Source organism: Apium graveolens, chromosome 5 (genome assembly GCF_009905375.1).
Source record: "Apium graveolens cultivar Ventura chromosome 5, ASM990537v1, whole genome shotgun sequence".
Lineage (NCBI taxonomy): Eukaryota > Viridiplantae > Streptophyta > Magnoliopsida > Apiales > Apiaceae > Apium > Apium graveolens.
The window spans coordinates 121,898,099-121,970,187 of record NC_133651.1 but is presented as its reverse complement, the minus strand read 5'-3'; the positions used below and the strand labels follow the sequence as shown (position 1 = coordinate 121,970,187).

At 34.7% G+C, this 72,089-nt stretch overlaps 1 protein-coding gene, 1 long non-coding RNA gene and 1 other non-coding gene across 4 annotated transcripts in view; all 3 read right to left on the bottom strand.

The window, feature by feature from the left end:
* Positions 1–1,159, bottom strand: part of LOC141661969 (uncharacterized) — a 4,558-nt gene extending 3,399 nt beyond the window's left edge. For both annotated transcript variants that reach the window (XR_012550181.1, XR_012550180.1), the window contains exons 1-2: positions 1,086–1,159; positions 1–350 (exon numbers count right to left, since the gene is read on the bottom strand). The exon at positions 1–350 is cut by the window's left edge and continues 283 nt beyond it. This is a non-coding gene — a long non-coding RNA (uncharacterized LOC141661969). The remainder of the gene's footprint in view (positions 351–1,085) is intronic.
* A 24,529-nt stretch (positions 1,160–25,688) lies between these two features.
* LOC141724446 (PHD finger protein ALFIN-LIKE 1-like) lies at positions 25,689–36,887 on the bottom strand. Its single transcript, XM_074526605.1, has 5 exons — positions 36,646–36,887; positions 36,532–36,564; positions 36,233–36,455; positions 26,255–26,375; positions 25,689–26,144 (listed from the first exon to the last, which is right to left on the bottom strand). The coding sequence occupies exons 1-5, from the start codon at positions 36,734–36,736 to the stop codon at positions 25,893–25,895; spliced, it is 720 nt and encodes a 239-aa protein (XP_074382706.1). The 5' UTR covers positions 36,737–36,887; the 3' UTR covers positions 25,689–25,892.
* Positions 36,888–44,650: 7,763 nt separating this feature from the next.
* Positions 44,651–44,757, bottom strand: LOC141662827 (small nucleolar RNA R71). The gene has a single exon (XR_012550926.1). It is a non-coding gene; the product is annotated as a small nucleolar RNA R71 (small nucleolar RNA).
* Positions 44,758–72,089: the final 27,332 nt, after the last annotated feature.

Genomic DNA, 72,089 nt, shown 5'->3' with positions numbered 1-72,089 from the left:
ATTTTGCCAGAAGTACTTTCTAACCATATGTACTATCAACAACCTAAACTTCAGAGTTGGTCAAAAATGGATAATTATGGTTCTTGGTGTTGGATCATGTACAGACTTCTGTACTTTATCAACTCCCCAAGGCATGATCTTGGAACAAAGAAATGGTCATTCAGCTCTCTGAAAGGTACAATTTAACCTTAAGAAGACGACTTAATCTTGAGCTCGCTGCTGCATGCACGTGTAGGACTGATTATGCGACCTAATTCGGTGTTCCTCCAGTGTCCATCTTTTATCCCCCTCTAGTTGTCTAGTTCTCTATAATACGTAACTGCAACCTTTCCAAGTAGCTCTGCTAGAAACTAACAGCAGATAGAAAATATGTTTAATACAACAACCACATGACATCTAAATAATTCAAATTACCAGAGCAATTTATCCAAGAAACATTCCCAATGCATAGCTGGGAGGCCGGCAAGAAACAAATAAACCTTTTTCCTTAATACAAACTACAAACTAAATATACAGGGTTATCACAGCAGGACATCAGTTTAATAGGTTATTAGTATATTAGGATTCTAGGAAGAGTACCAGCAGAGCGAGGACGATCGTAATTGTTGCGTGACAAATGTTTCTTAGATTCTTAATGTAATAAATATAGATCACAGAAGCTGTAGAAGAAATGGCCTGTGTGACATTAATTAATGACATCGTAAGCATGCACATAGAAAGCATGGCTGAAGCAACACACGACAGCAAAAATAAGACAAATTGAAGTCTGAACTAAAAGGAAGGAGGGTGGGGGAGTGCAGGACAGATGGATATTTGAGGCGGATTAGTACCACAACTCTCATGTGGTACATTTCTTTTATCCCACACTCCCCCAATTATGATTTATTTCTTACACTCGTTATATACACTAACCAGATTTCCCACGATGTGGTACTCATTACCAATCAATTGAGCTTTTTGTATTCAATAACAAAAGGAGTTGAATTAGCTTTCAATTTCTCATCATTGTAAACTTGATCATCTTCCGTGCAAATATATAGACACAATGTTTAACATATGATAAAATAATAATAGATATCATGTACCTGGCTTTATCGCATTGAGGAAGAGGAAGAAATTGCTCCGACGAGACCGTGTATATGCGGGGACTCGGTTATATTTTTTAATTCTTTTATTTTTATTATGTCGATTCAAACTTGTTTTTTATTTATTAACATTCCTCTCTCTCTATTCTTTCTTTATATGCACGAAATAAATGACAAAATATTACATATATATATCAGAAAGAGTACCTATGTACGGTCATCATTGGATAGGGACCCCTTACAACCAACAAATCAGGACCGTTGAAGCGGTAAACGGAAGGCTGGATCCGCTACTGCCGTTATGTTTCATTGCGGAGGCCGCAATGAAATATTGCGGCAGTGACCCACATACACAATTTTCCTTTTTGCCCTTTTTTCTATATTAATTCATTTATCAATGCTTTTTTATCTGCATAAATATTAATTTAATAAGATATTATTCTTAATATTTCTGATTAAAGATTGTATATTAAAAAATACTAAAAAATATTTTTATAATATTATTAAATAATTAAATATTATATTTAATATTTAATATTTTAAAAGTATTGAAACATTAAAATGAAATTAATATATTCAAATATTTAATAATAAATATTAAAAGAATAAATGAAATTATTTTGATATTTTAATATTTTAATTATTCAATATTTTTAATAATAAATAAAAATATTTGAATATTTGAAAATATTAATGGATTAAAAATGAAAATAAAGACTTATTTAGGTTAATTTCTCATGAATTATCATTAATTCACTATAACTACTTGTAAAATGAATTAAAAATGAAAATAAGGACTCATTTAGGTTAATTTCCCGTGAATTATCATTAATTCCCTATAACTACTTGTAAAATGGATTAAAAATGAAAATAAGGACTTATTTACAGTTTTTACTTGTTTATTTATTTGTAGTTAGAGAGTACTATGAAGATGACACACATGATCCACATGCGCGACCCTCCTAGCTGGTTCTATGATGTCATTCCCGATTTTCTCGCACATTATGATTGGGTAATGACTGAGTGGAAAGGTCTTGGATACAGTAGGCCTGCTTTCGTCAGACCGAAAGTTATTCAGCAGCCTCCTGTTGAGCGTCAGCCTCCTGTTGGAGATGCACGTGAGGTAGACATTCAAGATACAACTCTCAATACCTCGCAACAGACAGCGCCCCCTATCTCTCAGAAGCGTCCTCGTGAGGTACTAATGACTATCATTCACGAACTTGTGATCTTTTAAATTTCGTCTATTGAATATGTAAATGACTTGTGTGTCTTTAATTTACATTAATGGCAGGATAAGACTGGTGGTCCTGAGGAGGATACCGCAGTACTTGTCCCCCCTAAACGTCCACGTGAGGTATAAATTTCTAACAAAAGCTTTCATTTCATGCATTGTAGAACTTCAATTAATATGTATGTGTCCGCTGTAATTGCAGGAGGTTCAGTCTACTGGTGATGTTCCAGCCACCCATGCTCCTACACATGTATCTATTCCCCCTCAGGTAAAAATATTTTATAAATATTGTCCTCCTATGCACTTACACATTTTCAGCTCCCTATGTTGAATAATGTTTATGTATTGGCTTGTAATTGCAGGTTGAGGGTCATTCTACTGGTGATGTTCCACCCGCCACTGCTCCTACACCTGTATCCATTCCCTCTCAGGTACAAATCTTTGACAAATATTGTCCTCCTATGCACTTACACATTTTCAACTTCCTGTGTTGAATATGTTTATGTATCGGTTTCTAAATGCAGGTTGAGGTTCAGTCTGCTGATGCTGTTCCAGTCACCCCTGCTCCCACAGCTGTATCCATTCCCCCTCAGGTACAAATCTTTAACAAATATTGCCATTCTATGCACCTACACATTTTCAGCTTCGTGTGTTAAATATGTTTATGTATCGACTTCTAATTACAGGTTGAGGTTCGGTCAGCTGATACTGTTCCAGTCACCCCTGCTCCCACAGCTGTATCCATTCCCCCTCAAGTACAAATCTTTAACAAATATTGTCATTCTATGCACCTACACATTTTCAGCTTCGTGTATTGAATATGTTTATGTATCGGCTTCTAATTGCAGGTTGATTATACTACTCCAGTACCGTTCCACAGATCTATGACATTTCAACCTATTCCACTAAAGGTATTATTTGATCCCTACTATTTAAACTAAATGGGATTAAAATGGATTTATTCCCTACAACTAGTTATAAATGGATTAAAAGTGAAAATAATGATATTTTTAGGTTAATTTCCCGTGAAATATCATCAATTTCATATAACTAGTTTTAAAATGGACTAATAATAAAAATAATGACTTTTTTAGGTTCATTTCCCGTGAATTATCATATAATTCCCTAAAACTAGTTATAAATGGATTAAACTAAGTGTTAAATGTGTACTTAATTTATTATTTAATTGCAGATGCCTATTACTCCAGAATTTTTAGAGACTCCTTCCTCCCTTGTCACTCCATTTGTACATTTGGGCATGGGCGAGTCTTCTGTTCCTAGTGAGCTACGGGACATGTTTGATGTAATAACTCTTAACTCTTTTTTAAAATAAATGGCCTTAGATTAACTAGTTCCAAATGTGCAAATTGTGTTTTTGTTTATTTTGTAGATGGACTCAGTTGAAGATTTGGCGGAGGATGCGGCAAAACGAGGTGGTCCTGAGCGGCGTGGTGATATGACAAGACCACCAAAAAAATCGAAAAGTGAGGTGGTTGTATCAGCATTTCTGGAGTTTAGAGGTTGATTACATTTGGCGTGATCACAGGGAGCGGGGCGTTACTTATCCTCTTACACATAGCCAAGTAAAAACTTTGCGACCAGAGTATTGGGTGGATGATGATGTTCTCAATGCCTATGGTGAGCTCTTGAGACTTAGAGAGGATAAACTCTGGGAAAAATGGGAAAAAATTCCCAGAACTAAAAGTTTCAAGCCCAGGAGGTATTACATTGCTCCTAGCTTTTTCATGGCGATGACACTTGAGCATTGTCCAAACTTGAAGGTACTCTATAAACAAATATCAATGCTACTACCTGCTATTCTATAAACAAATATCAATTCTGCTGTATAAATGTTAACCTATTTTTTGACTTGTAATTGTAGGCTTCTCCGAGTACCCTAGAAGGTGATGCCAAGAAGTCAATGAAGAAGTTCTTTTGAGATTATGCTGACAAGGGGGGTAGCTTGCCTCTTCAGTTTTGTGACTTTACATTTTTCCCCACGTGTGATAACTCTCATTGGTTCTGGTTTATTGTTAATCTCAACAAAATGAGAGTGTTAAACATTGATCCTCTTAGGGACGACAAAGACATATCAGGGAACATCACTCACCCCAGCCAGTATTACATTATGGTAACTATATCATTCTTTAATTCCCTACCACTTGTTTTAAATAGATTAATAATGAAATAATGACTTGCTAGATTCATTTCCCGTGAAATATCATTCTTTAATTCTCTACCACTAGTTTTAAATAAATTAATAATGAAATAATGACTTGCTAGGTTCATTTCCCGTGAAATATCATTCTTTAATTCCCTACCACTAGTTTGAAATAGATTAATAATGAAATAATGACTTGCTAGGTTCATTTCACGTGAAATATCATTCTTTAATTCCCTACCACTAGTTTTAAATATATTAATAATGAAATAATGACTTGCTAGTTTCATTTCCCATGAAATATCATTCTTTAATTCCCTACCACTAGTTTTAAATAGATTAATAATGAAATAATGACTTGCTAGGTTTATTTTCCGTGCAATATCATTCTTTAATTCCCTACCACTAGTTTTAAATAGATTAATAATGAAATAATGACTTATTAGGTTCATGTCCCGTGAAATATCATTCTTTAATTCCCTACCACTAGTTTTAAATAGATTAATAATGAAATAATGACTTGCTAGGTTCATTTCCCGTGAAATATCATTCTTTAATTCCCTATCACTAATTTTAAATAGATTAATAATGAAATAATGACTTGCTAGGTTTATTTCCCGTGAAATATCATTCTTTAATTCCCTACCACTAGTTTTAAATAGATTAATAATGAAATAATGACTTGCTAGGTTCATTTCCCGTGAAATATCATTCTTTAATTCTCTACCACTAGTTTTAAATAGATTAATAATGAAATAATGACTTGCTAGGTTCATTTTCCGTGAAATATCATTTTTTAATTCCCTACCACTAGTTTTAAATAGATTAATAATGTGTTAAATATATTGGTGATGTCATGTCTAATGATGATTTGTGTTTAGTTTTCAGATCTTAACTAACTGGACAAATCAGGACTTAACTGGAAATTAGTACTTATACTGAAGTCAGGACTTAAGATATCAGAACTTAAGTTGTCAGAACTTAAGTTATCAGAAGATATTTATCAGGAGATAATATCAGGACTTAAGGAGACTTTCAGATAAGGAAGGCGGCTGATTGAAGGAAAGAAGATCGAGACTAAAATAAGAAGAGATATGCATGAAGAAGAATTCTATGAAGAATAGAATACTTGGAAGAAAAGATAACTAGTTGATATATTTTAGGATGCAGACTTATGTTCGATATCAATTAGAAGATTATCTTGTAACTGCGTGTCTATATAAACACATCATAGGGTTTACACTATATGTGTTATCTTATTCGAGAATATTATTCATTGTAACCCTAGCAGCTCTTGTGATATTTGTTCATCACTGAGAGAGGACAGTTCCATTGTAATACTGTTTTATTAATAAGATTATTCTGTATTTCATACTTGTGTTCTTAATTCGATTTGATTGTGCTAGACACTGTATTCAACCCCCTTCTACAGTGTGTGTGACCTAACAAGTGGAATCAGAGCAATCTGTTAACATACATACAGTAAAGATCCAAAAACAATCATGTCTGAAGAAACACAAACTCCAACCAAGCCCACAAAAACTGAAGAAACTCCAAAGACTCAAATCCATAATCGATATGAGACTATTAGGGTTCCCATACTGAAACCTTCTGAATATCCCATATGGAAGGTGAGGATGTCTATGTTTCTGGAAGCTACAGATCCAGAATACCTTGACAGAATTAATGAAGGACCACATAAGCCAACCAAGCTCTCTGTTGTAGTTGCAGATCAGCCAGCACAGACTGTACCAAAGGAGAAAAGTGAATATACAGCTGAAGATATCTCATCTATTGCAAATGATGCAAAGGTAAGACATTTGCTGCATAGTGCCATTGATAATGTTATATCAAACAGGGTAATTAACTGCAAAACTGCAAAGGAGATATGGGATGCCTTGGAGACAAGATGCCAGAGAACTGATTCAATTAAGAAGAACATGATAACTATACTCACTCAAGAGTATGAGCACTTTGACTCAAAACCTGATGAGTCATTAACTGGTTTATATGACAGATTTGTCAAACTCTTGAATGATCTGTCACTGGTGGATAAGGAATATGATCTTGAAGATACTAATCTTAAATTCCTTTTAGCTATTCCTGAAAGTTGGGACTTGAAGGCAACTACTATAAGAGACAACTATGCTCTTGATGAAATTTTTATGGTATGCTCAAAACTCATGAACTTGAGATGGATCAAAGAAGCAAGAGGCATGGGAGAAAGTCAAAGACAGTTGCTCTTAAGGCTGAGGAGGAATCCCCTAAAGTGGTTGTCTCAAAGAATGGCAAAGGAAAGACTCTCATCACAAAGTCTGATACTGAGTCATCAAGTTCTGATAGTGATGAGGATTCAGAAACTGAAAGTTTATCTGAGATGGATGCTGATGAAGAGATGATGAAATTGTGTGCTCTTATGGTGAAGGGTATCACAAAGATAGCTTACAGGAAATTCAGAAGGGGAAAGAAGTTTTCCAGAAAAAGTGGAAGTTCTGATAAGAAGGGATTCAGAAAATCTGAAGGCAAAGAGGGAAAGTCTGACAGAGGAGATTACTCAAATGTTAAATGCTACAATTGTGGTGAGAAAGGCCACATATCTCCTGACTGCAAGAAAGGAAAAGGTGACAAAGGCAAGGCACTTGTCACAAAGAAGAAAAGCTGGACAGACACTTCAGATTCTGAAAGTGAGGAGAACTATGCTTTGATGGCAAATGCTGATAGCAGTTCTGAAGCTGCTGAGTTAAAGGTACCTCAAACAACTTATGCTTTTCATACTGATGATATTACTGAGTTGAAAAGATATCTTAAAACCATGTTCATTAGTTATAGAGATCAAACTTTAACAAGTGAAAGGTTAACTTCTGAAAATTTGGCTTTTAAGAAAAGGAATGACTATTTAGAAAAGGAGTTAGTTATGTTCCATCAAACTCAGAAAGAAAGAGATGATACTTTTTATGTTAGAGATGAAGTGTTAAAATTGAATCAATCTCTAAAAACTGAGTTAGAAAAGGAAAGAGAGATTATCAGGACTTGGACTAACTCTGGAAGAACAACTTAGAATTTGTTAAGTAGTGGAAACTGGAAAGAGGGCTTCGGTTATGGAGATGATAAGAATAATAAAGGAACTGTAGAATTGAGCCTATAGTTGTTAAACAAAAGTCAAAGGTAAATCTAGTTAAGTTTGTAGCTGTAAAGTCTGATATTGATAAATCAGAAGTTAAAGAGAAATTAACTTCTGACAAACCAAAATAGGATAAGCCACCTGAAGTTAACATAGGCTTAATGATAAAGAAGCAGCTTAAGCATAAGCTGAAAGATGTTAAGAATGTAAACAAGGTAAAGCTACCTAGGAAAAATAGGAATGGAAAGGAAGGTGTGAATAAAAGCAATGATTATAAGCCTGTTCCTAATGCTCCTAGAAAAAAATATTATAACTGTGGAAATTCTAACCATCTGGCTTCTTTTTGCAGGAAAAATAAAAACATAAACTCCTTACCTTCAAAATCAGGAGTTAAGAGTCAGTCTGTTAGATATAAGCCACAAAATCCTTGTTTTCATTGTGGTAGTTTATGGCATTCCATTTATACTTGTAAGGAATATCATAGTTTGTACTTTGATTATTATCAAATAAAACCTTCTTTAAAGAAAGTTAGCATTATTCCTCCTAGTGTTAGTTCTGATGCAAAGTCTGATACTGTAAATTTTGATAAGAAAAATGTTAACATAAACTCTGATATTAAATCCGCTGCAAATGTTAACAAACTTAATAAGGCCAAAGGATCCAAGCAAGCCTGGGTCCTTAAAACTAATCATTAGTGGTCTTTGTGATTGCAGGGCAACAGGAAAAACATCCTAGTTCTGGACAGTGGATGTTCTAGACATATGACTGGAAATAAAGCCCTGCTATCACAATTTGTGGAGAAATCTGGCCCAGGTGTTTCTTATAGAGATGGCAACTTGGGAAAAACTCTGGGATAATGCAATATCAATCTTGGGAATGTCATCATTGAAAAAGTAGCTCTAGTCTCAGGACTTAAACATAATCTGCTGAGTGTTAGTCAAATCCGTGACAGAGGTTATCATGTGGATTTCTTTGAAGAACACTGTGAAGTTGTAAGCAAATCTACAGGCAAAGTTGTTCTAAAGGGAAACATGCATGGTAACATTTATGAAGCCAAGCTTTCAACAAGTTCTGATGGTTCTGCAATCTGTCTGTTAAGCAGAGCATCAATTGAAGAAAGCTGGGATTGGCACAAGAAACTCTCTCATTTAAATTTTAACAATATAAATGAACTTGTCAAGAAAGATCTTGTGAGAGGACTGCCAAAATCAGTATTTGCTCCTGATGGCCTTTGTGATTCCTGTCAAAAGGCAAAACAAAGAAAATCTTCATTCAAGAGCAAGACCGAATCTTCAATTCTTGAGCCTTATCACCTACTACATGTTGATCTATTTGGTCCAGTGAATGTCATGTCTATTGCAAAGAAGAAATATGCTATGGTCATAGTGGATGAGTTCACCAGATATACATGGGTGTATTTCTTGCACACAAAAAGTGAAACTGCATCTATCTTGATTGATCATGTCAAACAACTGGATAAATTGGTTAAAGACTTTGTGAAAATCATAAGAAGTGATAATGGCACTGAGTTCAAGAATTTGATTATGGAAGAAATCTGCAAAGACCATGGAATCAAGCAGGAATTTTCTACTCCTGGAACTCCACAGAAAAATAGAGTTGTTGAAAGAAAGAATAGAACTCTTATTGAAGCTGCATGAACTATGTTTGATGAAGCAAAGTTACCAACCTATTTTTGGGCTGAAGCTGTGCAGACTGCTTGTTTTACTCAGAATGCAACACTTATCAACAAGCATGGAAAGACACCATATGAGATGGTGAAGAAAAGAAGCCAAATCTGAAGTATTTTCATGTATTTGGATGCAAGTGTTTTGTTCGTAAGACTCATCCGGAACAGCTATCCAAACTTGATCTAAAAGCTGATGAAGGAATTTTTGTTGGATATCCACTTTCCGCAAAAGCCTTCAGAGTCTACAATTTAAGAACAAGGGTTGTCATGGAATCTATCAATGTCTCTTTTGATGATAAGAAGATTACAGGACTTGAAGATTTCAATGATCATGATCAGCTGAGATTTGAGAATGAAGTTTTAAATTCTGATTCTGTAAATCCTGACAGTCTAAATCCTGATACTGCAAACTCTGATGGGTTAAACTCTGATGTTATTGAAACTGTGATAACTACGCCAAAGGAAAATGCACCTGTGCAGGGGGAGCATATTGAAGATACAACCACATCTCAAGAAGTATCAGAACCTAGAACAGGCTCTTCAAGTTCTGATTCATCAAGTTCTGATGGGCCAAGTTCTGATAATTCTGGAAACTCAAATTATGAAGGATCCAACTTAGAGAGCATAATTTCAGGGGGAGCATCAGAATATGTTGATGGAGACAGCATGGATCATGGGGGAGCATCCAGTTCTAGAGATAATCTTCCATCTGCAAGGAAGTGGACTAAAGCACATACACCTGACTTGATTATTGGAGATCCTAAAGCAGGTATAAGAACTAGAACAACAACATCAAATGAATGTCTCTATCACTCTTTTCTTTTTCAGACTGAACCAAAGAAAGTGGAAGGAGCTCTTCAAGATGCTGATTGGGTGCAAGCAATGCAGGAAGAGTTAAATGAATTTGAAAGAAATAAAGTCTGGACCCTAGTGCCAAGACCAAAGAACAGATCTGTTGTTGGTACAAAATGGGTGTTCAGAAACAAAACTGATAGTGATGGCATAATTACAAGGAATAAAGCAAGGTCGGTTGCAATAGGATACTATCAACAGGAGGAAATTGATTATAATGAAACATTTGCACCAGTTGCTAGATTGGAAGCCATAAGGATATTTTTGGCTTATGCTGCTCATAAAAAGTTTAAAGTCTTTCAAATGGATGTGAAAAGTGCTTTTCTTAATGGAGAATTGGAAGAAGAAGTATATGTTGAACAACCTCCAGGTTTTGTAGATTCAAAATTTCCTCATCATGTCTATAGACTTGATAAAGCACTTTATGGCCTTAAGCAAGCTCCAAGAGCATGGTATGAGACATTAGCTCAGTTTCTTCTGGAAAGTGGATTTAACAGAGGGACAATTGACAAAACTTTATTCTATCTCAACCATGGAAAGGACTTACTTTTGGTGCAGATATATGTTGATGATATCATTTTTGGTTTTACAAATGACAGACTCTGTAAAAGGTTTGCCAAACTAATGCAGTCAAGATATCAAATGAGTATGATGGGAAAACTTAGCTATTTTTTGGGCCTTCAAGTCAAGCAGAATGAAGAAGGAACTTTTATTTTTCAATCTAAGTACACCAGAAATTTGTTGAAGAAATTTGGAATGCAAGACTGTTCAAGTGCATCCACTCCTATGGCCACTACAACAAAATTAGATAAGGATACTGGTATATCAGTAGATATTACTGATTACAGAGGTATGATTGGCTCACTACTCTATCTAACTGCAAGTAGACCTGATATCATGTATGCTACCTGTCTTTGTGCAAGATTTCAAGCAGATCCAAGAGCACCTCACTTAACAGTTGTGAAAAGAATTTTCAAGTACCTTAAGGGTACAGCTGATCTGGGATTGTGGTATCCTAGAGAATCAGACTTTAAGCTAATAGGTTACTCAGATGCAGATTTTGCAGGATGCAAAATTGACAGGAAAAGCACAAGTGGAAGCTGCCAATTTCTTGGAGGCAGATTGGTTTCTTGGTTTAGCAAGAAACAAAAGTCAATTTCCACATCAACTGCAGAAGCAGAATACATTGCTGCAGTAAGCTGTTGTGCACAGATTCTTTGAATGAAGAATCAGTTACTTGATTATGGGTTAACATATTCTAAAATCCCTATTTACTGTGATAATCAAAATGCTATTGCTATGACAGGTAATCCAGTTCAACACTCAATGACAAAACACATCAGCATTAGGTACCACTTCATAAGAGAACATGTGATGGAGGGTACAATGGAATTGCACTTTGTTCCAACAGATCAACAACTAGCAGATATATTCATAAAACCACTGTGTGAAGCTACTTTTACAAGATTGGTAAATGAACTTGGAATAGTTTCAGGTTCTTTCTCTAAATCTGCTTAGTTTATGTTCTGATACATCAGACTTTATGATCAGTATTTACAGATATTACTATCTTTATGTATTCTGTGCTTAAATTGAAATTTTCTAAGTGCTGATTGTTGTCTGATGTGAATTTCTAAACTTTGATAGTGATATGAATGTTTCTGTGACTATTCAATCCAATGAGGATAACTGTGCTAGATGCTGACCTAGTAGTCTTGAATATACTAAAGATCCCATGTTTGAAGTAATTGTTTATGTGGAAATTTTTAACACAAGCAAATTCTAATATTAAGCTTGGTTAGGTTTACTTTGTGTATCTTATTACTAAGTCAAAAACTAGAATATTGTTTCTTATCTGTTAAGTTCTGATGTTGGTAAATCTTAATGATGTACTAAGTGCTGATAAACCTCACTTATCAAAAGAAAAAGAAAAAGAAAAGAAATAAAAATCAGGTACTCCTTTGAGATCTAGAGAAAAATACATGTGGAAGGGAAGACCCAATTGCATTGATGGTATTAAGTAATATGCATTAGAAAAGCAAAATAAATTTTCTTGGTGACTTTTCACATTCTCTGATTACTGGAGAAATACTCTGATAATAGCATAAATTCTGATAAGCAGTCGTGACTCACTTACACTGAGAAGCCACTGTAAAAAGGAATTTCAAAATATGCATAAAATGAGCACAAAACAGTTGAGGTGGACTTATGCATGAACTCATTTTGTAGTGGACTTCAGACTAATGACAAATTTTGAGCAAAATTCTGAGTTATGCCTTATTTCTAAGATGTACTGAAGTGAATCAGACTTTACTCTTTGTCTGATATTTAGCTTAATGCACACACTTACACTCCATATGAATGATGAAAATTACTGTGGTGATCAATGTTGTTTTAGATGAACAGTTTAAGTGTCAGTTGCATAAATTCTGAGGACAAGTTCTGATGGAAGTTCTGATGATTAAGTTCTGTTATAACCATATCAGTATTTGTTTGAAGAATTACAGAAATAAACATTCACCTTTTGAGTTAAAAAGCCATATTCTGATGACTTTTAAATTCTGATAATAATCAAGTTCTGATGCTGACGTGGCAGTATTTATTCATTTGGTTTTCTTTTAAGTCAATACTTGAACGGTTATATTTTTTTTCAGAATATTGGACTATGTGAGATAAAGCAGTAATAATCATTTGTTTAGTGGGAACAGTTTCTTTTTGAAAAACTGAACGTGCAAAGTAATTATTACTTATTTACCGTGCCCATTAACTTTTGTCTTAACTGCTACATGGCTGACAGGTGTAAGGTCTGTTCCACTTCTCAATAACTGTTGTCACGTAGGTTGTCTAAGTAAAAGAGATAAAAGATTTTTAAATCTTTTATTCAAATTTCTATTCTATTCAATCTCACATTTTCTGACGGTTTTCTTTACAAACTTTTTCTCAAACACCTTTCAGGCACTCTAACTTCTCACTTATTTCTGATGGCGCCCAAGGATTTAATTATTGATGGAACCAAGTTTGTACCAAATAACTATGCTGCAATCTTGAATAAGGCTGAAGCTCCATCAGATCTGCACTTTGTGCAAGATTTATTAGCCAATAATGAGATTGGGTACGCTTTGACCCAACCTCAAACTTTTTCAAGCGAACAAGTGCTGACATTTTGGAGAACTGGGCTATTTGTTAATGGTGGTGCTGCTGGATCACCAAGCATCATTTTTACATCAGAAGATGTTGAGTATGTGGTTACCAGGTCGACTGTTCGCAAAGCTCTCCATTTACCTGAAGATTGTACATTCTCTACAGTGGTGGAGCCGGTTTTACAGCAGCTTATAGCAAGTTTGGGCTATAAGCAAAGCTTGGGAAACTAGGTCAACTGAAATGATCTTATATCAGAAAGGAATGGAGCTTTTTCTTTGACTGTATCACCAAGGCATTCTCCAATAAATGCTCCAACTTTGATGCTATTCCCATCATGAGTCAGCAAATCGGGTATGCCCTTATCAATCAAACTCATTTTGATTATGCAAGTGCTGTGCTAGGTTTCATAGGGGATAGGATGACAGAAGATAGGAATGTAGTCTATTTTGCTAGATTCTGTCAGCTTATATATACTTTTTGTTGTGCTGATGAACCCTAACCAGCCAGTAATTTAATTTCACCCTTTAAGCTTGCAAAAAGGGCCTTTAATGACCTGTTAAACTCTGATACAAAGAAGAGAGTTTTGAGACCATTACAAATCCCTCAATCAGTAAAATAAATCTTGGTAAAAGCTGATCCAAAAACTTACACATCTGTCTACCCTGATGTCCAACCTACCACCACATCACAGCCACCAAAACAGCCATCAGAACATACCATCTCTCACCAACCTCAAACACAACCACAACCTTCAGCACATCCAGTGAAGCCTTCATCTTCAAAACCCAAGAGGACACAGTCTGTGCCTCAGTCTCAGCAGAAGAGAAGGAGAATTATTCTGAGAGATGAGTCAGATACTGAGGAACAGGTTCCAATATCAGAATCTGTTGTTGTAGAAGCTAAGAAGATCTCTTCTCAGAAAGATACTGAAACTGGGAGTTCTAGGCCCCTCAAAAGGCTTAGAAAGCTAAATTCTGATGATGAAGCTCCCAAAGTCTCTACTTCAGCAAAGAGACTTAAAAAGCAAAGAGCCAGGAGGGCTGTAAGTGAATCATCATACTCTGAAGAAATTCTGGAAGCAACAGCTAAGGAAGGGGGTCAGGAACCTCTGATCCCAACAGAACCTATAGTAATTGAATTACTTCCCACTGCTGAATCAGCTCACAAGTCTCCTATTCAAGAACAAGAGGATATTTCAGAGAAAGTGCCTACACCTCATGTGTCTCCTACTAATGATCCAGTACATGCTGAAGATCCAGGTACAAGTGATGAAATAGATATTCAGAACTTGGTTGTACCTGATGTTCTGTACTTGGAAGCTCCACCCACTCAAGTTATTCCACCAACAACACCACTTTTAGATGCTGATTTCAATGCAGATATTCCAACAACACCAATTCTGAATCTAGATGCTGAAGATCAGATATTAGGTGGGCATCAAAATTTGGATGTTGATCAGAACTTAGTTACATATCAGAATTTAGAGGATGATGTTGAAACCTCTATAGCCTCACATACTGTTATTCTATCAGAGGATGCTGATATTGTAGGCTCTGTAAGTTCTGATGCTGACAATGCTGAAATTACTGGTGAAGCTGCTACAAATGTAGATGCTGATGCAGCTGGTCCATCTGGACATGCACCTCAACAAGCTCTATCCAAAGCTGATCTAATCAAGAAGTTTGTTAGAGAGGATGCACCATTACCTTGGAGTGAAACTCCTAGAGGAAAGGAGTAGACTAAGGAGTGGAACACAGTTGATTTTGTTCCAACTCAGAACATACTTGCTGAGCACCTGGCCAAAGCTGATGAAATGCTGATAAATGATGATTTCAAGGCACAACTTAGAGTTACTGCATTGAGTACCAGGCACCTTCAAGGTCAACACTCAATAACTCATGATAAGGTGAACAAAATTCAAGAATCACTAATCCAGCAAGATATGAATGTCAAATTAGAGAAGAACAGATTTTTCAAGCCAGCCTTTGACCGCATTGGTTATATTGAAAAGACTCAAGAACAACAGCAAGCTCAAATATATGATATTTTGAAGAATCAAGCTGCTCAACAAACTCAACTCAATGAGATCCAATCCTCAGTGGAATTGTTTGTCTCTCTTCTTCTACCTGCTAATGCCAAAAAGGGGGAGAAAGTGATTAAGTCCAAATGCAAATCTATTCAACCACTGAAGGGTAAGGATGATGGAAATGATGACCAGGGAAACTCTGAAAAGGGTAGAGGTCATGGTCAAGGTCAAGGTTCTTCATCTAGGAAAGCTGAAACTTCTACACAGAGATCAAGCTCTGATGCTGATAGAAGAATAAGTTCTGGTAAACAACTTCTGACAAAGCCTGATGTTCCTATACAGGGTGAAAGTCAAGAATCACAGAAGTTTATGCAGATATTGAAGCTTAAGGGGAAGGAAAAAACAGTGTACTATCAATACCCTAAGTTACAGAAGCTGGATGAAGAAATTTCAAAAAGACTATTTCTCAAAGAAAATCCAGGAATGGACTTTGAAAGTCTAAAGGAAGAAGAAGCCAGACTTAAAGCAGAAAATGTCAAATCCAAGTCTAAAGCTTCTATTGCTGAAAAGAAACTTCCAAAGCCTAAGGGAATTGTGATTAAGGAGAAGACAAATTCTGAGGCAACCAAAGCCAAATCACAAGTGGAGGTAGATCCTAGATTCAAGGGCAAAGCAAAAATTGATGAACCTGTAAAGGTATATATGCCAATCATGGATATGGAAACAAAATCTGATGAAGATACTAGTCTGATTTTGAAGAAAAAGAATATTCAAACAACCTCTGACATAGCTCATGTTGTTCAAAATCAGGACTTAGTAAAATCTGATATTACAATGAAGCAAGCAACCTCTGACATAGCTCAAGTTGTCTTGATATCAGAAGATAAAGAAAAGGAAACCTCTGACATTGCTCATGTTAAACCTTCAAGGATGTTACTACCTGGTTTTACCAAAGCTCAACAATCTACTCAACTTTTGAAGACTACACCAAGTGGTTTTGATGCAAGAGTTATTAGAGGAAAGGAAGCTAGAGACAAATCAGGATTGGGTAGTTCTAAAGAGAAGAGAGTAAACAATACTACCAATGATCCAACTTCCTTAAGTAAACCAGGAGTAGGAACAACTCCTGAAAGATTGAATCAATTGGAGTCTGTACAAATGGTTTACCACTCTGTTTTGAAAGAAGATATCATGTTATATTTTATGACAGATGGGAGGGTATTCCAGATTAGGAAGAATGCTATTCGATTGAAGTATTTTGAAGAATTGCAACATGTTCTATTTCTACTTTAAGTGAAAAACAGATCAACAAATGGTGCTGCCAGTTATTTAAAATCTGATATTCAAAGGCAGAAGAAACTTTACTCTGTAAAGTTTGACAAGCCATACTTTCCTAAATACAGAGATCACAATGGTGATATTGTTGAAATGAAGCCTAACACTGCAAAAATCATCGCTACATTTTCTGGTATTAAGGGACTTGAATTCAATCTAGAGTCCGATAAAGCCTATATCATCAGACTGGATCAGGATATAAGGAAAGCAAAAATAAATGATCTCAGGGTTGCTATCTTCCAAACAGGTGAAGATACAGTTGAACTTAAAGATGCAAAAAGGAGGATGCAGAATGAACTTGAATATGCTGATAGAAGTCTGTTGAAGAACTATCTCAGAACAACTCCTGATATTAAAGAGATCACATACTGAAGCCAAGTCAAAAATCTACAACTGCTTAAATTCTGAAGGATATACAGACTGAAGCTGATATCAGACTTTAAGGATGGTAAAGCTGTAAGGACTGTAAGTTGTAGTTATCTAGTCAAATTCTCATGCATTTGTACTTAATGTTTTTGACATCATCAAATATCTGTTGAACTTGTATATTATGCTAATTTACAAGTTGGGGGAGATTGTTAGATATATTTATGATGTCATGTATAATGATGATTTGTGTTTAGTTTTCAGATCTTAACTAACAGGATAAATCAGGACTTAACTGGAAATCAATACTTATACTGAAGTCAGGACTTAAGATATCAGAACTTAAGTTGTTAGAACTTAAGTTATCAGAAGATATTTATCAGGAGATAATATCAGGACTTAAGGAGATTTTCAGATAAGGAAGGCGGCTGATTGAAAGAAAGAAGATCGAGACTAAAACAAGAAGAGATATGCATGAAGAAGAATTCTATGAAGAATAGAATACTTGGAAGAAAAGATAACTAATTGATATATTTTAGGATGCAGACTTATGTTCGATATCAATTAGAAGATTATCTTGTAACTGTGTGTCTATATAAACACAGCATAGGGTTTACATTATATGTGTTATCTTATTCGAGAATATTATTCATTGTAACCCTGGCAGCTCTCGTGATATTTGTTCATCACTGAGAGAGGACAGTTCCATTGTAATACTGTTTTATTAATAAGATTATTCAGTGTTTCATACTTGTGTTCTTAATTCGATTTGATTGTGCTAGACACTGTATTCAACCCCCTTCTACAGTGTGTGTGACCTAACATAATAAAATAATGACTTGTTAGGTTCATTTCCCGTTATTTTTATCTAAATATGTGTAAAATTTTGCAGGAAAAGTTGATCCCGTATATGCTCAATTATTTGCATCCATCTCGATTTCCATTGAAATATATGGAGCTTCATGGTCTTGATGCTCGACCCAAGAAAGATGGTGGCATTGATTGTGGTGTATATATCTCCAAGTACATGGACGCTATGCTCAACGGGATCTCTTTGCCATCAGCTGTGTGGAATGCTAAAATTGATGTACAGACTTTTCATTATCGGATGGCGCACGAGTTATCAAAAGGGATTGCTAGACACATTTCTGAGTGGGGCATTCGACAAAGAGAGGCGGGACACTAGTTTTTTATTTGATTAGTGACTTGTAGTTACTTTAGACATATTTTGCTCGGTTGTATTTTATTCAGATTGGTTGTATTTATTTTGGTTGGTTAGATGTATTTATTTTAGTTGGTTTGTTTGTAGTTGGCATGTCAAGGCCATTTATTTTTAAGTTTAGTTTAGTTTGTTTTGGTTTTAGTTGGCATGTAAAGGCCTTTAATTTTTAAGTTTAGTTTGGTTTGGTTTTTGTTGGCATGTCAAGGCCATTTATTTTTAAGTTTAGTTTGATTTGGTTTGTTTTTAGTTGGCATGTCAAGGCCATTCATTTTTAAGTTTAGTTTGGTTTGAAATTTTACAGGTTTTTGGTTGGCTTAAAAATAAATAGGTCATGCCGATTTTTTTTATTTTACATGTTAGGTTTAACTTAAAAACAAAGAGGTAATGCCCATTTGTTTTCAAAAAAACTGTCCAAATCTAGAAAATATGTAATAAAAACTATCATTAATTCGGTTTGTTTTTGTTTAGCATTATTGGAATTTGTTAATATGTACTTTGAAATATTAATGAATTTTAATTAAATATTTTCAATGTTGTTATTGTTAGTATTTGTGGCATTATTAATAATCCCAAAAAAAAAGAAGTGGCTCCAAAAAAAAATTTGAAAAAAAATTATTTTTGAAGATTTTTTTTTCAAAGTTGGGCAGAAAGTTTTCTGTAAAACAGAAAAAGTAAGGCACGTTCGCTAAAACATTTGCAAGTACAGTGACCAATCTGCAAAATTGTGGAAAACAGAAATTACCCCCGCAATGAAATATTGCGGGTGCCGTAATAAAACATTGCAGGTGCCGCAATGAAACATTGCGGGGGGTAATTCCTCTTTTCCAGAATTTTGCAGATTGGTCACTGTACTTGCAAATATTTTACATTTTATATAATACTTATTCTGTTTTACAGAAAACTTTCTGCCAAACTTTGAAAAAAAAATCTTCAAAAATAACTTTTTTTCAATTTTTTTTGGAGTCACTTCTTTTTTGAGATTATTAATAATGCCAACAAGTACTAACATTAACAATATTGAAAATATTTAATTAAAATTCATTAATATTTTAAAGTACATGATAAGAAATTACAATCATTTTTTTTCTTTTTTTCCTAATAATCTCTAGGGACAATTTCTTTTATTATGGCCTTCTTCCCTCGCCCCACAAAAGCTGCACTTTTGAAATTGTTTATTTGAACTTGACGTCTCGATACCACTTTTGAATCTACCCTATTTTGGACGTCCTTTTGTTTGTGACCTTGGGGGATCTAATAACTGATCATCTTCTTCATCATCTTCTTTATCATCACTTTCATAGTCCTCATTTTTTTTTCTCTCTCTCTTCTCCCGGAAAAGACTTAATCACATACTCATTTTCTCTCTCGATCACGCTCATCAAGTAATTATACCGCGGAACAGAGCAACTACCAACAACGGACAAACCTTGGAAAGCTTTACACAATCTACTATATCTTGCCGTTTGAGATTCTACAACATTACCTAGCATCTGAGGGGTACACGGTAGAGGTCCCGCAACTTTGTTTCCGTTTATTGTCCACCTCATTGTGACAAGATCTGGCGGTATCATCGTCTTTTGTTTCTTATTAAGGTAATGGATCATGTGTCTACAAATCATCCCGGAATGTTCAAATTTTTTACATGTACAAGAATAACTCCCGTCGATGGATACCTTCAAGAAAAAATTTCTTCTATAAGTCTCCGGCAAGGTGGACTTTTCTACCAAATACATCTTTGAAAGATAATCTCCACAACCTTTCATGCTTTTCACAATAAAAGATTGACTTTTTTGAAGCTCTTTTTGAAATCGCTTAAACATCTCTTTTGTGTATATATTGGAGGCATGTATCTTCATTGACGAGTTAAAGAATAGTCTCATTTCCTTGTACTCGGTGTCAAAATCGGCTTGAACCTCCCGTAAATATTGTGACTCCAAAGCTTTTTGTGAATTCTCAATGAATTCTTTCAAACCAGTCGACGCTTTCACATACTCATCAAAAAATGAATTCATAGACTCGCTCCTTGAGGTGGTAGTCATACCAGCGGCAAAATGTTGTTTCATGAAAGCAAAAACCCATTATCGTATAATTGCATACATATCATTTAGCCAATTGTGAATTTCAAGATCATATTTCTCTTTCAAATCCTCCCACCTACCTTCAAATTCCATTGGTGACAATGACTTGTAGATACATGCATTAAAATCCATCTTGAATTCCGAGTATTGAGTATACAAAGTAGATAGTTTCTCGGGAAACTTGCTACTAATATGCCACGTACAATATGTATGGTTGGTGTTAGGCATAACCTCGATAATGGCATTACTTAAAGCGATGGCTTGATCCGTAATAATGGTATAGGTGGCTTGTTATCGATCGCTTCCAACCAAGTCTTCAAAACCCATCTATAAAAAGTCTCTTTCTCGTCCCTTATAAGTGCAAATCCAAAAAAAATATTTTGGTAGTGGTGATTCACCCCGTAATTGAAATAAAAGGCATGTCATACCTATTAGTCCGATATGTCGAGTCGAAAGTTACCACATCTCCAAAATTCTTGTATGCGTTAAGCGAACGAGGATCAACCCACAACAAACCCCTAACCTGATTCTCCTCATCCACATCCACTCGGTAGAAAATTTCCATCACTTTGTTTTTGCAAGTCTCGTAGCAAAACCAATCCATACTCCGCATCACCAGAATCAAAAACCCGTCGTTGAATGTCACGTATTACATTCCATACATCTTGAGCGGAAAAACCAACTTTTTCAATACCACCACACGTCTCACTAAGTAAATTCATCACTTTCGGGGTCTCGATACCCGATTTGTTGAATAACTCAATCAAAGATCGGGTAAATGGATCTATGTTGCGTGATCTTTGCATGAATTTTACCTTATCCGATGTAACCATAGCATGATTGTGCTATAGGTTAACCTTGGCAACTTCCCATTTGTTTGAGCTTACTTTGTGAGCAACACACATACGAGCACGACAACAAGTTCGAGGTATGACACCTCGAGGTCGTTTCCCTTTAACCCTATCTTCAACTTCCAAGGGTTTTGGGCTCAATCTTCCACCCTTTTGACATATATACAAACGTGACGATATACCACCATTTCTTGAATGCCTATGACTACTTCGAATAATTATCTTGAACCCTATACTTCGACCATAACCTCAATAAAAACTTTCCGCTTCATCCAACGAATCAAATATCATACCAACACAAGGAACTACATCATTCATATTTTCAATAAAATTTTCATCATTAATTTTATCATCATCATCGCCATTAAAAGAATCATTACTATCATCGGAATTATCGTGAACATCGTGATTCTTCTAACCGAAACCAACATCATCATCACTATGCGTTTTTCCCTTCCCCAGATCATTAACTTTATCTTCAATACTATCAACATCTATTACTTCATCATCATTAAAAATTTTATGATAAACCCTCTTTTTGGGGGGGTAACATAATTAAAATCGTTATGATCACTAGATGAACTTGAATAATCAAATAAATAAAAAACCATGAATTTTGAATACTAACCTTGATTTTCAGAAGAATAAATTTGAGCAGAATGTTAAGCAGCAGTAAAAACAGAAGTATAAGATCAACGGTACAGGAAAATTAAGGTAGGTGTGTGCATTTATTGCATGACCGCAATGTTTCATTGCGTTGCGGCAGCCGCAATGAAACATTGCGGCACTGTACAAGCCCACAAGCCAACAACCGTAAGTATTTACAGTTTTAAAAAAACTGTACAACACCCCCCGCAATGTTTCATTGCGGTGGATACTTCAACCCGCAATGACTCATTGCGGTTGGATCTTTTTTTTTGTTTATTTTTGTTATTTTCTTTAAAATTAGAAAATTAATCAAATAAATTATTAAAAAAAAGTTTCTAGACTTATTATATTTCATTTAATATGTTAAATTTTAATTTCAAAATATAAATGTTTATAAGAGTAACTTAATTATAATATGCAACTATTTTACATAGTTTTTTAAATATTTGGCACAATAGTGGTGTCAGATGATATTTATTAATATATAAGTTATAAAATATTAATTTCAAATATCCAATTATACGGATGTTAAAATATAATTATATATTTAATATGTTAAATTTTAATTTCAAAATATAAATGTTTATAAGAGTAACTTAATTATAATATGCAACTATTTTACATAGTTTTGTGAATATTTGGCACAATAGTTGTGTCAGATGATAGTTTTTGACATATAAGTTATAAAATATTAATTTCAGATATCCAATTATACGGATGTTAAAATATAATTATTCTAATCATATCAAAAAATTACAATATTTTTTAAATTTCATCCTTTATATTAATAATGGAAAACGTATTTGTTTTTTTCTTTAAAATTAGAAAATTTATTCAAAAAAATATTAAAAAATAGTTTTAAGACTTTTTATATTTCATTTAATATGTGAAATTTTAATTTCAAAATTTAAATGTTCACAAGAGTAACTTAATTAAAAAATGTAACTATTTTACATAATCTTGTGAATATTTGGCACAATAGTTGAGTCAGATGATATTTCTTGACATTTAAGTTATAAAATACAAATTTTGACGATCCAATTATACAGATGTTAAAATATAATGATTATAATCATATCAAAAAATTAATATTAATATTTTAAAATATTCATATTTTATATCATTATATTGAATTATTATATGATGAGTATGATTTATTATTAAATTAGTATTTAATATTAAAATCTTAAGATATTCATATTTAATATTTGAAAACTACAGGAAAAAAATGAAAAAAATATTTAAATTATTAAACAGTTATTAATATTAAATAAGTAAATGAGCTATATTATAATATTAAAATCTTACTTTTATTTATATTTTAATGTTAACATATTTTAAAAAATTAATTATTATTAAATATTAATATTATTTTTATACTTTTAATAAGTAATATTAATATTTCTTATTAAAAAATATTAATATTATTTTTAAATAAAGTAATTAAGCTATATAATATTGAATATTAATAATTATTACATATTAAAAAAAATCAAGTGAAATATTAATATTAGCTATTTATAATAGTAAGTTATATTTAATTATAAAAAGAGTGGCATTTAATGATAAAAGGGGCATTAAAAACTAAAGAGAGGGGCAGTTGGAGCATTAAAATTTGTGGGCCGGCCCAACAATGAAACATTGTGGAGTCCGTAATGTTCCCTGATGAAACATTGTCCCCTCCCGCAATGAAACATTGTGGTGGGTTGACTGCCACTTCCCCCATCCAACGTTATTGGACATCTATCAGAAAAATGTATATATATATATATATACTTTTTTTAAAGAAATATTTTACGAATTTCATGAGAGACATTTTAAACTTGAAAATATGATTGGATAATTCAGGAATTTTTTATTCATGAGAGGACAGTATAGAACATATTTTAAATATATTTTCGGGATTTTAATCGAAAAATTTGATAAAATTTTCTACTTGATTATGGTTTTTGTGATCTAATGATACATTAAATTCATTAAAACCTATAAATAATTGGACAAAACTTGAAACATACTAAATAACTGAAACTTTTTAAAAATTGAACAAAATAATAAATTTGACAATTTTTACAAAATTTTTTTTGCTTATTCATTATACAAATTAAAAATACTATTAATAATATTCTTCTATATATCCTATTTCATTTTACTTATTTATATCATACAGTCAAGTCAAATCCCAGGAAAAAACCCAAAACTTCATGTTAGCCCAAACGTGAATATATGACAAAATTGTAGGACAATGTATAGACCAATATATGTGTGTGTTATTACATGATCCTTTATTTTTTGGCAAATGTGCGTTATAGCTTCGTATGATCATTGAATTTAGAAACGGGGATGACAGATAACAAACTCTTATATATTACAATATTTGGTTTTATTAAATATTTTTTTTAACGAACAAGCGAAAATTTCATTAAAACATTAAAACACAACAAATCTCCAAAATGTCAAATACAATCTGATTGTGAAATCAAAAACAAGCTAAACAAATACTTGTTTTGTTTTCAGATCACTTAACAATTAATATATGCAAATTTCATGATCTAAAAAGTATTACAATGACATCTCCAACAATCCAACAAACACAAATTGTGAAACTAGTAGCATTACAATTGATCTTCACATAAGCATTATTTATAACCTAATTGTCAGAATTATGAACAATTTTTTGTTGTGATAGATAAACTCTTGCAATATTCACCACGATCCCAGATTTGATGTGAATTTTACAAATCTCCCAAAATATCATTAAAAAATTGGGTGAAAAACCTAAATAACCATTTTTAAATAACAATCGCCCAAAATACCCACCAGAATTTTAAGGTGTCCAAAATACCCACCAGATACTCCATTTTTAGTGGAGTATCAGGTTGATACTCCACTTTTGTCAGTGAAGTATCGACCTATATACTCCTTTGTCAGTGGAGTATCATCTAAAATTTTAAAATTTTAAAATTTTATTTTTATTTTTTTAAAATATTATTTTAAAAAAAAATTAAAAGTGATACTCCACTGGGAAAGGAGTATCAGGACTGATACTCCACTGACAGAGGAGTATCTGCCATGATACTCCGCTAACAAAGGAGTATCATCCCGATACTTCATTGAAAGTGGCGTATCATCCTGATACTCCAATATCAGTGGAGTATTACTCGGTGAGTATTTTTGGTACATTTTTTCAGAATGGGTATTTTGGGCAAAAAGATATCTAAAAAGAGGTATTTTGGTCATTTTTTCAAAAAAATTCTCAAAAAAATTACCAAACCCGTAACAGGACACACATAAATATCAAAACATAACATTAACATCCCAAAAAATGGGCACTTAACAACCTTTATAACAAATTACTTATCAAGATTTCGTCAAAAAATAATTAAATCTTGATTTTATTAAAATATACAGATAAAAAGATGGTGTGAAAAAACGGAGGAGAGGGAGGAAGGACCGAAAAATGGAGAAGTGGCGGGTACAAACCCTAAATAGATCGGAGAGGACTCTCAAAACAACCCTGGTATTACCAAATACTTAATTCTTATGAAATTGATAAAAAATGGATAATTATATTTTACTTTCAGATTCTGGGGTCGAATATTGTGCTTGACATTCAAAGAGTACGGAACAGTAAAATTATCAAATGATTGACATTGGATGAAATTACGGGGACAGGAAAGAGTTCTGTAATCCCTTTGTTTAGCGGCTTTAGTTTGAGACTATATTCTTGGTGCCCAAGAGCTAAGAATACTGAATGATAAACACCTCCATAGAAGATAAATCAAAATATAGAGTATAGACAACCTTCACCCTGTTGCTAAAAGAAACATCACCTGGAAACAAGCATCAATTTTTCAAGTCGGGGAGGCATTCAAGACCGGGGCAAAATAGAATTCATACCTATTTTCTATTGATTCTAATAAAACAACAAAGCAAGATAAGGTAGTTAGATCCAAAGGAACAAATATAAAGCAACATGAGTTTAAATTGAAGTCCAGGTAGTTCGATGATTAATGGAGGCTACTGTTAATGACATTGAAAGACATCTTAATGGAGGCTAAGCTCTTCGACTAGCTCTTCTTACATTGCTACTGCCTTCCCTTCTTCATACTGCAAGATGGACACTTATACTGCTTGATATTTTCTGCCTTGGCAGGTGTTATCTTCACACACTTTCCATGGTACCACCTCTCACATATGTCACAGCCAATCCAAAACTCATCTGCGCTGTAATTTCCTGAGCAGCTCCCACAAAGGGTTTCCCCGTGCTCATCTTCATCCTCCATGCGACCCTCATCATACAGTCTTGGATTGCTTTTTGCCTGCCCATCACTTGAACTCTGAAAGTAAATCATATAAACTAAAAAATTAATCAATCAAAACTTTTAGCAAGTATACAAATCAGAAATGGTGGCAAAAGAAACCCAGTAATATTGAGACTAAATATCACCTTTGTGCTGATTCTTGATTTGATTCCCATATCAACACCGACCTTTTCTTTAATTGCCTTTCTCTGTGTTACAACCTCAAAGACCGTTGGCTGGTCATTTATTAGGCTGAATAAGCGTTTCCTGTTCAAGTACATGCTCACTGAGATCTTTTGTAGTTGGTCATTCAGTTTAACTTTTAAGTTTTAATACAATCTATCTATACTTACTATATTATAATAGACGAAACATTAAAAGTTTGGTAGTTGGTCAGCCGGTACTTGCTGAAATTACTTAATTACCCTTACTTAATTGTTCTAATTCTAATTATTGGGTCTATCAATTCTAATTCTAATTGATATTGAATTCAACTTCCTCTATTACTTTACCAATTTCAATTCTATTTTATATCGAACTCTATATCACTATAATTTATATTAAATTCAACTTCTTCTACCAAATTTAATTTTAATTCATATTGAGTTCTATATCATTATAATTTGTTACTTCGGGCTAAATTAAATTTAAACAAACTAAATATAATTCTTAAGATTTGGTTGATGTATAATGTGACTCGGATTAAGATAAAATAATAATAATATCAATCCTCCTGAAAATAATATAACAAGAACTTGGATAAACAAAATAATATATTTTATTTATGTGACTCGGATTAAGATAAAATAATAATACTATTAATCCTCCTGAAAAAATTATACCAAGAACTTGGATAAACAAAATAATATATTTTATTTATCTACGATAAAAAAATACATTATACAATTGATTCGGACTAACACAAAACTAAAATAAAAATAAAATTTGACCAACAAAAAAACATAAATACTAATTATTCAGTCTAAAACAAAATTATCTTATTGATCCGGAATTTAAAAAAAATTAAATTAAACTAAATATAATTAGTTTGATTTGGTCGGTGTATTAGGTATCGGGCTAAAATAAAATAATGTAAATCACTTATTTGAGATAATCAAATTAATATGAGACTAAGTATAATTCGTATCCTATTCATGTGAAATAAAAAATCAAATTTTATTTAAAACATATATTTTTTTAAATACACTTAGAATTATCAATAAAACTATATCGTTCAATCAGTAATATTGCCTTTTTCAAATATTTTTTATAAAGTTATAGTTAATCGATTAAGTAATCATCATGCTAAAATAATAATTTTTTAAGGTACCAACATAATGGAGACATTATATTTTTACCCTCAATAAAATAATAATTTCATTATAATAATATTCCCCCACTTACCAATGTTATCACTTTAAATAAGTTTAAATGTTCTAAAAAATTATGAACATACACGTTTACCTATATAATTATCATGAAATCATATCATTTAAAGTTTTAAATGAACACAATTAAGAATTTGAATTAAAGTATTTTTTTTTAAAATTATGTAGTATTAAAAAAAATCTGTGCAGTCTGTGCATCACACGGGTTTTAAGCTAGTACTATATTATAATAACCACAATGGGCTATAATTTGGTTCAACGGTTATTCCCTAATTTTACTTCTTAAAAAAAGTAAATAAATAGTGTTATATATCCTCTAAACTACTAAATTAAACTACTAAATTGTTAAATTACTAGACGTAGAGTACTTATACTACTAAACTACGAACACAACTTATCATATTATTAAAAAATAAATAAATAGTGATATATAATCGCTAAACAACTAAATTCTTAAACTAGTGGACATACTTTACTTATCTTACTAAACTACGACCACATGTTATCGTATTATTTTTATTATAACTTTATAATTATTATATATATATATATAAATATTTTAAAATTATAACGTAAAAAGATAAATAAATTTTTTAAATAAAAACGGGAACCCGTGCATCGCACAGGATTAAGCTAGTATCTAATAATATCAGTATTAAGCTAGTATCTAATAATAGTGTAGGTTTAGAACAAGATCCACCCCTAATATCAAATATTAACAGTTTGGCAGTAGATCTGTGTGCACAAATTAAACCAAAAATAAATCTGAATATAATTAGTTGGATTTGGTCAGTATACCAAACTAAAAATAATTCGTACTCAGTGTGCACCCGAAAGGTAACGGCTGCGGATTACCTACGATAAAAAAAATAAAAAAAAATAATTCGTATACCGAGTTAAAACTTAGCTTTTAATGTAAAGATAATTATCTTTCATTCAACACACCTATAAATATCAAGAATTTTCATACTATGGTGGTAGTATACATTATGTTGATTCCTCCTGAACCTGCAAATCTCTAAGAATTTTCATCACTGCAAAGTTAAACTCCACCTTCAAAAGTTTTACTTACTATTTTGATATTTTAACTTTTTTTTCAGTAGTCATATATATTAATTTTGATTCAGAATTTGTTTATTTTATTGATTTATAAAGTATGTGCTTCACAGCTCTATTTGCACTCGTACATATGTATATACAAGGAGGGATGTACAGGAAAGTAACACTACCTATTTGCAACTACTGGATATAGACGGTAAAGCTCTTTCAACTGTGATGGTTGACATGAAGGAGTTTGCTGACAGTACAAGAAAAGGATATTGAAAAAGGGGCAGAGGTAGGATCATAAACATGACATCAGTTCTCATCAAATTCAATTACTCAAGAATCTGGGACAACTGCTCGAGCACCCTCCAACCTTATCCATAGGTAAACACAAAGGTCTAGTGATGAGCTATGTGATCGGTACCATTATGTCTTATTATTACAGATCTTTTATTAGCTAGATCTAATAATTGTCGAGTATAATGTGATCTAGAAACTTAAATTCTTCAGTATTACGTTGATACTGCTATCATTTTGGAGTCAGAAATGTGTTGGTGGCCTGGGATTGAATGATCAATGGAATAGCCTTACTCACTGAGCTTGTATACAGAATTTACAATTTATTATAACATTAATTTTACTGTTTCAAAAGCTTTCTAATCCCAGACACATCTTGAACTCCTTTTGCTATAAACCACGACTCCACGAGTTCTGCACTGCTTCTGTATGATAGACAAATAAGCTAGAGGTAATTTTTAGGATTTATTGTGCCATTGTGAAAGAAACTATATTAACTGATAAGCTAAAAGTAACTCTAGAAGATTGAACACCGAAGATTTATTAAATACTGTAATTGCTACATACTTGAAGTAACGAAAGAAGCAGCCGGAACAACTATAGACTGGACAAAAATTATATTTAAACCAGAAAAAGCTGGGAGGAAGAAGATTGCAGGAATTCAAAAAACTTGTATACACATACATGGGTATTCAAGAATGAGAAATCAGGGTTTTCGGAAAATTTAAAAAAAAATCCAGAATAAATGCCTTTCCTCCATAATTTTCTTATAGGAAAACCGGAAAACATTCATTAATAATTCAAAAGAAAAAAGCTTACAACATATTCATTATTTACCTTGAAAATATCCATATTTAAAAACAACTGGACAAACAATTGAAGCCTGCAGATTGATAACGTTAACAAGTAAAACCAGATACATATTATAACACCGGCATTTATATGCAAATCCTAGTTACATTTAGTCCAAGTACAGATGTTGAAGATGGTCCAACTAGATAGCCACGAAACAAGAACAGAAAAGGCAGGATGTGAATAACAATATTAGGCCGAAGAAGTTAAGTGGAATAATATGCTTTCCCACTGAGTAAAGAGTGCTGGGATTTTGTCGATTCACCTATTGTCGATTTACCTATTTTCACCAACACCTTGTCGAATTGTATGTGGTACAAGGATGGGACTGACAACGGGCATACATAAACCAGAGACAAATATATTCTATTTCATATTCGTAGAGATAAAAAATTTCATTATTAGGGGATGTGATACTTTTCAGATGGCAAATATACGATATTCTGATGGCAAGAGATGGAGATATTCATCACAAAACTCGTGATATATTATTATCATATTTCAAAGGCTGTGTCTTTTTCATAGTTTAAGGAAGTTGATTAGTGGCCTTCTCAGGTAAAAAGGCAACATGGGATAGTTCAGTGTTACAGGGTAAGTGAGTCATTTCGGTACATACTAAGAGTCTGGTAACATTATCTCCCATGAATTGGCTATTAGGGTCGATAACAGTAATTTAAATAATATTTAAACACCATCAGGACACCATGTTGTTGCCTCGGCGGGGGCATGATAACAATTAATTCAATCTTCTTTCTGCAATTTTCTAAATTATTAGAGAGGTATCTCCAAATTTCAGGTTTTTGACTTCGACTTTTTGATTTAAAACTTTTTTCTTCCTTCGGGTCGTGATTTTGAGTGTTCTTGTTTCCTAACTTTATTTTCTCTAAGATTTTTATATCACTATTCAGAATTCACACCAATACTGTAATTTAGTACAACTATCTACACCAATACGCTAGAAACTTATCATTACAACTATTTTGCATGGACCAAGAGAAAGTATCAAAACATTGTTTCCCATTACATTGACATAGCAGTTAATACCGGTAACTTCTAGAATTCTATGTTTTGCCAGATTTGTTCATGATGAGGAGGAAAGTAAAAGGAAAATATAGCTAAAAATTAAATAACAATCAAAAGGGAAGGAGACAAAATAAGCAAAGCTTATATTCTGTATTTCATAAAATATATCCAATCCATCCTGAAAACATTCAGGCTCTCTTATATATATAGGGCTGATTCTTTTTAGAATATGTAAAGACATATATTAAATACAAGTACATGAACAGATTTAGATAAGTAATAGATGCATAAACTGCCACCAAGAAGTCTAAAGGGTATTCATTGAATCTGGTTCCAGAGAAAATTCTGGAAGTTAGCTTTAACTCAGATTATTTTGGATTGTTCTAGAATATTGACATTCTGCACTTCATCATCCTCCCCTGGTGAGAAAGAACTCGTCCACGAGTCTTTAGAAAAATCTCCATAAAATTCTGACAAGTCCTTGACATTGAAGGTTGGGTGGGTACGAATATTTGGCGGAAGTTCAACCTTATAAGCGTTATCATTAATCTTCTTAAGAATTGGACAAGGGCCAATCTTCCTCTCCTTAAGTTTATTATACCCTCCAGCGGGAAAACGTTCTTTACTCAAATGAACCCAAACAAGATCTCCTTCGTTGTAAGTCTTTGTCCTACGATGTATATTGGCAGCCTCTTTGTACTTGGTGTTACTTTCTTCCAGTTTCTTCTTGACATCCTCGTGAACTCTGGACATCATAGAAGCAAAGTCTTCGGCCTTTTTACTGGTTGATGATAACTTTGGAATTGGTGCAAGATCCAAATAATGATTTGGAGCTTTTCCGTAGACTATCTCAAATGGACTTTTCCCGGTAGAGCGATTCACAACATAATTGTATGAAAATTCAGCTTGTGAAAGTACGAGATCCCATTGCTTATGCCTCTTTGTTGCCAAGCTTCTAAGCAAATTTCCTAAGGTATGCACTACTGAACTTTAAGTTGGTATCAAGTATCTTCCACAAACTCCTCCAGAAGTGACCAATGAATTTACTATCTCTATCCGAAACAATGGACTTAGGGATTCCGTGGTGCTTCACCACATCGCGGAATTAAAGGTTAGCAACATAGGAAGCATCCATGGTCTTCTTACACGGAATAAAATGAGCCATTTTGGAGAAACGATCAACAACCACAAATATAGAATCGTTTCCTTTCTGCGTTCTTGGTAAACCGACCACGAAGTCCATGCTAACATCTTCCCACGGTGAATTTGGAATTGGCAAGGGATTGTAATAACCTGTGTTTTGGGCACCTCCTTTGCATGTTTGGCATATTCGACACCTTTTCACAAAATGGTTTACATCTCGAAAAATAGTTGGCCAGAAATACTTTTCTTTGACAAGTAAAACTGTCTTATCTCTACCAAAGTGTCCACCAAGTCCTCCCGAATGTAGCTCCTTGATAATATATTCCCTAAGAGAGCATTTTGGAATACACAAGTAGTTGCCTTTAAAAAGAAACCCATCTTGAAGTATATAATCACCTTGCTGTCCAGATTTGCAATCTTCCCAAATATGGCCAAAATCTTCGTCCTTGCGATACAAATTTGGAATGGAATTGAACACTTCAAGCTTCAAACTTATAGAGTTGAGAATACAAACTCTCCTACTAAGTGGATCAGCCACTTGATTATATTTCCCGCTCTTATGTCTTAGCATAAAAGTATATTCTTGTAAAAAAGCAACCCATTTTGCATGTCTTCTGTTTAAGTTTCCTTGATTGTTGATATACTTCAGAGCTTCATGATCAGAATTTAGTATGAACTCCCTTTGAATGAGGTAGGGGCGCCAATGACGAAGGGCTTGGACTATGGCATAGAATTCGACATCGTATGTAGAGTATTTATTTCTTGCTTCATTGAGTTTCTTGCTAAAGAAGGCAATGGGATGGCCTTCTTGGCTAAGCACACCACCAATGCCTAGATGTGAGGCATCACAATCGACCTCAAACACTTTCTCAAAGTCTGGCAAAGCAAGAACCGGGGCACTGGACAACCTCTCTTTAATAAGCAGAAAACTCTTTTCAGCCTCCAGTGTCCACTTAAACTCACTTCTTCTCAAACAATCAGTCAGTGGGGCTGATATGGTACTGAAATTTCTGATAAAACGGCGATAAAAAGATGCCAATCCATGAAAGCTTCTTACTTCTTGTAAACTTTTTGGTGTTGGCCACTCTTGCACAACTTTGATTTTTTCCTCATCAACTTTAAGGCCTGTAGCAGTTAATAAAAAACCTAAGAACGAGAGTGTAGTTTGCATAAAAGAACACTTTTTGAGATTGATATATAATTTTTCACCTCTCAAAGCTGCAAGGACTGCCTTTAAATGTTCTGTATGCTCATTTTGATCACGACTATACACAAGAATGTTGTCGAAATAAACAACCACAAACTTACCAATAAATGGGCGAAGAACTTGATTCATTACTCTCATAAAGGTGCTTGGGGCATTCGAAAGGCCAAATGGCATAACAAGCCATTCATAAAGTCCTTCACGAGTTTTGAAAGCGGTCTTCCATTCATCACCTGATTTGTTGCGGATTTGGCGATAACCACTTCGAAGATCAATCTTGGAAAAGACTTTTGCACCAGCAAGCATGTCGAACATATCATCGATTCTTGGGATTGGAAATCTATATTTTATGGTAATTTTATTGATAGCACGACTATCAATACACATACGCCAAGTTCCGTCCTTCTTTGGAGTTAAAAAAGCTGGAACTGCACAAGGGCTCTTACTTTCTTGTATGTAACCTTTCTCCAACAGCTCCATAACTTGTTTTTTTTTAATTCTTCATGTTCTTTCGGACTCATACGATAATGAGCTTTATTAGGAAGACTAGATCCAAGAATCAAATCAATTTGATGTTGAATATCCCTTAAAGGAGGCAGCCCTTTTGGTAGCTCTTCCGGCATGATATCGTCAAACTCCTTTAGTATGGGCTCCAATTCAACAGGCACATCAGCTAGTTTCCCCATATTTTTAGAGAAAAGAACATAAAACATACCATTTTCCTCACTTTCTTTAAGAAATTTGGACAAGGTCAGAAATCTATTCGCCTCTCCTTGAGATTTTGGTGTTTTATCCTCTTTACTAGGTAATAAAACAATCTCAAGTTTACCCATCTTGAAAGAATATGTATTTTTGTGCCCATCGTGTATGACATGCCTATCATATTGCCACGGTCGTCCTAAGAGTATGTGACAAACATCCATAGGGACAACATCACACCATACTTGATCCTCATATCTACTTCCCATCGAAAATGAAACAAGACATCTTTTATTAACTTTTACCTCATTTCCTTTCTTGAACCAAGCAATCCGATAAGGCTTAGGATGTGGCTCCGTTTTGAGCTTGAGTTTATCCACCATTTACTGAGAAACAATGTTTTCACAGCTCCCACCATCAATAACAAGGGTGCAGACTTTTCCATGGGATTTGCATCGAGTCTTGAAAATATTGGAGCGCAACCAATCTTCTTCATAATCAATTTTAAGAGTGGCAAGAGCTCTTTAAATCACTAAGCTCTCTCCATCTTCTGCCTCAAGTTCAACTCGTTCTTCACCGCTTTCTTCGTCAAACTTAGGTGGCCCATAATATCCGTCGTCACTTTCTCCATCACCGAAAGTTACAAGTTTCTTTTGACAATCACTCGAACGATGACCAATCTGGCCACATTTGAAACACTTGATTGTATTGTTATAGCTACTGCTGGATTGTCCCCCAAATTTATTAGCAGAGGCAGGATTTTCAGAGTTTTTGTTTGCACTCCAAGATTTGGAAGTTGCAGTTCCACCATGTGAAGTTTCTCCTTTTATGGAAGCATGTGGACTGCGATTGTCCATATTTTTCTTTGTGCTGCCTCTAGCATGTTTGGTCTCCACTTTTAGGGCTAACTGATATGCATCATTAACACGTCACAACCTATGTAACTCAACTTCATCGCGTATGGAAGGTTTCAAGCCACCCACATATCTTGCAACTAGTTGTTCTTCACTTTCTTGAACGTCATTTCGAGCCACCAGTTAATAAAATTCTTCAGTGTACTCCAAAACACTTTGGCTTTCTTGTCGAAGATTGTTGAATTGTGAGAATATCATTTGAGAATAATCTGGTGGAAGAAATTTCTCTTTGAGCCGAGATTTCATTTTGTCCCAAGAAGATATCTTTAATTTCCCTTTGCGAAGTCTCATTTCTTGAACCTTATCCCACCATGTTGAGGCATACCCACGCAACCTCGTAGCTACAAGCTTGACACGCTGGTTCTGTGGAGTTTCTTTGTAGTCAAAGAACTTCTCGATGGCACTAAGCCATTCAAGGAATTCTTCTGATTGAAGACGCCCATGGAATTCCGGAAGATCGATCTTGATATGATCAAATCTATGACGCGAATGCCTGCGATTGCTGGCAAAGGGGTTCACATCGGATTCATCATCACTAGATGATTGACTATTATTTGATCCACTATGCTCCTGATGAGCGGTTTGGCGTTCCAAAAGCACAGTCAACTGCTCAACTTGCCTTCGAAGTGCTTCAATTTCAGCATCTTTCTCTTCTTTCCACTCGTCCGTTGCATTGTTACCACGCCTTCCACCTTTTCTTCCTTCCATGATGAGAGATCAAAGTAGCAAGCCCAAGAGAGTAGCACAAGCTTTGGTACCAATTGATGAGGAGGAAAGTAGAAGGAAAATATAGCTAAAAATTAAATAACTATCAAAAGGGAAGGAGACAAAATAAGCAAAGCTTATATTCTGTATTTCATAAAATATATCCAATCCATCCTGAAAACATTCAGGCTCCCTTATATATATAGGGCTGATTCTTTTTGGAATATGTAAAGACATATATTAAATACAAGTACATGAACAGATTTAGATAAGTAATAGATGCATAAATTGCCACCAAAAAGTCTAAAGGGTATTCATTGAATCTGGTTCCAGATAAAATTCTGGAAGTTAGCTTTAACTCAGATTATATTGGATTGTTCTAGAATATTGACATTCTGCACTTCATCAGTTCAGCTCCCTATCCCCAAGAGCAAGTCCAATGATAATGCTAAAATGGCTATAGTCACTTAGTCAATGTTATACTTTGGCAACAAAAAGTGATATTTGGTGTAAAAATAGAACTAGTGATCCAATACTAATGCTAAAATGACAATAGGTATTGTTATATCCAATTTAGAGATATTTGTCTCATTTATTCTATTATAAGATGATGGTGATTATGTAAGCTATATCGTTGGTTGTAAATAGAACCAATTATGCATTTATGCATCTTTGCCTATTAACTACGGCTATGTATCACTGCAATCGCTATTTTGAAGATTTGGTTATATATTTTAGCTATTGAATCAAATATAGGTAATGTCAAACAAGTTGCATGACAATGTGTTTTCTAAGACACAATGTCTAACAAAACTTATAACGAGACTAACAAACACAAAAGAAATGAGGGAATACCTATCAATTTGATTAAGACGAGCACCGAAATAGTAAGCAACAGAAAGCAACCAAGAATCAGTATGGACAGCGACCAACAACAACCAATCGCGCTTGTTCATCCCATCCCTAGCAAAATTAATCCCTAATGAGGGTTCGGGAAGCTCAGGAGGCACTTCCTCAGCAGGCAAAGAAACTTCCCAAGACTCATTAGGATGCCCATATAAACACAAATTCTCCTTATCTACATTATTAACACATTACATTTAGCAAACACAAACATCTTATAAATTAAACAAATAAAGTCAATAAACACGCACCTGGGTCGCAGAGAGAGTAAAATTCATCAACGTCTGTGAAATTAATAGATTATTAATGATGGATTAGTTTCAGAAAATAGATGAAATGAGGAGAGAGAGGAAAGGGGGGGTTACCGAAGGTGAGAGCACGAACGACGCCGGTTCGACGGCAAGTGAAGTCTTTGAAGATATCTTCGACAGTAAGAGGATTGGAAGATATGTCCATGACTGCTTGCCTACACTCACTGCTTAGATCTCACTATTGTTCACTATGTTTGTTGAATGTACAAATTACAACTCACTCTGTCCCGTCACAACAAATGGAAACAGATATTTTATCCGTTTAAAAATCTAACCACTACAGCAGATGATTGATAGGCCTTGGTATCACACTCTCTTCTATATCTAAAACAAGAACAAGGGTAATAATATTCTTTATATTAAAAAGTCTCAAAAATACTAAACTATCCTTATTCTTTTTTTAATATTTATATAAAAAATGTGTTTTGTGAGAATCGAATTCAAGATATTTCATTCACATATATAACCTCGTATCACACCATATTGTCACATCTCATTTTTATCATACACATAATATGTATGCTAAATCAATATTTTATTTAACTTTAAATATTGTTACTTGAATTCCGAAAAAAATAATAATTACTTGAATATTTGTACAGTTAATTTTAAAGAATTGAATTTCAGATATAAAATTAGGAATAATACATAAATGGATTATTATCTTATTTATTAATGATTTTTTAGTTTGAAAATATATCTCATACATTTTTTACATATTTTTTATTATAAAAAGTAATTAAAATGTACATATATAATTTTTAAAGAAAATATTGAAAATAGAATCGCTTGTATATAAATAATTTATATTGGTATTACATATTTAGATAAGTTCGAATTATAATGAGTCAATGCATTTTAGTTTATTTCGAATTTGAAATCAAAACTTGGCCATTATTCAAAAAATACTCGAAATTTGACTACATGACCTCGCCAAAAAAAATCGTCACATTCTACGTTTATTAATTTAAATAACAAACTCGGCGAGAATATCTTACCAATGTGAAATTTTTTAATATCTTATTTTAATATAAGTTAATGTGTTTAAGGTTTTTATAGGATCAATTCAACTGATTATTTGTATTAAAACTATTAATTTCACTAGTAGCGCAATTATTATTTTTGGGATTTGTCCCGATTTTAAAAATATTCAAAATTTGATACGAGATCTCACGAGATTTGTTAAAACTACGATGATATATAAAATCGATTTATTTTTCATTTTTCACTTTAAAAAAACTAGCTTATAAAAAGAATTATTTTAGATAAGCAATATTCATTGATCAAGATAACATTGTACAAATATTTTGAATTATTTTAATATTTTGAATTATTCGAATAATAGTTATATATATAATATTGTAGCATTTGATTTAATGTATTTTATACTATTTAAAGAAAAAATATATATTAATTAATAATTTGAAGGAATTAACCAGTTCAACTGATATTTATAAAACTTTATCAAATTGAAAACTATTTAATTTTAGGAGAATAGTTACAATGTTATCAAATTATTATACGAAGAAATATTAGAGTCGTGATGAAAGAAACTTAAAAACGGTTTAATAACAATATAATTACAATTTTTCTTTCGAATTCTTGAAAAACAATCGTGAAAATCAATAATAAGTCTTTACGATATATGATTTATTTTTATACTACAGACATGATTGATGCTCGGTTGCGTAAAAGATAAATATGATTTTTTTCAATGATAATGTGAATACCATATATAAATTATTGTAATTTATTTATTACATAATTTTAACTTTTGAATAATTATTAATACATGTTATTTAAGTAATCAATTGCCTCACTAAATATTAATAATTATTTTACATGTACATAAATAAGATATTTAGCATATAAATAATTGAAACTATCGTAATTTACTAAAAAATGTAAAATACGATAATTTACAAGCTCTCACACATATATATAACTTAATCTTACTTTGTTAACATTAGTGTAATTAAAAAACTAACATTTTTCATACATACATACGTTGAATTTTAAAAACTAACATTTTTCATTAAAATCAACTTTTATATTAACTATAGTGTAAATTTTACATTATTGTATATTATGATTGCAAGTTATTCAGACTTCAATTATGAATTTTTTATCTTTTTAAATTAAGTAAGTTAATTGTAAGTTAGTAGTGAACTCCGCAATAATATAGACCGGTACATATAGTTTATTTAAATAAAATTCAAAATTTTTGGTCAACTCTGTACTCAACATATATGTTAACTTTTAGCTTTTTTTTAAACATACTAACGACATTCTACATATTAAGTTTAATCGTTTAGTTTTAAACGTACACTGAATACCCTGTTTATATTCATTCATTAAATACAAATTATACAACACATACAAGAATACACACACATTACTTAATGAGCTATATTAGAAATGTTGTGTAATTTGATAATATCTTGTATGAAAATAATACACATTGATAAACAATCAACTTGTATTTGATATACGTTAGACATTGTTCAACTTTTACAAATAAGAAGACAATTAAGAACATTATTGTTGTACAAGACATGCCTGTACTTTAACAAGACTAAGACAATTTGTCAACTCTAAGTAAGTTATATTATTACCTTAATTTGTATTTTGTACTTTTAACACTTAAAGTCTGTAAAAATGTCAAAGGAGCAGACCATGTCAAGTCTAAGAATTCTATCCGGAAAAAGATCAAGAAGATCATGCCTCAGAAGAATTATGAAGAAACTTGGAGTTGAATAAATCTGTTTTAGGAAAAATATTTTAAGCCAAGATCTCTACAAGTCACAAATTTAGTGTTATAGAGAAATCATTCGAGAACTCCAGAATGACTTATAGAGAACTTAAGAAGACTAATAGAGAACTCAGAGATATCGACAAGCCAAATTGAAGACATGAAGATTGGAGATATCGACAAGTCATTTCTTCACTAGAGAACTCAGAGTTATCGACAAGTCAAATTTCACTAGAGAACTCATAGATATCGATAAGTCAAAATCTACTAGAGAACTCTGAGATGTCGACAAGTCAAATTTGACTAGAGAACTCTGAGATATCGACAAGTCAAGAAGTCACTAGAGAACTCAGAGTAGTCGATAAGTCAAAGTGAAGATATGAAGATTAGAGATCTCAACAAGCCAAATTCTCTTATAGAGAACTTGAGACCTCAACAAGCCAAATTAACTATAGAGTACTAGAGATCTCGATAAGCCAATATACTTATCGAGATGTCAAGTTCTCTATAGATCAAACTGAAGATCTCGAGGTAAAATCTCAAAGTACAAAATTGTAGATCAGTTCAATATCCAAGATTAACAATCAACAAACAATCCAAACAGCTGGATTGACAAGTCTACAAAAAGCAGTTTAAAGGATGTGCAAGATCAATGGTGAAGATTAACTGACAAAGGAAGATCAAGATGATCACAGGATGCTAAAGATATGCTAAGCTAGAAATAGAAGATATACTTTTCTATAAATGGAAATGACAAGTGACTATTTACTAAAGTAAATAACATGTCTTATTGTACACTGTGTAAACTAGCAGTTAACTAAATTATAAAGTTAACACTGGTCCTTAAGTCAGTTGTAACAATTAAGATAGAAAATCTTGTAACACTCTCAAGAAGAATCTAAGCTCTTTATCAACAAAGAGCCTAGAAATTTTGTAGCAAAACATTCTTAATTTTAATATAAAATTAAGTGAGTTTTGAAGATCTGTGTTCTTAATTCCTGCAAGTTTAATTTATGCATGAACACACTTTCACTAAAAGATTTAATTTACTTTGTTCAACCATAAAAGATTCAAGAAAAGCTTAAAAACAGTAAAATACATTCACCCCCCCTCTGTGTGTTATTCATTTCCTTACAAGTGGTATCAGAGCAAAATTTGAAAGTAAACAGATTCAAGATCTTGGAAGAATGAATACACCGAAAATCAGTAGCATCAAAATTCCTACCTTTGACAAAGCTAACTACACTATTTGAAAAAAGAAAATGTTGTTGTTTATCAGGATGGCCAATCCATTCTATATTCAGATACTCAAAAATGGGCCCTCCACTCCTATGATTAGAGTTGAAGAATCAACAGATGGTGATATGGTCATTCCAGCTCATTATGCTCCAAAAGACCCTTCTAAGTATACTGAGCCTGAAAAAGTGAAAGTTTCCCTGGATAGTGGCTTACAATTGATATTGATTGAGTCACTTAACAATGTGATGTACAACAACATTGTCAACTGTGACACTGCCAAGAAAATATGGGGAAAGATTGAGATACTCTGTGAGGGAACTGAGGAAGTTAGATCAAATTAGAGAAGGATACTGATTTCACAGTATGAGGGTTTCATGGCTAAGCCAAAGGAAAGTATAACAGATGTGTTTGAAAGGTTCAACAAGCTGATAAATGACTTATAGCTCCATGACAAATATTATGAAGCTGAAGAAGTGAATTTGAAGTTCTTACTTACTCTCCCTGATCATTTGGAACATAAAATCTCAGCAATCAGGGAAGGGAGAGATTTGAGCAGAATAACACTGGAAGTTTTAAATGGAATTCTCAAAATATATGAACTAGAAATGATTCAAAGGAAATCATTAAGATCTGGTCAGGGACATGTTGTAGATGGCTCAAGTGCTTTAATTGTCAATGAAAGCCAAACATCCATTGATGAGCCAAGATCTCAAACTCTAGTTGCCTCAACAAGTGAGCAAAGAACAAATGATTCACAGGAACAAGTCATTCTGGAATTGGAAGAAGATGAGTTCTACACTCTTGATGAACTAAATGAGCTAGATTAGTCAAGGGCTTATTTGGCTAGAAAATTCTCTAACATTAGAGTAAAGAAGCCAAGATTTTTCAAGGGTAAAGGACAGTCTTTCAACAAAAACAGCAGCTAGAAAGGAAAAGGGAAGTACAATTCTGATAGTAAGAATGGTTACAAAACTGGATCTGTTGACAGATTTAAGATAAGGTGCTACAACTATGATGGGTTGGGCCATATTGCTAGATGCAGGAAACCCAAGAAAGCAAAGAAGGATAAAGCTTATCTTAAATTGGAAGCAAAGTATCTTAAATTGGATGACTCTGAAAATGATGAAGATGAAGAATTTGAAAATTATGCACTCATGGCCTTGGAGCAAGGAGAATCATCCTCATCTAAATTACAGGTACCAACTCTTACCACCACTGATTTAAATGTGAGTCAGTATAAGGAAACTGTAGAGAAGATGAACACAAAAATGTTTCACATTCACACAAGCATGGTTGCTGCTAATGAAGAAGTTAGTAGATTAACAAAGATAAATGAGAATCTTGAAAGTGAGAAGCAAGAAACTGAATTATTATTGGTGGAGCTTGAAGCTGTAAAGCAAGAAAATGCTTATCTTAAGAACAAGCTCAAGTGTGCAAATGAAATTGAAGCAGTGCTAAGAGAGAAGCTGGAAAAGAATGAGGTGAAGTTGAAGTCTTTCATAAATGCATCTGAGCTGGTTGGACAATACCATGAGAAAAATAAACCATGTGCAAATATTGTTATTGGTCTTGACTATGATGCCTCGAACAACAAGAAGAAAGAGACAGGTGACAAAAGAAAAGCAACAGCTAATGAAAATGTTCTAGCTATGCTGAAAAAGGTTGTATCACCTATGTTCAAGGCATGTAAAGTCAACTTCAGTGAAGAAGAATTGATTATCAAGCAAGAAATTGTTGATGAGGACAAAGAGAAGAAAACTGCAGAATCAACTCAGTCCTCCAATACTGAAGAGAGGCTCATGGATAAACAAAGTCCCAAGACACCTGTTAAAGAAACCAAAATTGAAGATGCAAGAAAGAAAAAGAAAAATAGAAATGGGAAAATAGGGATAAACTAAAGCAACAATTTTTCTTATGTTGCAGATGCTCCAAGAAAGATATGTAAAAAATGTGGCTCTATGAATTACCTAACTCACCTTTGTAAAAAGGCAGTTAGCAAGCCAACTGAAGGAGCCTGCAAATACAATGAAGCAAATACAAATGATCCCTACTCCTTCTGTGATAAGTTTGACTACATTCCTTGCAACTTGATGATAAGTGGATTTTATATCCACTTGGAACGTTTTATTACAAGCTTAAATTGGTGTTTTGGACTCAAGTTGTTGGTATTTTGATGTGTTTTTGTGTTATTGCATTTCAGGTATCAGTTAAATGACGAAAGGAGGTTTTAAAGGAAATATGATGAAAATCGATCAGATTTGGAAGCCAAGGCCATTTTCAAGTTATAGAGAATCTCGTTAGCTTCGCATGGGCATTTGAATCGCCTAATTCTAACGAGCAGAACTTAAGTTATGGGCAAAATAAGATTCATCAGAATTTTCCAGAAAGGCTGCAGGCGCCCGCCTGCTGGTGTCAGGCGCCCGCCTGCTAGTGCCGCACGGTTGACTTCGCTGAAAAAGCCTTTTTTGAGTGGAATTTGACGATTTTAAGGGTCCAGGTCCAATATGGGCTTATATATACTTAAAAAAAGGGGTTTCATCATCCGGGAAGATTGAGATACCTAGGAGAAGACCTAGAAGCATAAAACAACTCCGAAAAAGAAGATCTTGTTTTCAACTTGTGATTCTTTGAATTAGTTGTAACTTTTGATGCTCATTTTCGTTCTTGTTGAACCTAGATCTCATTTATTCATACTTTAATAATTATTCAGTTTATTAAGACCTTGTTTTATATCATGCTTTCATTGGAACCCATGATGACGATGAGTTCAATTATGGGCTAACCGTTGTCATGGGATTCTAGCGGATTTACTTATGGATTTCAATAGTTAATTTATTTCGATATTTTGGTGTGTGGTGATTGATTGATATCCTAGTATTGGTTGTGCTTATTCGTCTTATGTGCGTAGCTAACATATAAGATAGCGTGTTAATCTCTATTGAAGCGACAGTGAATATAGAGGTTTAGAACTTGCCATGCTAGCATAGGTTCATGTATTTGTTATGCATGATTCGCAGGTAATTTTAACCATCTTACTTGCCCTATGTAATCATGATAGATAACTTGCGCATTAAACCGTTATGTTTTCAATTCTTATAGATTTATAAGGACTAAGCATAATTGGTGTATATTCAACTTCTATCTCTTTTGTGGATGCTTGGCAGTAGGGTATTCGTATAACGAAAGTTGGCGTTTACTAGTTTCGTGTTATCTGATTAGTGTCATCACCATCACATGCTAAGGTTAAGAACGAAAAGGCTATTGAATGAAGTAGTAATGAAGTTAGAATCCCATGTTTGTCATATATATTAATTCAACCATTTTTGTTCTCTTAGTTATAATTGTTAGTTTAATCTCTTAGTTTAATCAAAACCCAATTTGTTATTTGTCTTAGCATTGAGCGATAACCATACATTTTTGCATAGGTGCATAAATTGAACTTAACCTAAACCAGTCTCTGTGGAAACGAATCTAATTTATATCTTATACTACTTGCGAACGCGTATACTTGCGTGAATTTTAGCGCGTGTTTTCGCCCTAACAAGTTTTTGGCGCCGCTGCCGGGGACTCGGTGTTAATTTTTAGTTTATGTGCTTGTCATCAGTGGTCGTTAAAGTTCACTGACTCGGATTCCTTTACTTTCACGGTTTATTTGTTTGTGTTTCAGGTACTCATTACAATGGGGATTCAGCAGCACGAACGAGAGCCTTGATGGATTTTTCTCAACCCAAGATCAATGACATTCAATCTAGCATTTTCAGGCCAGCTATCACAGCTAATACCTTTGAGATAAAGCCTGACATAATTAAATGGGTACAGAATTCAGTCCAGTTTGGGGGTTCTCCAATGAAAGATCCCAATATGCACATTAGGGATTTCATAGAGATCTACGACACCTTCAGGTTCAATGGTGTTTCTGAAGATGCTGTGAAGCTGAGACTGTTCCCATTCTCTCTGAGGGATAAGACTAAGAGCTGGTTACACTCTCTACCAACTGGTTCGATTGTTACTTGGGAAGATATTTCTCAAAAGTTTCTCACTAAATTCTTCCCTATGGCGAAGACAGCTGCATTCAGAAACGGTGTTACTCAATTTGTGCGGCAAATGGGAGAATCTTTGGGTGAAGCTTGGGAGCGCTACAAGGAGATGCTTAGGAAGTGTCCTCATCATGGAATGCCTGATCGGATGATCATCAATTATTTTTACAATGGGTTGGGAGCACAGTCAAGACCTATGCTCGATGCAGCATCAGGCGGAACATTATGGGCAAAGAGCTATGAGGAAGCTTTTGATCTTATTGAACTAATGGCTACTAATGAATATCAGTATCCAACCCAGAGATGTCCACAGGGCATGGTAGTAGGAGTTCTTGAGGTGGATACAACTATGGCTATCACTGCTCAACTAAAGGAATTGTCTATGAAGATCGATTCTCTGGCTAACTTGGGTGTTAATCAGATAACCAGTGTTTGTGAGCTATGTGCAGGTTCGCATGCGACGGAGCAATGCACTATATCTAGTGAATCTGCTCAGTTTGTGAGCAACTTTCAGAGATCGCAGCAACCAGTTCCAGACATTTATCATCCTGACAACTGGAATCATCCTAACTTCAGCTGGAGCAACAATCAGAATATGATGCAACAGCCGTTCCAGCAGTTTGGAAATAAGCTATTCAACCCTCCTGGTTTTTAGCAACAATTTACACCAAGACAACAACTCCAACTTCAACAACAAACTCATGATACAGGTCTATCTTCCAATGAAAAATCTGAATTGGAGGAGTTGAGGCTTATGTGCAAAAACCAGGCTCTTATATGCCAAAACCAGGTTGTTTCTATCCAGAATCTAGAGAACCAGATAGGGCAAATTGCTAATGCCTTAGTGAATCGACCACCATGAACGCTTCCTAGTGATACAGAAACAAATCCAGGCAAGAGGGAAGTTGAAGAACAGGTGAATACCATCACCTTGAGGTCTGGAAAGGTCACAAGCCCCCAAATTCAGCAAGACGAAGAGCCTGAAAAATCTCAAGTTCCAGAATATGAAGTTTTGGCTGAAGAAGAAGTGCAGAAGGAAGCGGAAGTGGAACCAAGGAAGACTACTGTTGAGCACACTCCTCCTGGGGGTAATATAGGGGAGAAACAGATCTATCCTCTACCTCATTTTCCCGAGAGGCTGCAGAAGAAAAAGCTGGATAAGCAGTTTGAGAAGTTTATGGAGGTGTTCAAGAAACTTCATATCAACATACCTTTCGCTGAAGCTGTTGAACAGATACCTAGCTATGCGAGGTTTATGAAAGGCATTCTCTCTCAGAAAGTGAAGCTCGATGACTTATAGACCGTTGCTCTAACGGAGGAATGCAGTGCTGTGCTGCAACAGAAGTTGCCTCCGAAGCTTAAAGATCCTTGAAGCTTCACTATTCCCTGCACCATCAAAAACTTGTCGTTCGACAAGTGTTTATATGATTTAGGAGCTAGCATCAATCTGATGCCCTTATCTATCTTCAAGAAGTTTGGTCTGCCTGATCCGAAACCAACATACATGTCATTGCAACTAGCTGACCGTTCCATCGCTTATCCACGAGGTATAGTGGATGATGTCTTGGTCAAGGTGGATAAACTCATCTTCCCTGCTGACTTTATAATTCTTGATTTCGAGGAAGATAAGAAGATTCCCATCATCTTGGGAATACCATTCTTGGCTATAGGCCGAACTATGATTGATGTACAAAAAGGAGAGGTTACGATAAAGGTTCATGATCAAAAGGTCACTTTTAATGTGTTCAAGGCAATAAAGTTACCCACAGCTAAAGAGGAGTGCTTTAAAGTAGAATGGGTAGACTATATCGTGAATTTGAAACTTGAGCAATTGCCAAAGTCAGAGACCTTAGAGAGATCCTTAATGAGGAAATCAGTTATTGATGACAAGGAAGGAGCAGAGCAACTGCAGGTTTTGAATGCACCTCCATGGAAGAGGAAGTTAGATATGTCATTCGATTCTCTTGGGTTAGCAGAGCTGAAAATTTCTCAAGAGCATCTCGAGCCGTCTATTGAAGATGTTTCTACACTTGAGCTTCACCCACTACCAGATCACTTGAGTTATGCATTCTTAGGTGCACCCTATGATAAGGGCTTGGGATATATTTTTGATGATGTAGAGGGTAGCCGAACGAATCCTACAGTGCCTACAGAGGGTTCTTCTCATGTGCAGCAGGTAGTTGATAGGACTGGTGTTGGTGATGAGTAGTACATGCGAGTAATTAGGCGTATGGAGGCCATGCACGACATTCACCGTCGTTTTGCTGCAGATTTGACACAGGCTTTGGGCACTATTTTCTGAGCCACTGGTGTCGAAGTTGATTGGCCACCTGATCCTCCACCCGAAGAGGGTGATCTTTCTAACGACTAGGTATGCCTGAAATCCTTATTATTACCTTTAATGATGACATTGAAAATTTTAAGTTTGGGGGTGATAATGTAAGGATTAGTAGTGTGTGTCCATATAGATTCATATAGATTCATCTTGCATGTTTAGTTGTAGTTCATTCATATTTTTGCATGATTTATTCATTTAGGATTTTTATGTGATTTCATATAGTTGCATTTGCATGCATATTTAAAATTGATCCCTTAAGATGAACTATGATATTTGATAAGTTGATGTTGATTTGAGTGTGGTGATGATGAATAGAGGGATGTTTAAGTCCTAATGAATTGATTTGCATGCCAGAAACAAATATTTTCGCAAAGTCTTATAGGGTTGCTTTTGATTTAGATCATGATCATACTTGTTTGTTGTTGAAATTTAATCACTTGGTTATATTTAGAATTTGTGATATTCTCGTAATAAAGTAAAAACACTGATTTTTTTATCTGGAGAAAAACTTGGATTTCATTGCTAGTTGTTGTAAGGCTAGGCGTAAAAAGGCTAGTAGCCGGCTCATATTTTTATGAGTAGTCTAGGGTTGAATGAGATGGAGCGAAACACACTCATTCAGAAATTATTGAAAAAAAAGAAAAAAAAGAAAGAAAAAAGTATGTGTTTATGCATAATTGATCAAGAGTGAGCTCTTTAATACTCGAGTTATTAAGTTTTAGGGGACTTTATGCCTAGTGACCTAAGGCTTTTATAGTCTGGGATCCGCTAACCTAACGCTCACTACATGGATATTATTGCATAAGTCTTTTGGGACCTCATTCATTGCACGGTCAAATAAGCATCTTTGTTATGTGTTCAATAATAGTGTGAATCCTTGTATAACTCTATTGAAAGGAGGTGTTGTAAGTCATAATGCGTTTATTGTCTATTCTGTTTATAAACTTTTGATTGTTTTGATGATAGATAAGTTATGGTTATTGATCTAGTATCGAGAGTATATCTGTTAAGCATCCACACACGCACGTTTCTGGTTTGTGAGTTGGTTTGTGGGATTTATTCGAGCTCTATTTTGAGTCATTGCATTCTTAGAGGCGTTGGATTATTCATTTGGTTATGGTTATTCTGAGGGGATCGATTGCATTATCATTTAGTTGCATTCACGTAGTTGCATTCATGCATTAGGTTTGTTTTGTAGTTTTGAGTCTGTTTATGCTTGAGGACAAGCATCGATTCAAGTTTGGGGTGTGATAAGTGGATTTTATATCCACTTGGAATGCTTTATTACAAGCTTAAATTGGTGTTTTGAACTCAAGTTGTTGTCAAGTTATAGAGAATCTCGTTAACTTCGCGTGGGCAGTTGAATTGCCTAATTCTGACGAGTAGAACTCAGGTTATGGGCAAAATAAGATTCATCAGAATTTTCCAGAAAGGCTCCAGGCGCCCGCCTGTTGGTGTCAGGCGCCCGCCTGCTAGTGCCGCGCGGCCGCACGCTGATGCGCGACTGACTTCGCTAGGAGAAGACCTAGAAGCACAAAACAACTCTGAAAAAGAAGATCTTGTTTTCAACTTGTGATTCTTTGAATTAGTTGTAACTTTGGATGCTCGTTTTTGTTCTTGTTGAACCTAGATCTCGTTTATTCGTACTTTAATTATTATTCAGTTTATTAAGACCTTGTTTTATACCATGCTTTCATTGGAACCCATGATGATGATGAGTTCAATTATGGGCTAATCGTTGTCATGGGATTCTAGCGGATTTACTTATGGATTTCAATAGTTAATTTGTTTCGATATCTTGGTGTGTGGTGATTGATTGATATCCTAGTATTGGTTGTGCTTATTCGTTTTATGTGCGTAGCTAACATATAAGATAGTGTGTTAATCTCTATTGAAGCGACAATGAATATAGAGGTTTAGAACTTGCCATGCTAGCATAAGTTCATGTATTTATTATGCATGATTCGTAGGTAATTTTAACCATCTTACTTTCCCTATGTAATCACGATAGATAACTTGCGCATTAAACCGTTATGTTTTCAATTCTTATAGACATATAAGGACTAAGCATAATTGGTATTTATTCAACTTCTATCTCTTTTGTGGATGCTTGGTAGTAGGGTATTCGTACAACGAAAGTTGGCGTTACTAGTTTCGTGTTATCTGATTAGTGTCATCACCATCACATGCTAAGGTTAAGAACGAAAAGGCTATTGAATGAAGTAGTAATGAAGTTAGAATCCCATGTTTGTCATATATATAATTTAACCATTTTTGTTCTCTTAGTTATAATTGTTAGTTTAATCTCTTAGTTTAATCAAAACTAATTTGTTATTTGTCTTAGCATTGAGCGATAACCATACATTTTTGCATAGGTGCATAAATTAAACTTAACCTAAACTAGTCTCTGTGGGAACGAATCTGATTTATATCTTATACTACTTGCGAACGCGTATACTTGCGTGAATTTTAGCGCGTGTTTTCGCCCTAAAACTTGAAAGTGATGAAAAGTTACCACAAACTGAGAGTAAACCTCAAAGAAACAAGAATTGGGTCTACAATAGAAATGGAAAATGATCAACAGTCAATGAACTCTATTTTATCTGAAACTACTCATTCTACTTCTGCTAAATTAGTTAACAAGAAGAAAGTACCCAACACTGCTTGGGTTGCTAAACACACTTAAAACTCATTGTGTGCAGGGCAAAGTGAAGAAAGTCAACTGGATCATAGACAGTGGATGTTCCAGGCATATGACAGGTGATAAAGCCCTACTATCACAGTTTGAGGGGAAAGCTGGCCCTTTGGTGACTTTTAGAGACAACAGCAAAGGATTCACAATGGGATATGGCAAGATTGTTTCTGAAAATGTTGTCATTGATGATGTAGCACTGGTAGCTGGTCTTGAGGTGAATCTTCTAAGTGTTAGCCAATTTGCAGACAAAGGTTTTGAAGTTTTATTCAACAAGGAAGAATGCACTTTTATCAGCAATAAAAATGGTGAAGTTGCTCTGAAATGAGCAAGGAAAGGAAGCTTGTTTGTTGCAGATTTGTACTCAACAAATAAGGATGGTATTTGTTGTTTCTACACCAAGGCATCAGAAGAACAAAGCAAGCTTTGGCATAAAAAGCTATCTCACTTGAATTTTAAGGAAATTAACACCTTGGTCAAAAAGGAGTTAGTAAGAGACATGCCTAAACTGGAGTTTGCTCAAATTGAAGTTTGTGAAGCTTGTGAGAAAGGAAAAAGGAAAAGATCAAGTCATAAATCAAAACTGTGAATTTTATAAGTACAGCTTTGCAACTAATTCACATGGACTTGTTTGGACCAGTAAATGTCTTATCTATTTCAAGAAACAAATATGCACTTGTGATGGTGGTTGATTTCTCAAGATACACTTGGGTAGAGTTCATGCACTCTAAAGATGAAACTCCACACATCATAATTGAGCACATCAAGAAGATAGAAAAATAGGCTGAAGATTATAATTGTGTAAAAAGATTGAGAAGTGATAATGGAACAGAATTCAGAAATGCAACATTAAGTGAATTCTGTAAAAGTAAAGACATTGTTCAAGAATTCTCAGCTACTAGAACACCTCAACAAAATGGAGTAGTTGAAAGAAAGAACAAAATATTAGTTGAAGCTGCTAGAACAATGCTGCAAGATGCCAAGTTGCCAACAAGTTTCTGAGAAGAGGCTTTTAACACTGCATGTTACACCCAGAACAGATATCTCATTAACAAGGCACATGGTAAATCACCTTACTCAATCATGTCTAAAAGAAAGCGTACTGTAAAGAATCTTCATGTGTTTGGAAGCAAGTGTTACATTTTGAAAGACAACTCTGAATATGCGGGAAAATTTGACTCAAAGGTCTTTGAAGCAATTTTTTTGGGATATTCATTGGAAAGAACAGCCTACAAAGTTTATGTGATTGATCAAAAGAAGATTATGGAAAGCACATATGTGACTTTTGATGATGACAAGTATCCAGGCTTGGAATGCCTTGATGATAATGAAGTTGGAGCCCTTGCATTTGAAAACCTCAACACTGATAGTGATTCTGATGGGGAAGATGAAGTTGATGCACAACAGATGATTAATAAAGAGACTACTCAACAGGAAAATCATGGAAGCAGAAGCTCATCTCAAACATCTGAATTTGATAGCACACACTCAGGGGGAGAAAGATAAGAAGGATCTAGCAATCATACCAACAATCAAGAATATGATGAAGGCACAAGTCAACAAACTCATACAAGGAAGTGGGATAGAAGTCACACTAGAGAAGTAATTATTGGTGATCCTACTACTGGTGTGAGGACTAGAAGTGCAACTTCTAATGAGTGCTTACATGCATGTTTTCTGTCTCACGTAGAGCCTAAGAAAACTGATGAAGCTCTACTGGATCCTGATTGGATATCTTCCATGCAGGAAGAGCTGAATCAGTTTGAAAGAAACAAAGTTTGGGAATTAGATCCTGCACCAAAGAATAGAAGCATAATTGGAACAAAATGGGTGTTCAGGAATAAGATGGATGAAAATGGTATAGTTACCAGAAACAAAGCAAGGTTGGTTGCAAAAGGCTACTCACAAGAAGAAGGAATTGATTATGATGAAACTTTGGCTCCATTTGTAAGAGTTGAAGCAATAAAGATTTTTCTAGCATTTATTGCACATTAAAATATTAAAGTATATCAAATGGATGTCAAGAGTGCCTTCCTGAAAGGTGAGCTAGAATAAGAAGTTTAAGTGCAAAAGCCACCTGGCTTTAAAGATCCAGAATTTCCAAATTTTGTGTACAAGTTACTCAAGGCTCTATATGGACTAAAACAGGCACCTAGAGCTTGGTATGACACACTGCCAGAATTCCTACTAAAGCATGGTTTTACTAGAGGTACCATAGACAAGACTCTCTTCTACAAGAAATATGGTGAGGATATGGTCCTAGTTCAAATCTATGTGGATGATATCATCTTTAGTTCTACAAATGAGAATTTTTGCCAAAGATTCTACAAGCTTATGCAAAGTGAATATGAAATGAGTATGATGGGGAAACTGAGTTACTTTCTTGGACTTCAAGTCAGTCAAAGAAGTGATGGTATCTTCATCAGCCAAACTAAGTATGTCAAGGATTTATTGAAAAAGTTTGGTATGGTTGATTGTTCACCTGCATCTACACCTATGTCTACTGCAACAAAGTTGGATGAAGATAAAAAGGGCAAGAGTGTAGATATCTCAAGCTATAGAGGGATGATTGGATCATTGCTTTACTTAACTGCAAGTAGACCAGACATCATGTTTGTTACATGTCTGTGTGCAAGATTTCAAGCCAATCCAAAAGAATCATATTTGATGACTGTGAAGAGGATTTTCAGATATTTGAAGGGAACTCCAAACTTGGGATTATGGTATCCTAAGGGAACTGATTTTAAAGTTGTTGGATACACAGATGCAGATTTTACTGGATGTAGGATTGACGGAAAGAGTACTAGTGAAAGCTATCAATTTCTTGGACAAAGACTTGTATCATGGTATATCAAGAAATAACAATCTGTATCAACTTCTACAGTTGAGGCTGAATACATAGCTGCAGGACTCAGCTGCAGGAAGTTGTTATGCTCAAGTGCTTTGGATTAGAAATCAGCTAATGGACTATGGCCTAGTGTTACACAAAATTCCTATCATGTGTGACAATACCAGTGCTATATCTATAGTGGCTAATCCAGTTAATCATTCTAGAACAAAGCACATTGATGTAAGGTACCATTTTATTAGAGAACATGCTACATATGGTACCATTGAGCTCATTTTTGTTCCAACAGAAAAATAATTAGCTGACATTTTTACTAAACCTTTTGGATGAAGCAACTTTTACTAGACTTGTAGGTGAAATTGGAATGCTTATTTCTTCATCCTAAGGCAAGAACTCAGCTAATGTTTTGCAGCAAATTAATTTCTAATAAATCAATCTTTATTTGATTTAATTGGAAATTAACAGAAATATGAATTATAAATATTTCAGAAATCTCCGCATATTTATTTTTCAACATTCAAAATTTAACTTGGAATTTTTCAAATTCTAAGTAAATTGCTCAGTTGTTGATCTACATTCTTAATATGTGAAATTAACACAAGGTAGAATTAAATTAATCAAAAGTATATAGAGAACTGAGTTCTCGATAAGTCTAACTGACTTATCGACAAGTCATTTTAAGACTTCTCGAGTGAGTTCTCGACAAGTCAATTTACTGACTTCTTGATAAGCTTAATTATGACTTATCGATAAGTCCTTGTAGAGTTCTCTAGTAGTTTTTATTCACAGAGTTCTCTACAGGTACAATTTTTGACTTATCAATAACTCAGAACTGAAATAATTCAATTTAATAAATTATTTTGGTAAAATACTTTTGGAAAATTTATTCTAATTTTATTTTGAATTTATTCAAATAAAAGTTGAAATTAATTCAGTCCATTTTTGGACAAACTGGGTATTTATTGACATCTCGATAAGTCAATTTTTAGTTCTCTATAAGAGTAATTTAAAATGACTTCTCGGTATGTACTTCATTTCTTAAAATGACTTCTCGATAGACAAATTCCAAACGTCTATTTTTGAGTTCTCGATAAGTCATTTGCTTCTACTATAAATACCCAAACTTCTCGATACATATACATACTTACAATTTTCGAGATCTCAAGTGACCTGGCCTTTCAAGCAAAAATCGATTTCTCTCTCAGTTTTACTCCTTTCTCAAAATTATTTCTTACCCATTCATTCTCATCAATCAACGATGGCACTCAATGTTGCAAGAGCCTCTATTCCAGAGAAAGGAACCAACTATCTCGCTTTTACTGATGCTACCAAGCTCCTGACAGCTTCAAGGGGTTTGTGAAACTTTGGCTGAGTTTTATCTTGCAGGAGCTTTGACTGCAAATCATGTTCTGTATCTGGATGTTCTGCATGAATTTTAGACTACAACATTAGTGAGAACTGATATGAATGACAACTCTCTCTCTCTCTATGGTGGTGACATGCACAATTGGAGGTCAATAGATAGAATTCAATAACCAAGATGTGAATAGAGCTTTGGGGCTGCCAACTGAGAATCTGGTGGAGGTGCCAACTCCTGATGAGCTGACTGAGTTTATGGACTTCATCAATTATGGTGGAATAATCAATCTGTCAGCTTAAACATGACCAATTTAAGGAAATAGTGGTCTTTTATCTTTGATTCAGTGGTGAGGGCCTTCACTTGCAGGAAAACAGGGTATGACAACATCTCCAGTGTTGTGCAAAAGCTGATGTATTCAATTGCCCATAATAGACACTTGAATGTTGGTCTGTTGATCCTGAAAGAACTTTCAACCAGGCTAACAATGCCCCTATCAGCTAGAGGTAAGGAAATTTTCTTTACTAGATTTATCATGTCCACTTTAAATCATAAAGTAGTAGACATACATCTATTGAATGGTATAGATAGCACAAAAATAGGCAACTGTAAGCAAGTTTCCAAAATAATATTTGGCTCACTTACTACAAAGAATAAGGTAAATGTAAGTCTGAAAATCACTCCATTCATGTTGGAGAGGTTTAGGATTTACCCTTACCCAATGCCTGACATGAGATCTAATATACAATCTAGCACAGCTCTGATCCCTGAATCTTTGGAAGTACAAGCACATGAACACCAACAGGGATCTTCCCAAGATGCAACCATTCTTTCAAAACCTCTAGAAGCTACACAACCAACCACCTCATCTTCTCAAAAGGATGAGGTGAGTAAAAAGAAGAAAAAGGGGGCAACCTTAACTGTTATAACTGAGAGTGGTGAGGATCAAGCTGGAAAAGAGTCACCTTTGGTCAAGAGATCTAAAAGGAGTAAGAAAATTGAGCTGACCACTGAAGCCACCTCTGCATCCTCCAATAGGATGCAGTTGTAAAAGCCCCCAGTATTGAGTCTGCACAGCCTGCACCTGAAGCAATTCAAGTGTATGGTAGGAGAAATAAGGACGACACACACTGTAAGAGCACATCTCTTGAAGCTCCCTCATCTATTCAGGGGGAGCTGCCAACACTCTTATCTGAGTAACACTCTCTCAAATCTCAAATTTCTTCCTCAGCAACTGCACTTGAACTCAATTCTCAAGTGCAAACTCACTCAAGTGACTTGGCTCAAGAAGTCTTGCTCACCACCCATACACCTCATTTAGATGGTGAGAGACTACTAGCTGGGGTAGACCTTGATGACACCATCACAAACATGGGGGTTCATTAATTTTCACTAAAGACCCCATGGATGTCTCTAATGCACCTTCATGTGCAAAACAGTCTTCACAGACTGAAAGGTTTGAGGGTAGTACTCCTGAGGAGGAGCTATCTAAATCCTCTTCAATTCAATTGGAGGTTCCTCATGTAGGAACAACTCCTCTCAAAACCCTAGCATAAATTGCCTTGGCAGTTGATGCTAGGAGTACAATTGCCAATGATCCTATCATAGGGGAGGCAAGTATAGCACATTCAAGTACTAGTGTGTTACAAGACACCCAAGGTTTTGAGACTGGTGCACATGGCAATAACCCAGTCAAATCTCCTCCAATTCAATTGGAGGTTCCCACAACTAGTGTGGAACAACAACTAACCATAACCATAGAGCAATTTGTGAGTAAAACTGTGACCTCAGTCACAGGTGTCTCTGAACCATCTACCTTACAACCTTCAACTTCACAACCATCAACTTCTCAACCACACCTTGTCTCTTCCTGGCTCCATGAAGTTGCACCACAATCACATCTTGAAGAGTTCAGGGTAGATCGACTTGCAGACCTAACACAAATTTCTCAACAATTGCTGACCTCTGACATGTCTAGCCAGGACTATCAAGCACTCATGCTCTCCTGTCAATCAGATGTCCAAGAACAACAAGACAAAATTGTTAATGAAGCTGAACAGGATGGAAACTGTGATGCTTGTCTGTAATAACCCCAATTTTTGGAATTTTTGAAACCATTATGAATAGTGTTTTGCTGATTATGCTGAATAAGAAAACTTTTCATGCCACACTATGTAGGGGATCTTTTATTGATCTTCTGGGATATTATTAGTACTCTATGTGGTATATAAGTGTATGTAAAGATCGTCAGAATCCAAATCCGAACACTTTGAATTTTCCCGAAAATCCACCAGATACCGAAAGAATTGAGTATAAGGTAACAGGATAAAAAGGATTTAAATTCAAGGATTATAAAAGAGGATCATAAAAGGAATATAATGTATTGAGAAAGGTTAAGGAAACCCAAGTAATAAGATCCCGGGTATGATCCCTCAAACGATAAACGAAAACGAAAGTTAAGCGAACCGCATAACAGATGAGCGGTCATTAGCCAAGTAATTAGGAGTTAATCAAGGGGTTAGTGGATGATGATGTCATCACACCAACAAGAGGAAGACAAGTGTAACAAGGTGACATCACATGATGACCTAAGCATGACATAAGGGAAGGAGGTGTGGTTGATTAATAACCACACCATTTTTTTCATGGGTAAATAGGTAATTAATAAAAAACAAAAGCTAGCAACCAAGCAAACAAATCAAAAAAAAACACAAAACACTCCCATTTTCAAGAAGAGCTCTCGGCTTTTCTTCTTTTTCAAAGAAGAAAATTCCAAAATTCAAGATCCAAGCCTTGTTAATTAGTGAGGTAACTATCTAAGGTTCCTTGTACATAGATATGGATATCCTATAAGTTTAAGCTTCTAATTTCTTCACAATCTCTTCCAATAAATCAAGGAAGAAGATGGTGAATAGTAACCTTCAAGAAATAACTTTGGTTTTCTTGATTTTTTATGAAAGTTCAAGGTAGCTTAAGCATAGATCAAGGCTTCCATGGGCATTCCAAGGATCTTTCATTGATTAAAAGCTTCAAGGAAGGTATAACTCTAAATTATCTTAGCATTAAGTTGTTTGGTATAAATGATTATGATGATGGAATGATAGGTTAAGTGTAGTAGTTGTTTTGTCATGTTGAGATCTTAGTTGTTAAGTGTTTTTGTTGATTTTGGGAGTTAAGATTAACACTAGTTGTTCTTAATGATTCATGGTATGATTTGGGCTTGGTTTAAATGGTTTAAAGTGGTTGATGAGTGATATTGTCATATGGTTGTATTGGGATTGATTGGTGATGGTTTGGTGTTGAATTGGTTTGGTAAATTTTGGGAAATCGCGTAAACATAGCCATCGTAATGCCCGATTTACCGTAGACTATTTTTGTTCTTAACATCAGAACCCTTGAACTCACTGTTAGGTTTTGAACATTACCATGTTTAGATAGTTCATGTTACGAGCTTCGTTTTGATATGTTGTACGCTTGAATCCGATGTACGGTTTAGGAGAAACGACCGTTTTAAGTAACGGCGTTTCGCGACCGAACCATTACCTCTCGCCTTACTTTGAAACCTTGGTTAAGGACCTTAAATGACTAACTGGGGTATGAAACATTTATGTAAAGTGGATTAGGCAGTTGGTAAGGTACTCGCTAAAGAATCGCCTTAAAACCCTTAATGGTTAATTTATTAAAAATGGTGGAGCCGAGGGTACTTGAGCGACTTAAGAGAATCAGTAAGCGCAAAGCGAGCGTTAGAGTCTAAATTGGTTAAAGTATAGATTGATAAGTGACTTTGGTTTAATTACAACTTATATGTTGTTTATAGGTTACCAGACTCGTCCCAAGCCATTTGTAACCCCCAGTCGCTCAAGCAAGTTTTCTATCCGTTATACTGTTGTTGTGATGTATACATTTGTATATTCATTATCTTGTGATAGTTGCATGTTGGTTAATTAGCAAATTCTTGCGATATATTGTAGCATGTGATATGGTATATATGCATGCTTGTTTCGTATTCTTGATACATATATCTGTTGATTCAGTTGATAATACCTATGCTAGAGATAAGCTGTAATTTGCATATACCCTTAGTATAGGGAACCCAAAGGTGAACTTTTTTCTAAAATCGGGAGTCGATGCTCCCGAGTATAATATATATATATATATATTTTTATATATATATATGAATAGTTTTTAAAACTATGAATCAAATAAGGTTTATTCTATAACTTTATTTTATTAATGAATATTATTTTGAATATTCATTCAAGGGCTTATGACCCCGTTTATTTTATTATTGAATATTATTTTGAATATTCATTCGAGGGCTTATGACCCCGTTTATTTTATTATTGAATATTATTTTGAATATTCATTCGAGAGCTTATGACCCCGTTTATTTTAATTATTGAATATTATTTTAAATATTCATTCGAGGACTTATGACTCCGATTATTTACTAATTATTATTCTTAATTTTATTAAAGAATAATGTGTCGATAATCAAACTTACTTTTGATTATTCAAATAAAGATAATACTTTCGTATAAGTATATCTTTGGTTATTTAATATTCATTGCAAGTATAAGTTTTAAAACTTCTACTTCAATTATTTTTATAAAGATTATTCTTTATGGGAATATTATTTAAATAATAATATTCAGATATTTTCTAATATTTTGGGACTGATTTATTTTACTAAATCAACATCACTCCAAACATTCTTAAAAATGTTTTCGAGTCTTCGAAATGATTTTAAAGGTTAGGGCGGATCCCAAAACTCAGTTTTATATTGAAGATCCTCCTTTCGAAGGGGATTTAAATACTCGCTCAAAACCTGAGGGATCCAGCTCTGTGGGGTGTTTTATATTCGCAACAAGGTTGCTGGTTTGATAAAAGAGTTTTTGATTACTTACCCAACACTCGGGAAGTAAAATTCTTGGAACAAGTTAATCCATTAACAGGCATCGCCTTGGAAATATTGGTGAGTTTTCCTTTCCAACTAGATATGGCTTCTTGGTAGAGCCGTATCAACAAGTTTCTACTTGGGGAAAGGGGGACGAGCTTTACATTTCAGAGTCATGGATTTCATCTGAACTAGGAGTGGCGTAAGTGGTCGAGTGGCGCCGGCCCATCCTTATTATATTGGCCCAAATGGCCTGGAAGTTCCGCAAGACGGTACATTCCTTAGGAGTCCAGTGTTCGGTTGACAAGTAAACCCGACAGGTTCTCCTCTACATGTAGAAAATGGTGGGGTTGTACTACTACGACTGATCATCGTAAGTGGTCTTCCTGGCGCGATAAACTTCTGTAATGAGTTCATCATCCAATTGGATATTTCTGCACCACTACCCAGAGAACTTCGATAGATAGGCTACGGTTGGGCGATTGTTGAGTGTTGGCAGGGTCAAGTTTTCAAAATGATGTTTGCATCAAATGAAGTATCTCGTAACTTCATTTTATTTTGATGATATTTTAAAGATTGATTCTATACAAGTTTTGTCTGGTAGCTTAATCTATGGGATGAACTATTTATACATTGAACGGTGGTAGTTCAAGTAGTATTTGGAAAAGATATAAGTATATTGGAGTATCTTGTAACTTCATCTTTTAAACTTATATCTAGTTCATGATTGTCTTATGAATGACAAAGGTTTCAGAAAAATGTTGAGACAAGGTTAGATATATTAGATCACCTTAAAACGATATTTTTATACAGTTATAAACTGGAACTCTGTGTATATTATACATGTCAGAGGATTTCAAAGATTGTGAAAAGTATATATGTATATATATACTGAATATTTTGCGACTTGGTCGCGTTAAGATATCGGCTTGGTTCATTTCTTCTTGACCAAGACTTTCATGAGTACTACGAGGATGCTTATATATTGTTAATTATTATACATATTATTTCGGTGGGCTTGTTGCTCACCATTGCTTTCTTCTTTCATCACACAACATCAGATAGACAAGATGAACATGACCAAGCTCCCAATTCGCGAGCGGATAGGAAACGTTCCGCAGTTTCCTATAGGCGTTGATGTCGCTGTAGCTGAGGTAGGAACTACCAATAGGCTAGGCTTTCAACTTTTGATGTACCAAATTTATGTATATTTATGAATTGTAATAATGACAAAGAAATGTAAATTTATTCATAAACCCTTTTGAGGTGTAATGGCTTATAATTGTGGAATAAAATGACTTGTGTTATTTTTTTGGATATTCATCTCTGAGACTATAACTTGTGGTGTGTGTGTTTATTGTGGGGTCACAGTACAGAGTAGTTGATTGTTTATTAAGATTGGGTGTTATTAAGGGAAATGGAACTCGTGACAACCCGAATCCCCGACCCCGGATTTGGGGGTGTTACAGAAATGGTATCAGAGCGAAGCGTTATAAACCTCAGAGATGATGTGACGTTAAGATAATAAGTTCACTAAGATAATAAGAACTCTTTCCAAGTTCATAGTCGGACTACCTAACGTAGTACTGACAGTTAAAACCCTTATGGGAACCCTTATAAATATCGTGATAGAAGTATAGTTCGTTATCGTATATGGTAGCGGGACTCCGAACCCTAAGGTTGAGGAGCAACAACGCGATGATGTTTTATTAGTTATTGGAGATCAAATTGTGGATCCGATAGAGCGTCCTAACACGAGACCGGATGATGTTCATATTGAGGATGTAGCGGTTGAGGATGTTGTCCTAGAAGGGATTATCGCTGAGAAGGATCCTGTGAAGGATCCTGACAAGAATGAATAAAGGACCACTGGGGAATTGATGACCATGGTTAGGGCAACTACCAGAGGTAGGATTGGCCGGTCACTACCAGAGGTTCGTTCAAGTTTGTAAAGATAGTAGCCCCTTTAACGCGGCTTACTCGTAAGACTGAGAAGTTCGAATGGATAGAGAAATGCGAGAACAGCTTTTAAGAACTGAAGCAAAGATTGGTGACGGCCCCTATGGTGGCATTGCCGGATGGAAAAGAAGATTTTGTGATCTGTAGTGACGCTTCGCATAAGGAATTAAGGTGCTTCTTATACAGCACATCAAGGTAATCGTGTACGCGTCAAGACAATTAAGGGAATATAAAATTCGATATCCTCACCCATGAGCTTGGGCTCGTGGCAATAGTTTTGCCCTAAAGATTGGAGGCACTACTTGTATGGAGAGAAGTGCGAGATTTACCTAAGCCATAAGTGCTCTAGTGCATTTTCACGTAGAAAGAGCTCAACATACGCCAGAGGAGGCGGTTAGAGCTAATCAAAAATATTGATTGGGAGATTCTTTATCATTTGGAGAAAGCCAATGTGGTGGCTGATGCCCTTAGTAAAAAGGAGAAACTCAAGATGATAATGTCTTTGGGAGAGTTTATGAGAGATTTTGAGAAAATGGAAATAGAAGTGAAGGTAACCGGAGCCGGTACCGAAAAGATGTTTGAGATTGCAATACAGTCCGAATTATCGGAAAAGAACATATTGTGCCAGAAAAAGTGATGAATGAAGGCAGAGAGCCAACAATTAGATAAAAGATTAATACCGAGAAAGATGATAAGGGAATAATGAGGTATTCCTACATAATTTGGGTTCCAAATGTTCAAGAGCTTAAGGATGAAATCTTAGATGAAAGCTAGTTTGAGAAATAAGATTTAGAGCAAACCCTGAACGTGATAGTCAGGGAGGTCGACATCAAGATAGAAGGAACCCATAACATAATGAAGTGGAAAACAAGGATTTTTAACGTATAAGATAACCCCGATTATGGGAGAAGGTTAGAACATTTCATACTGAGAAAACAGAAGTTGAACAAGATAGGGAGAATAAGGATGGTACTCCTATTGGGCAATTCATGGACATGCCTAAACAGAACTTAGACTATTATCCCCAACCACCACCCTGAGGAAACAATGCGGCGAGAAATTCTTTCAGGACCTTTAAGTCACTAAGCTCTTAGAGTTCCAAGGAACAAGCTGACCCAGTCGAGGCAAGAGCCTGGCTAAAGGAAATATAGGAATCATTTGAGATTCTAAATGATGGACGAATCACAAAAGACTGTTTTTGTCACTTACCCTCCTAAGAGAGGGGCCACCCACTGGTGAAAGACCAAGAAAGGCACGGAGCAAGAAGTTATGAGAAACTGATTAAAGTTCAGTCAATTGTTTCGAGAAAGTAAATCCCAAGGTTAGGGAGATAGTGTAAAAGCTTTAAGAGCCAGAACAAAGGCGCACGAATATGATGAATTATGAATCTAAGATTGTAAAAGTTGTAAAGATTCGTTCAGAGGACAAGAATCCCAGAACGACGTGATGTTTGAAGTAAATAATTAATGGGTTCATGAAATAATGATAAGAGAAAGGAAAATAAAAAGAAACTGAAGTGGAAAGGAATATAAAGGCAATAGAGTTTGAGGAATGATAAGGAAGTTGGGTATGAGGAAACCCTAAAGACTCGTAGCAATAGAAATAGAAAAGTATGTAATCGTCAGGATGAGGGTGATTCACCATGAGTTAAATTGATGGCTGAAGGCATAAGAGATACATATATTTTATCCCCTGTAAGTTGGGAGGATTCGAGGAAACCTTGAGATAGTTCGAAGGATAAATAATGAGACGCGGATAGACTGGGGAGACAAGGAAGTAAGAAATTAGGAAAATTGGATTAAGGAGGTGACCTTAAAGAATGTGAAGTGTAAGACCGGTGGCTTGATACCCAGGAAGGGAGACGCCAGGTATGAGAGATATCCCAACATTGAGATGACTGTTGAGATAAACAATAAAAGTAAATACGGAATTATTAAGAAGAAGTTCACGTTGAACACGACCAATATCTTCCAGAACATTCTTGTTATCGTTACCAAATTAGGCAAGAAAAGCGGATAACAGTTGTTATCTTTTGGAGGCCATATTGATTGACCTCATTTTGAATACAGATGTTATTGTGAAATTAGGAATATACTATCGAGGTGGGAATGATTGAATAAGACACCCTTATCACGGATATATGACTTGATTTATCCATGGAAGGATGCATGTACCTTTTTAAAGGTGAAATTAAGGATACAACATTAGTAACTTAAAATGAAACCTAGGGGATGCATAAAGGTTGGCATTTCACCCTTAATAGGGATAGTATGAGTTTTGACAGTGTGAATTGGAAAGGATTAAGGTAATAAAAACCTGTAAGAATCAGTGGAGAAATTTTTAGAAGTACATAGACAATGGTTCTAGTATTAGTAAATGGTATCTTAATATGCCCTGTATCTAGGGATTACAGGAGGAATGATTCAAGGATAACCTTAGAAGTTTTACAAGGAGAAATGTAATATTTAAAATTCTCAAGAATAGAAATGTTGATAAAGGAAATATGACGTAATTATAATGATGCCAAGTGGGGCACGTGTTAAACCACGACAAAGTATGGATCGAACCAGTAAAGGTCGAAATTGTTCAGGGCAATTAGGGCCTAAGATAAAAGATGTTCTAAGTATGATTGAGAGTCAGTCATGACAGTGATTAACCTCTAAAGACTGAGGCAATAACTTATGGAAAAAAAAGGGTGATATTTTTTTATCATCAGATTTTAAGGAAAACATCTTCACATAAACAGTGATTGAAATGAGGTAGAAAATTTATTTGGAGGTGGTTAAAATGACATTGACTGTAAGGAAATTTTACTATCAGGAAAGGCCAAAGAGGTGGCCGACACTTTAAAGGTAAGAGGATAATTATAGGCGCTTGTGCCAAGGGAATACAGTGATGATGGTTAAAGCTGTGAAGGCTGTATTATGGTTTGGAAGATTGACATTCCTTCTGATGACTGTGCAATACCCAACCGTAATAGTAGTTGGTAAAGGTTTAATTCGTGTAATCGCCATGAGCGGGCTATCTATCTCAGAAGGTACTATCTTGAGATAAGCCAGGACCATGTTTAAAAAGGATTAAACAAACCTTTGAGTTAAGTCTTCTATTGAAGACATATGATTAAGAATGGTATTAACCTGCTATCGTTGCTTTGATTGAAACCCTTCTGCAATTTTATCTGCTTCATGTCATGTATGTACATCAGGATCTAGAGTGTTCTTCATGAATCATGAATGGTAATTATGTTACCTCCTTAGGAGAATTCTATACGACATGTATGGACTCCGTATGGTTAGATATTAAGATTTCATGGAAAGTGAATTACGACAGTAGGTCAGTGGTGGACCATAGTAATGCAGCAATGATTCTGCGAGTAATAAGTCGATTACAACCGTGAGAGTTGTATTGGAATGGATGTTGAGATTGAGTACCACTAATCGGGTCGTGGTGGTGTATAAGTTATCATTGATAGACTAATTAAGTAGATTATCTACCTATTGAATACTTATTCCTTCTTATCAATAGAGAGTCGTATTACTATATGAAGAAGGTTACGGAATAGCAATGGATTCTAGTAACTAGGATGTCTAGAATGAAATCCCTTCTTCAAGTTTCGATGACGAGGGAGTTTCAAAGGTGATTGAGTATAAGCTCGAGGAAGAGCATGGGTCCATAGAATGATGGACGGAATAGCAAAAATATTTAAGCATGCGAAATGCGATGCGATAATACTCGATGTTGATATATATACACATATGTTTTGTTCTCCTATGACAAACCTCTATAGTTCAGAGGTAGGTTCCAAGCCAGATATTTTGTGGCAGTATATTTTTTTCATATATACAATTCTCTTCAATTCGTTCTTTTCTCTTCTTTTCATTTCATATAAACTGAGAAGTGTTAGTGTATACTGAAAATATTTATTTGAAGTATGTACATTTATTTCTGGCCAGTTTATTTGAGAATCATTTGAATGTTTACATGTTGTCTAATATTATATATTGTGAACAATCTAGTATCAAATGGGATACAGAATATTAGATTGTTAAATACGGTTATATAATATAATAAGGTTCACAGCACAGGTGGTGTTGGACAATCCACTGGTATGGCTGTAGTATTATTTAGATTAGTTTATATTGACTAATAAATAATACCAGTATACTTTTTGTATATTGAACATGATCAAATTTAGAATTGTTCCCTTAATACTGATTAAGAAGGAGAACTAAGATTCTATGTTATTATTAATGTTTAGGTTCTTAATCCGGAAATAGTAATTGACACGTGTATATTATTTACATGCTTTGATTTATATATGAAATAATTCTTTTGAATTATATCATTATATTTTGGGTGATGGAATTATATACATGGTGGATATTATTTATTGAAGGAACCCATGTCCTGATAATATTCGGGTTAATGATGTCCCCTTGAAAGCTCAAAAAGATTTAATTATGTGAAACCCTGCAGGTGGAATTTGTTCTGGAATAATTAAATAAAGGTTGAGTGGATGATCAAGGATAAAAGATATTAATTAAATAAATTATCAGTAATTTATTTAATTAATGGACATATGATATTTTAAATATGGGGAATTTAATAAGCAAATAATATTGGAACCGAATTAATTAAATTACGGTATTAGGAAAGGTAGTGCAAATATTAATTCTTTAGTGGATTGAATTAATATTTAATTACATTGGGCTAGGCTCAAGATGTAATTAGAAGGTCCAACCTAATTATCCATGGTCCCTATTGTAGCCTATATATATATTCTTATTCTCTTCTTGCTTGGAATTGTGTGAAAACATATTGTAGCCACCAAGGAGCAAGAAGAGAGGATAACTTGAGAAGACGAAGGCCACACTTCGCTCAAGGGAATTTGGGAATACAATAGAAGAGCGTGGAATCAACCATTAACAAGGTAATCCTCTTTTCATAATCTTTATCGTAAAACGTAGTAACACCCTAAGTCCGTGGTTCCCAACAATTGGTATCAAGAGCCTGGTAATGGGTTTTACGTTTTATGATATAATGTCCATGTCGTAATTATATATGCGTGTATATAGTGTTTTGCTTGTATTGGTTTTGATGCAGGTTGTTAATCCACTATTATGGCCATGTATATTTTAATTATGTGTTTGGATCCCACGTGGTTTAATCGTGGTTAATTTTTGTTTTGGTTTCCACGTGGTTTAATCGTGGTTGTAATTTACACGAGGGTTGATCATGTTAGAATAGATTTTACAAAATTAGTTTTGTATTAGATCTATTTTTTTTTTGTAATTGTTCTGGGTATTTTGTAATAGTTATGTGCGATCGGAAATCAATTCCGGTAGTTTTTTATTCCGCTGTGCGATTACAAGGGGCTGCTGCGGCAGCTGGGACTGCTGGGGCTGCTGGGGCTGCTGCGGCAGCTGGGACTGCTGGGGCTGCTGGGGGCGTCGGGGCGCGCTTGGGGCAGATTTTTTTTGAGAGCTGGATTTTTTTTCAAGGGCCATAATAGTGGAAAATTTATTTTAATTTTTTCCATTAAATTTTAATTATTGCTTTAATTTATTGATTATGTGTGTCGTTAATTATGTGTGTAATTCCTTTAAAATTGCATGTTTAACTTAATTAGGACGACATGGACATAAAATTTATTTATTACTTTAATTAAATGTTATATGTTGCTAAAATTATGTGTGTATTTTGAATGCATGATTAGACATAATTATAACAACATAGGGCCCCATTTAATTTTAAAATTCCTCAATTTTAATAAAAAAATTCTAAGTGGGAGAGGGAATTAATATGAAATTAAATCCCATGGTCTCCATTATTGGTTGTAGGTAATTTAACATAAAGACGAATATAAATTATATATACGTCACCCATCGTGGCATGTAATTTGTGGTGTCTAGAATGTTATAGAAATTACTAGAACAAACTTCTTAAATTAATAAATTTTGAAAGGAATAAATACAGATTTTCTTTATTTCTGATTTGGGGCGATTTTGTCAAAAACGGGTTCATCGAACTTGTAAGGCTGTGGGTTTTAAGCGAGACCGATGTGACTCCTCCACTACCTGGAAATCAAACCATTGATGAATATTGAATTGAAGTATTCTATTCAAGGTAAAATTACGAATATTGGAAGGTATACACGCCACCCATCGTGGCGTACCAAGTTCCATAGATTTCGAATAATTTAAGATTTGATGATGGTATACACTTAGCTATGAAAAATAATATAGTCCACCCCAACGTGGCATATTGTTTAGTAATAGGACCGAAGTAACATTTAAACAAAATTAGGTGGTATACATGTCACACATCGTGGCGTACCAGAAGCTTATGGTGTTTAGATATTAGTGCATTAAATTTTAATAATTTAGATCTTAATAATTAATGCACCCTTATTTATGTGATGTTTTTATGCATGATTCTCAGGATAAAATGGGCTTTAATCCATTATTCACCATACTAAGGATAACAAACTTACCGGACCTAACTATATTGAATGGAAACGAAATTTGGACATTGTGTTGACTGCTGAGGAGTACAAGTTTTGCACTTATGAACCCAAGCCTGAACAGCCTGCTGCTGATGCTCCTGAAGATGAGAAAGAGTATTATAAACGGTGGATTAAGGCTGATGAGATGTCGCGATGTTACATTCTGGCAGCAATGTCGCGTGTTTTACAGCATCAACATCAGTCTATGGCCACTGCTTCGGATATGCTCTTTAATCTCAAGGAACTTTTTGGAGATCAGAATAGGGCTGCTAGGCAAGTAGCCATGAAGGCTTTAATGAACACTCAGATGGCTGAAGGCACACCTGTAAGGGATCATATTCTCAAGATGATGTCGCATCTGAATGAGATAGAGATCCTTGGTGCTGAACTTGACGGGGAAACCCAGATTGACATTATCCTTATGAGTTTGTCCAAGAGTTTTGAGCAGTTCCGCTTGAATTACAACATGAACAAGAGGCAGTATAATCTCGCGGAACTGCTGACAGAACTTCAGGAAGCTGAAGGATTATTTCGACAGAGTGTTCAAGTGAATGTGGTTGAGAAAGGTTCTTCCTCTAAGCCGAAAGGTATTAAGAAGAAAAAGGCTCAGACACAGAAAGCTGTGAAGGCAGTGGGAGTTCAGGGTGGTGTGAAAAAACCTAAGGGAAAGTGCTTCAGATGCAAACAGTCAGGTCACTGGAAACAGGATTGTCCTCTTCCTAAGAAGACAAACAATACTGGTATGTCTCTTTCTCTAGTTACAGAAACATTTATAGCGGCTATATCTACGAGCACTTGGTGTGTAGATACAGGAGCCACTGATCATGTTTGTAATTCTATGCAGGGGTTCCAACTATCCAGAATGCTTAGAGATGGTGAGATATACGTGTTCATGGGAGATGCTACGAAAGTAGCAGTAGTTGCAGTAGGATTTATTCATTTATCTTTTGGTTCTGATAGGATTTTGGTTTTGAACAATTGTCTTTATGTACCTTCTTTTAGAAGGAATTTAATTTCGGTTTCTAAACTTGCTTTGGATGGTTATAATGTTTGTTTGGATCGTAATGTTTCTATTATGATGAATAAATGAATTATATGTTCTGGTACATTGCAAGACAATTTGTATATAATTAATCCTAGTCAACCTGCACTGCAATTGCAATTTAGGGAATTGAACAACACATCTTCTAACTCTACTAAAAGAAAGGAACCTTCTAGTTTGAACCAAACATATCTTTGGCACTTGAGATTAGGTCATATTAACTTGAGGAGGATTCAAAGACTGGTAGTAGACGGGCCTTTAAGCTCATTGGTAGTGGAGCCATTTCCAGTTTGTGAATCCTGCTTGGAAGGTAAAATGACTAATAGGCCTTTCAAGGCAAAAGGGAATAGAGCCAAACAACTGTTAGAATTGGTTCACTCTGATTTATGTGGACCCATGAATATCCAAGCAAGAGGTGGTTATGAATATTTCGTCACTTTCATTGATGATTATTCTAGATATGGGTACGTTTATTTGTTGCACCGTAAGTCTGAGTGCTTTGATAAGTTCAAAGAGTACAAAGCTAAAACGGAGAAGCGACTTAATAAAAGTATCAAGTCACTACGATCAGATCGTGGTGGCGAATACTTGCTTGGAGAATTTAGGGAATATTTATCAGAAAATGGGATAGAATCCCAGTTAACTGCACCAGGCACACCCCAGCAGAATGGTGTAGCAGAGAGAAGGAACCGAACTCTTTTAGAGAGTGTTAGATCGATGATGAGTTATTCGGATTTACCCAAGTCATTTTGGGGACATGCCTTAGAGACAACAGCTTATCTTCTGAACTTAGTACCTTCTAAGTCGGTTTCTAAAACCCCCTTAGAATTGTGGACCGGGGATAAACTGAGTCTAAGACATATTCGAATATGGGGTTGTCCAGCACATGTGCTAAACAAGAACGCGACTAAGTTAGAATCTCATACAGAAGTAAGGTTGTTTGTAGGCTACCCCATGGGAACAAAAGGATATTTATTTTATAGTCCGAAGAATCGGGATGTCATTGTTAGCACCAATGCAAGATTCTTAGAGGAGGAATATATAATGAATCACAAACCCATGAGTAGTGTCGTTTTAGAGGAACTAGTGGGAGGGACAAATAATACCCATGAAGCTGTAGTACAAGTAGAACAACCACAATATAATGTACAACCTGTCACTAATACCGCACAAGTGCCTCGTCGTAGTGGGAGGGTTGTTCAACAACCTGATAGATTCATGTTTTTGGGTGAGTCTTCAGACTTGGTCTCTGGTGAACATGATGATGATCCCTGTACATACGAAGAGGCAGCACAAGACAAAGATACAGATCTTTGGCAAAAGGAGATGGAATTTGAGATAGAATCAATGTATTCTAATCAGGTCTGGGAGCTCGTGGAACCACCCAAAGGTATAAAACCTATTGGATGTAAGTGGATCTACAAGAAAAAGAGGGGATTAGATAAAAAGGTGAAAGCCTGGAAAGCTAGACTTGTTGCGAAAGGGTATACTCAGAAAGAAGGTATCGATTATGAGGAAACCTTTTCACCGGTAGTCATGCTTAAGTCAATCCGTATTCTTTTATCTATAGCAGCTCATCTCGATTATGAGATTTGGAAAATGGATGTCAAGACAGCTTTTCTTAATGCAAGTCTTGAAGAAACCATCTATATGCAGCAACCAAAAGGATTCATTAAGGAAGGCCAAGAGCATCTGGTATGTAAGCTTAAGAGGTCTATTTATGGACTTAAACAAGCTTCTAGAGACCGGAATATTCGTTTTGATCAAGCAGTCCAGTCATATGGATTTGATCAAAGTCCAAGCGAATCGTGCGTGTATAAGAGAAGTGAAGGTAATGCAGTGGTTTTTCTAGTACTATATGTAGATGATATTTTACTCATTGGAAACAATGTTGAGATGTTGTCATCAGTAAAGGCATGGTTGTTCAAACAATTTGACATGAAGGACTTAGGTGAAGCGGCATACATCCTTGGGATCAAAGTTATAAGGGATTGCAAGAAAAGGATGTTGGCTTTATCTCAAGTGCCCTACATTGATGAAGTATTAGCTCGTTTTAACATGCAGAACTCCAAGAAAGGTTTTCTACCTTTTAAGCATGGAGTTGCTCTATCTAAGAAGCAGTGTCCTTCGACACCTAAGGATATAGAGAGCATGAAAGCAGTTCCTTATGCTTCAGCATGTGGAAGCTTAATGTATGCTATGTTATGTACGAGGCCTGACATCTGCTTTGCTGTAGGCATGGTTAGTAGATATCAGTCGAACCCAGGTCAGGAACATTGGAGTGCAGTAAAAACTATACTCAAGTACCTGAGAAGGACTAAGGAGTATATGTTAATTTACAAGGCCTCAGATCTATTTCCTTTGGGATATACTGATTCAGATTTCCAATCACATAGGGATAAGAGGAAATCAACCTCGGGATATGTTTTTACTTTGGGAGGTGGAGCCGTTATATGGAGGAGTGTAAAGCAGAAATGCATTGCAGACTCCACCATGGAGGCCGAGTACGTGGCGGCCTCTGAGGCTGCCAAGGAGGCTGTATGGTTCAGGAACTTCCTTTTGGACTTAGATGTGGTACCTAATTTTCCTAGGAGCTTGACGGTGTATTGTGATAACACTGATGCTGTGGAAAATCAAAGGAACCGCGAGACCACAAAGCAGCTAAACATATTGAACGTAAGTATCATCTCATACGAGGAATCGTAAAGCGAGGGGATATAGTTGTGGCTCACATATCATCAGAAGACAACCGAGCAGATCCTTTCATAAAGAGCTTGCCAACCAAGGTTTTTGACAAGCATGTGGAAGCGATAGGAGTCAGATGGGATTTTTATGTAATAGTGGATTAAATAAATACTGATGTACACATAGAATATTTTGAGTATAAGTGGGAGATTGTTAGTGTATACCGAAAATATTTATTTGAAGTATGTACATTTATTTCTGGCCAGTTTATTTGAGAATCATTTGAATGTTTATATGTTGTCTAATATTATATATTGTGAACAATCTAGTATCAAATGGGATACAGAATATTATATTGTTAAATACGGTTATATAATATAATAAGGTTCACAGCACAGGTGGTGTTGGACAATCCACTGGTATGGCTGTAGTATTATTTAGATTAGTTTATATTGACTAATAAATAATACTAGTATACTTTGTGTATATTGAACATGATCAAATTTAGAATTGTTCCCTTAATACTGATTAAGAAGGAGAACTAAGATTCTATATTATTATTAATGTTTAGGTTCTTAATCCGGAAATAGTAATTGACACGTGTATATTATTTACATGCTTTGATTTATATATGAAATAATTCTTTTGAATTATATCATTATATTTTGGGTGATGGAATTATATACATGGTGGATATTATTTATTGAAGGAATCCATGTCCTGATAATATTCGGGTTAATGATGTCCCCTTGAAAGCTCAAAAAGATTTAATTATGTGAAACCCTGCAGGTGGAATTTGTTCAGGCATAATTAAATAAAGGTTGAGTGGATGATCAAGGATAAAAGATATTAATTAAATAAATTATCAGTAATTTATTTAATTAATGGACATATGATATTTTAAACATGGGGAATTTAATAAGCAAATAATATTGGAACCGAATTAATTAAATTACGGTATTAGGAAAGGTAGTGCAAATATTAATTCTTTAGTGGATTGAATTAATATTTAATTACATTGGGCTAGGCTCAAGATGTAATTAGAAGGCCCAACCTAATTATCCATGGTCCCTATTGTAGCCTATATATATTCTTATTCTCTTCTTGCTTGGAATTGTGTGAAAACATATTGTAGCCACCAAGGAGC

Coding starts and splice junctions, on each gene's coding strand:
- LOC141724446 (XM_074526605.1), bottom strand. CDS start 36,736: ATGGACATATCTTCCAATCCTCTTACTGTCGAAGATATCTTCAAAGAC. Junction 36,456..36,531: donor TTACTCTCTCTGCGACCCAG/GTGCGTGTTTAT, acceptor TTAATAATGTAG/ATAAGGAGAATTTGTGTTTA. Junction 26,376..36,232: donor CGTCTTAATCAAATTGATAG/GTATTCCCTCAT, acceptor GTACTTGAACAG/GAAACGCTTATTCAGCCTAA.